At 59.4% G+C, this 69,327-nt stretch overlaps 1 protein-coding gene across 1 annotated transcript; it reads left to right on the top strand.

Moving 5' to 3' along the window:
• Window positions 1-14,020: 14,020 nt before the first annotated feature.
• KCNJ12 (potassium inwardly rectifying channel subfamily J member 12) lies at window positions 14,021-56,192 on the top strand. The gene is made up of 3 exons (XM_004432975.3): window positions 14,021-14,576; window positions 44,128-44,245; window positions 51,036-56,192. Exon 3 carries the CDS (start codon window positions 51,091-51,093, stop codon window positions 52,378-52,380), a length of 1,290 nt encoding a protein of 429 aa, XP_004433032.1. The 5' UTR covers window positions 14,021-14,576; window positions 44,128-44,245; window positions 51,036-51,090; the 3' UTR covers window positions 52,381-56,192.
• Window positions 56,193-69,327: the final 13,135 nt, after the last annotated feature.

The following is a 69,327-nucleotide window of genomic DNA, read 5'->3' as shown; positions in this document are numbered from 1 at the left end:
CAGCAGTGAAACAAGCGAACACTCCACAGGGGAGATGGAACATGAGCACGTGAAGGAACAAATGGGACAATGTGTAAAAGGAAAGTGCCACGCAGGAGATAAAACGTGGTGTCCCGTGAGACAAGGGTGGGGCGGTCGCCTGAGGATTCAGGGGAGCCTCTGAGGAGGAGACCTCTGAGCTGAGGCCTGGATGGTGAGAAGCAGCCTGGTAGGTGGAGAGCAAGGGGAAGAACGTCACAGGCAGCGGAAAGAGCAAGAGCCAAGGCTCCTGGTGAGGAAGAGAGCACGGGAGCCAGTGGGGCGGAGGGAGAGAGGTGCGAGACGCAGAGGGGAGGTTGTGAGGGCACGGAGGAGCCTGGATTCTTCTTGTTACGCAAACGACAGCTTTTGGAGCGTTCAGAGCAGGGAGGAACAGGATCTGCTCTCATTTCACACGGAGGGGCCCTCTGGCTTTGGATGGGGTAGGAAGGGGGCAGCAGGGAGGGCCGCGAAGTGCCTACCTGCGTCCTGGAGAGCGAGACGGGCCCTAACAGGGCGGGGGGGTGTAGAGAGGAGGGGGTGGACTTGGATCTGCTCTGAGTCTGAGTCACCAGGAGTTAGAATTCTCATGAATCTTAGAGCCAGGCTCGCCTAATTACAACTAGAACGCGAAGCCTCGTAGGATCTTGGCCTTAGAAGCTGGCAGGAAGCTCAGGGACCTGATCCCTCTCCTGTGCCTCAGCCCTGGGCCCCCCGCCCCTCCAGCCTCACCCCTCCCTCCGGCCTCACCCCGGGCCTCCCCACCCCCACCCCGAGCCTCACCCCTGGGCCCCCCCCATGCCCCCACGGGCCCCGTCCCCAGGTCCCCGCCCCAGGCGTCCCTGCCCCCCCCCCGGCCCCCACGCCTGGCTCCACCCCATCCTCTGCCTGAAACATACGTTCCTTTGGCTCCATCTTTGACGCTTTGAGCTGAGCTGCCCCTAAAGCTAACTGTCCTGCCCCCCACCACCCCACCCCTGCTCTAAATGTGTTGGTGGCCGTAAAGGGCCAGCTCCTGAAAGACTGCATCCTCCCGCGTGCCTGGCGGCGAGGGCAGCCACGGGACCCAGCCCGTGCCACGCTGAGCGCTTCACACTATGACTTGATCTGCTCCTGTGAGGATCTGACAAGAGCATGCCATTCTGCTCCCCATCTTGTAGATGAAGAAACTGAGGCCCAGTGAGGGACGGGGTCCTGCCCCTCTCAGGGCCTGACCTCGGGGGACAGGGCCAAGAGGGGTCGGGGAGGCAGGCAGGGAACGGGTGCCTGGCAGGCACAGTATTTTTAGCCGCTGCCTGTGAGGGGAGGGGAATCAAAGACGGTCTTCATGGAAGGAAGAGCGTAAAGAGATGTCTTAATTGGGATCCTTGAGGAGAAAAACTGTTACAAGTGCTCAATTATTTTATAATGAGCCCGCCAGTGCGAGGAGAGAGCCATAAACATTTGCAAGGCTGAAATCTGTGCGGTGCTGATGCGGGGGATGGAGGTTCTTCCTCCCGGTTGTGAGGAGAGGAGTGGGTGCGCCTGTGCCGGGAAGGCCCTCCTGCCCCACAATTCACCCTCCTGAAGAGCCACTGATAGAGGACTTTCAGGCATCGTGGGGGACATTTTGGTGAGGGTCCAGCAGCTGACAGACCCTCTCTCCTTGCCCCTGATGGGTGGAAAAGGGGCACGGATGCTGGGCGTTGGGCTGTTGCAGGCAGGGAAAGAGGGGTACCCTGGGAAGGACGACCTGTGTTGGTCCCTGTCTGGGTCCCCACCAGCTCAACACCATCTATAGCTCTCCATAGCCCTCCTGATAAAGTCCCAGCTCTGTGGCCCCAGTGGTCCTCTGTGACTGGCCCTGCTGACCCTCCCCATGCCCTCCTCATGTCCCCACTCTGAGCCACTCTCATTCTAACCAGGCCGGCAGTTTCCTGCCCCCAGCGCTTTGCCCGCTCTTGCTGCTGCTTGGATCGCCCTCTTCCTTCTGTCCATGTCTGAAAACCTCTCCTCATCCCTCAAGGCCGGCTTCAACTGTCTTCTCAGCAAACCCTTCGGCGGGCAGTGGCCAGCACGCCTGTGGGTGAATCAGGCCCTGTGGGGCCTCAGTTAGCTCCTCTAGTCAGTGGGGAGGTCGGACTGAGATTCCAGAACTCTGAAATGCGGGAGCTGGGAGGGCCCAGGACGCGGGGCATGCGGAGAGGAGCCACAGGCCAGAGGAGGTCTCCACGAGGTCGGCCGAGAGCAGACCACCTGAGGCTCTGCCCCCAGTAAAGCCTGGCCCTTGGCAGGTGGTCAGGACGTGTGACACGAGGCTGAACATTATGGTTTCCACTTTACATTTGAAAAATTTAACTTTGAAACTAATTTTTAAAAACATGATTTTGCCTTCACAGGTACGTCTGGGAACAGAACAGGGGCTGGGAAATGGGACCCTGATGGAGAATCATTGCTGGGGGCTCGCAGGAGCTGGCCCAGGGGCCTCCCCCTCCCCCTCTGTGAAATGGAGATGCTAATTGTCCCCCTGGTCTTGGGGCTGAGATGAGGCCTCCAGGGGGCTGAGCTCCCACAGTAGAGGCTCCGGGATCTGAGAGCAGCTATAACGGCCTGGCGTGGGGGTGGGGGGCGCTGAACAGCACCGTCTCACAGACGCGGGGGCGGGGCTTCCTTCTCAGCATCCCTCCCCTGCTGGCAGATCAGGAGTCTGGAAGAAGCGGCGGGAGCAGCAGGAAAGGAGCAGACGGGAATCTGGAGGAAGGAATGCTGTCCCCAGAGGCCTGTGAGAGCTAGGGGCAGCAGCGTGGGGCTGCCAGGGACCCTCGGTCTGGGGGGGGCACTGTCCCAGTCTACGGGTGGGTGGTGGGGCCCTCAGGTCTGCGAAGAGAAGGGAGAGGAGGAAAAGCAGAGACCCCTAGCCCAGTCCTCACTCACTCACTCACTCACTCATTCCTTTGCTCATTTATTCTCTTGTTCACACCGCCCCCCGCCTCTTTATTTCGGGAAATGTGTCCCCAGCTCCTCCTGTGCGTGCTGAGTGGTGGGGACAATGGGACAGACACAGGCTCTGCCCTTAGGACCCTCCTGTCACGTAAGGGAGGGAGGCAGTCACCTTCCAGGAACTGTGCATGAGTGTTCACATTTCCAGCCACTAGCACCCGTGAGGGTCTTGGGGGAGGAGCCAACGGGGCTGGCCTATCAGGCTCAATTATTTTGCTCCAGAGGCCTCTCCTGCCTCCCTTTTGAAACCTAAGTCAGCTCAGGCCACCCTTCTGCTCAAAACCTTCCCATGGCTCCCCCTCCCTCAGAGACAAAGGCAAAGGCTTCCCAAGGCCTCTAGGTTCCCCATGACCCCCTGACATGAGCCCCACCCTTCCTGCCCTTGTTCCCTCTGCTCAGCCACATGGGCTTCTCCTTGAACTCACCAGACAAGTCCTACCTCAGGGCCTTTGCACATGCCATTCTCTCTGCCTGGGTGGAAGAATGATGGATGGATGGATGGATGTGTTGTTAGATGAAAAAAAGGATGGATGGACAAATGGGTGGATGGATGGGTGAATGGAAGATGAATGGATGATAGACGGGTAGATGGACAAATGAGTTAATGAGTGGATGGGCAAATGAATGAATGGATGGATCAATTGATGGGTGGCTGGATGGGTGGACAGACGGTTAGGATGATGATGATGATGATAATAGTAATAATAAACAACTATTATCTAATGAGTGCTTCCTGTGTGCCGTGCATGCCCTTCACATAATCCATCTCATTTAATTCCCATGACAACCTTATGTAGGAAGCATTTATGTCCCCGTTTTATAGATGGGAAAACTGAGTCTCAGAGATGTGAAATGACATACTAAGGCCTCACAGCCGAGGAGAGGTTGAGGCCAAATTTCTGTGCAGGTCAGCTTAGCCTTCAGGGCTGCCTTGCTGTTCTGGATGGGACCCCACCGCATGAGTGGGCATGCTCTGGGGCAGGCAGCCCGTCTGGGCGTCTCCGAAGCCCCCGCCGCGGGCCTCTGGGGGAGGAGGGCTCCGTGCAGTTCTGTCGGCTCAACTCGGGTTAGCAGCTGCATTTGGCCCCGGAGGCGGAGATGGGAAAATGAGCAACCACAACCCTCCAGGCTGCGCTGGCGTCGGGCCCTGCCTATGGGGAGGGGACGGGGTGGGAGGGCGGCCAGCACGATTTGGGCAGGCAAAGGGAGCCCCCTCCTGGGGCCTGTGCTCCCTGCAGCCTGGCAGCCCTGGCCTCGCTGCCCCGGCCTGGGCCCAGTGGGGGCTCGGCCGGCCCAGTGCCCAGCTCGCTCCCGGGACATCGGGAGGTGAGGGAGACAGGGAAGCTGAGGAGCTGGGCACGAGGAGGTGGTTAGCGCACCGCCGAGTCCTTGCGGGGACCCTGGGCGGGTCGCTTCTCCCTGGGTCTCAGTCCCCTTGTTTGTAAAATGGGGATGATCCTGTTCTGTAAACAAAGCTTTATTTTCCCCCAAGCCTCTAGGTGCTGGGGCGAGGGCAGTGAATAAAACAGACGAACATTTCTGCCTTTGGGGAGAGAGAGTTAACATAAAAGTAAGTAAATTACACCCCATAGCATGTGGGGATAAGTGACAGAGAAAAATAAAGCTGGGGAAGGGACAATGGAGTGGGGAGGGGTGCAATTTTAAATAAGGTATCCAGAAAGGCAGTCCCTGAGAAGAGACGTTTGAACAGAGACCTGAGAATGGTGAAAAAGTGAGCTATACAAAGATCTGGGGGAAAAGCACTGGCAGACAGAGAGGTGAGTGCAAAGGCCCTGGGGTGGCCAGGACCTGGTATGCTGGAGGCACAGCAAGGAGGAGAGGGATAGGCAATAAGATCCCAGAGGAAATGGGGGGCCTAGAGGCTGCGGCTGGGTCATGGGAAGGTTTAGAGCAGAGGGTTTTCACAGGCTCCCCCAGGGTGTGATGTTCAGGGAAGGGGCTGTTTCTCCCAGGGGGGCAGCCCCTCTGTGCCTGTGTCTTTTGGACGGGCTTGCGGGTCTTCTGGAGCGGCCAGAGGCATCGGGAGACTTGGCCAGAGGCATCAGGAGGACTGAGACCGCAGCTGGGCCGGAGGGTCTCCGCAGACTAGGAAATTGAGGCTCCAGCGCTGAGTGTGTGAGGCCTCCAGGGCACGAGGTGGGCAGAGGCACCCCAAACACAGCACCCCGGCCCTGGCTCAGACATCCCCTCTTGGTCTGACCCCCTGAAGGGTCGTAGAGACACTGGAGCTTGTGCAGAGGAGGAGGGGCCAGCTCAGGGCCCCACCACATGGGGTGACAGGCATGGAGTCGTGGGGGCTCGGCTGGAGGGGACCTTAGGTCAGTGGGTCCAGCACCATTGTGGTGCCATCCCCCTGGGGGGCCTCTAGCCCTTTCCTGTGCCTCGGACCCCTCCTCCAAATCCCAGTCTTACGTGCATCAAATAACACACAGGATTCCAAGGGAGCCAGTTATCATAATACTTAGAAATCACATTTGTGATACAGAAAACGTGCAGTTTTTGATGAATGCATTGATGCTAAGATTGAATGGTGGGTTTAACCCCAACCATAATTTTGGGCAGAGAGGAACGTAAATGACATGTGGAGAGGTCGGCAAGCCCGAGAGTGGGGTACGAGCCCATCTGCGACCTTTCTTGGGGACCTGGTCCCAGGCACGGCTGCCGATACGGAGCTTGCTGCCTCGACTCACAGGGGAAGGAACAGCAGAACTCCAGCTGGAGGTTGGTACAAGTGGTTATACTTTCCGTTCACATACATGGACCCCGAGCTCCATCACGGACTCCCCCTGCTGCTGCGCTCCCTGCCGCGAAGAGCCACGGCAGCCACACCAACACCACCACATTCAGTGAGCAACAGCAACAAATGACGAACGTGGTCAGACCACATTCTGGTGTTTGTGGACCTTAAATTGTGCCAGATCCTGGGCTGAGGGCTCTGCCCCAAGCTAAGCCTCCTCACAGCCCTGCAGGAATAAACTGGGCAGGGGAATAAACTGAGGCACAGGGAGGTTAAGTAACCTGCCCAATGTCACACAGCTCATGAGTGTTGGTGCCGGGATTTGAGCCCAAGTCTGTCTGGCTCCAGGCCTGTGCTGTTACCTGCCTCCCACCCACCGTGGAATGCCTGTGCACACAAGTGGGGTCTAATTGCTGTGTGGTCCGTTTAAAGGGTCGTTGCTGAATCCTCCGTGTTCATGGAGGGATGTTCCCTGGGGCTGGCTGGGCTCCGTGGATTTACAATTGATTCTATATATATCATCTCTAGCCCTAGGCAGGTTAATGGATTTTAAATGGAGTTGATACTGACTGCCCCTGTGCTGTGGAGGGGCCAGCCTGGGGGGAGTGTTTCCTTCAGCTCTGGGACAAAATTCCTTAGCACAGGCCAGCACCCACCGACCAACCGCAGGGAGGACTTACATAGGCCAAGATGCGCGTAGGGAGAGCGCCGGGCGTGGGCGAAGACATGGTGGTGGGATCCTACAGACCTGCTGGGGGAACCGGGTATGTCCCTCATACCAGGAAGTCCTTCCGGTGCCTGGGCACAGGGCCACACTGTCCCCACGGGGGCAACGCTGTCCCCAGGGGGGATGATCCTGCTCCCTGGAGTTTCTGTGCGATTCAGGTCCTCACGGAGCGCTTGTTAATCACCACGGGCAGGACGGTTGGGCAGCTCCTCAGGGCATCGGGGGCAGGAGGGAGCCCAGCCAAGAAAGGAGGGCAGGAGGAGCTCAGGCCGGCGGGGGGACAAGGCCCTCTGGGCCAGGCTGCAAGCCAGGGGGAGCCCTGGGACAGGGAAGTGTCCCTCTTCCTTCAGTTTTGGGCTATTTTAAAAATGAATGAATGTTGGGGCGCATGGACCTTGAACATAGTATAAAGATACAACAGACTTACAGAGAACAGCTCACCTCCCTCCTGCTCCCCTAACCTCCCAGTAGCCAGTTTCTGCTGTCTCTTTTCAGAACATTCTACCAAACACCTATGCTTGTGTGCATATACCTATCCTGCTTTAAAAAAATCCCAGTGACGGTATCGAGTCCTCTCTCTTCTGCACTGTGCTTTTTCACTGTGTCTTCAAGAACTTTCCCCACTAGACTCGTCCAAGTCTTTGCTGAGCACCTGCTGAGTGCTCCCCGTCCTCAGGGAGTCTGGGTCCCAGCTCCCCCAAGCCGCGCGCTACCCCCCACACCGACGTGCCGGGCTGTGTTCCACTTCCCGGGGATGCCGTGCAGGCTGCTGCTGTTACAAAGGCAGTAACTTTGGACTGTACCTCTCCGTGCCTGTGTGCAAGCCTATCGGTGGGATAAATTCCTAGACGTGGAATACGGGAGAAACAGATGTGTCTTCTTAACTTGGCCAGCTATCACCAGATTGTGTTGGAAAGTCAGGGTTTAGGTTTGGGGCAGGGAGGTGACCCAGGCTGGAGGTGGTGCTGATGTGGGTGGAGAGGGAGGTATGGGGGACGGAGTGGGACCTACTCGGAGGGGCAGAGCAGAGAAGCCCTGTCAGCCTCCAGTCTGAGGGAGAAGCGGGATTGGAGAGGGGCAGTGATGCTGGAGAGCTGTGATGGAGAAGCCCAGGAGGCTGTGGGTGTCCAGAGGAGGCGTGGGGCCTGGCCTGGAAGGGCGGAGCATCCAGGGAGGCTGCCAGCAGGAGGCCTCTTCACCAAGCACACACTGTGCGTCTGTGGGTGTGCTGTGCCCTTCCCACTCGTTCTCCCCCAGAGACCTGCCTCATCTGTCCACTCGTCCAAGAATAACCCGAGGACCTACTAGGCCCTGGGCCCTGTACTCGGGGAGCATCACGCCCATTCTACAGCTGGGGATGCTAAGGCCTGGAGACAGAAGGCAAGAGCTGAGGCCTCAGAAGTCCCATCTCTCTGCTCCTGCCCAGTCCCTGAGAACTGCCCCAGCCGTGGGGGCTCCCACAGAGAGGAGCTTCCAGTCCCCCCAGCTCCTGGGATGGACCTAAGGACCAGGAAGCCTTGTCCCCCCGTGTGGGTCGTCAGGCTTTGTTCCACGGACAAGATCACTGGACTTACAAACATCTGAAGCAATAAATGCTTTCTGTATAAACTTCAAGCAAAAATGCCCTGAAGCGTCTGATGTGCCCAGGCGTGGCCCGCGTGCAGACAACTGTCGTTCCTGAGGAGGCTACGCCCTGTGAGGTTGCCCTCAGCGGGGAGCGGAGGGGCGGGCACTGGGGGGCCGAGACCAGAGCCGTCAGGAAGCAGGTGGGGACATCTGCCATCACACAAAAGTGAAGGAGGAAACAGGTCCCTTCCAGGAGGACACTCCACCAGCAGTTTTGTTTCCAAACTTCCAGAATTTTTGCTCTGCTAATGCAAATATATCTGTAGTTTTTCTTAACATAAATAGGATCATGAACTAGGCCCTATTCTGCCTCTGGATTCTTTTTGGGGGAGACGGGGAAGGGGATCTGCCTCTTTCCATTTCAGTCAGGCCCACTTCTGAGCAGAGGAGAGTGAGGAAGGAGGGGCACGGCCGGCCGTCACAGTCACAGCAGAGGCCCCATCAGTGGAGTGACAGCCCCACAGTGGGGGGTGCAGTGAGGACACAGGCTGCGCCCACCAGGGTGCAGGGGCCGGGTAATTGGCTGGATTATCCCAGCGGGGAGGCCTCCTTCGGGGAAGCTATTTTTAACTCTGAGAGGGGCTGAGGTGCCCCCCTCCCTGCCTGTACTGCCCTTTTGCGCAGCCTGCACCACGGCCCACCCCTCAGCTCGCCGGGCGTGCACCCTGCGTCAGAGGAGGAAAGAGGGGTTCAGAGCCTGAGGGACATTTTGGAGGCCTTGCTGTCTTGTTACATCCACCGCCTCCACCAGCAGCCCCTTGAGGGTGTGGAGAGAACTTTCAGAACCCATCTCAAAAATCTCAGAAGTTAGAAAAAGGGTTGTTTCCATCACAAAGTCAAAAGTCCAGGCGTGGATCTAAGGGCCCCAAAGGAGCGTGTCCGGAATCTTGCTTCTCTCGATATGTCAGCTCTGCTTTCCCCTGGATGGGGCTCCTTTCAAGGGGGCTCACCCCGTGTCAGGGCAAAGGGGTCCTCAGGGGCCCCTGGGAAATAAGGCTCCTTTTTCCCCAGTGGTTCCAGCCAGAGTCCTAGGGCTGGCCCTCACTGGTTGGCTCCGATCACTCGTCCATCCCTCACCAGTCACAGTAACGCTCACAGCCAGGCCTGGGTCACCTGCCCATCCTGGGCCCTGGGGATGGTCCAGCCCCTCAGGAAGCCTGGGGTAGAGAGTATGGGGCACAGGTGGGTGAGTCCCCGAAAGGCAAGGTTGCCAGAAAAGGGGCCTAAATCGTGGGAGGATGGGGACCACCGATGCCCCTAAGGTCCAGAGCCAGGATAGAAACAGCCCAACGCCCGGGAGACGCTGGATGGAGTGTGGTCGATAGTCTTGCCTCCAGCCCCAGCGCTGGTCCTCTGGCCTCCCTGGGCGCATCCTCCTGACAGCCCTGGGGAGCGGCGGAGGAGGGGAGAGGGCGGCCGGGCCAGCACCAGAGCCTATGCAGGAGGGCATCAGTCAGCCGCCAGCTCTGGGCGTGGCCGATCAATGCCTGCTTCCTGACTGACGGGTGGGAGGGACTCAGTGTCCTGTTCCCCAGGCTGTCATCCGTTCCTGAATTTCCGCTCTTCTCAGATCAATGCGGCAGGCTCAGCCTGGGGCCTGCGGGCGCCTGGGGACGGGGAGGGGCGGGTGGCCACGAGGGCACAGGGCAGTCGCTTCCCCGACCTCTCCAGCAGCATCAGCTCTCCACAGCACCCCTGGCAAAGGGCCTGGCCCTTGGTCTGCACACTTCTGGGACGGGCAGCTCATGTCCTGCCCGGGGAACTCCCTTCCAACCCTTCCTCTGACCTATGTGGTGTCATGTCTTCACCTGCCTACTGGAGCGGCGTCTATCCACCCACCTATGGGGGTGATAACCACATCCTCCAGAACAGGTCGTGCAGATGGGCGTCTGACCCAGACCCTGGCACAGGCCACAGGCAAGGTCAGCGGCAGCCGTGGTTACTGCCATCATTGTTGTTGTTATTATTACGTCTTGGGGAAAATGGCACTGAGAGAAGGGACTGGGCTGAGGGCAGGACTCCTGGGCCTGGGGTTTTCTCTGCTCTGCTGCTCCCGGCCGAGTGGTCCAGGCCTCTCCCTCCCCCTGGTCCCAGCGGAGAGCAACCCTATGCCTTGGCTTCCAGCCAGGGCTTTGTGCCTCCAACCAGAAATGCATATCCCAGACCAGCCAGGCACAGGTCTCTCCCTTCTAAGGGGTGGGATTGAGAGGCAGAGTAAGCCCCAGACCCTGGCCACCTGCCTGGTGGAGGGGGCAAGGCTTCGGCTGAGAGCCGCCTGCAACCACCTGGTCTCTCCATCCTGTGTCTGTTCGTTCTCATTCTGCAGACGCTCACCGCACACCCGCGGTGTGCAGGACCTGGGCTGTGCACACGCTGGACAGACATCGCCCCCGCCCTCAGAGCTGACCTGCCTCAGAGTGCAGGCTCGGTACACGCGATGCCTCCGAGAGAGAGCGGCCAGCTTGGGAGGAAAATAAAGCGGGGGACGGTAGTGGACGGGGAGGGAGACTCTAGGCGGGCTGCCCCTGAAATCTGAGGAGACAGCCCACCGGTAGAACCAAGCTGGGGGCGTCAAGGCCTGGATGGCGGGCCACTGTGTCTGGAACAGGGAGGCTGTGGGGAGTGGTGTGAGGAAGGCAGCCAGGTCCTGGGGACTTGGGTTCTCACACCTGCCCTGGGAGGGTTTTCAATGGGCATGCCGTGAGCCCATTTTATGTTCCAAGGGTCTCCTGATTCAGAGAGTGGGGCTGGGCCAAGGTCTAGGCAGAAGAAATCTGGGTGGGCTCCTGGGAGGAGGCAGCCCTTCAGGGGCTCTGACGCTAGGAGGAGTCCAGGGAGCACTGGGGCAGCTGCCTGTGGGGCCAGGGAAAGACAGTGGTGAGGCCCGTCTGGCTTTCACATCTCAACCAATGAGTGATTTATGGCTAAAACAAATGCATTGGTGTTGTCATATTAGGACATGAGTATTACAAGAGCCGGCAGCTCTGAGCCCACTGCCCACTAGGACCACTGAACCCCAGCCTGGGGCACCGCCCCCCTCCCCCAACGGCTGCGTGGCCTGGGAGGCGACCTTCACTTCCGGGGCTTTGCTTTCCTCAAACGAAGGAGCTGTTCCAACTGGCCGTGGGCTCTTTGGCCCCCAGGCCTGCGGCTCTGAGGATGCCCAGGTTAGCAAGGGTCTCGAACACCAATCATGCACCAGGCCCAGGGCTGGGAGCGCCTTGGGCCCCCCTTGGAGGGGAAGGAAGCTCAGGGCTGGGAAGGTGTGCACGTTACTGGAACTCCTGCCATGTGCAGGACGCTGGTCCCCCCGTCTTGCGACTTCTCCCTGGCCTGGGAGGGTTGGTGTTCTCCTGTTACTATCCCTCCCCTTTCACAGGGAAGGAAGGGGCCCTCATTAAGGGAGGGGTCCGGGTCCTCCTGCCTGGCCCTGCTCGGCCCTTGGCCCTCGACTCTGGAGGGCGGTGTGAGGGCCCCTGCTCTGGCGGTGGGCGTTGTCCTGGGGGGCGGGGCACTGCTCTGTCCACACGCAGGGAGCCCTGGGGCAGGAGTTGGTTGAGAGAGACTTCCACGTGTCCCCGGCCCTGGCCCTGCGTCTGGCATGTGGGCATGCTCTCTTTGGGGACTGGAGCCCCACAGGCAGAGGGCATGCATCCAGGCCCATACCAGCTGTGTGAGGGATGTGGTTATGACTGAGAATTGACTCCGACCCAGCAGGTGGTCAGGAGGGCAGGATGCAGAGCCCACAGGGCAGCGGCCTGGGAAGTCAGGTAGCACCTCTGCATGGACATTCTTTGCTGAGTGACCTTGGGCAAGACACTTGCTGTCCCTGTGAAATGGGTCTGATAATGGCTCAGGGAGAAGACCGGCCGGCCTTACTCCGGCCCTCTTGCAGCGGGTGGGGACTCTGCGTCTGGGGGGGGGGGTTCTGTGGTTGAGGATGCCCTGGGCGCACCCCCTTGTCCCAGGAACTGTCGGAATCCCAGAAATGGAGGTGCCCTAAGGTGTTCCTGTCCATTCACCAGCCAAGAGCCTTTGCCGGAACCGTCTCCCAGCTGAGGGCACGGCTGCTGGCTCCTTTGGGGACCCACGGTCGGGCCTCACAGGAGGCACGTGTTGGGGCCCGTTCCTCCTGGCTGGGACTGTGGCCTCCGCCTTCTGGAAATGGAGCAGGGGAGGGTGGGCAGCTGAGTCACGTCCCTCCCCGGTCACTTCAAGGGAGGAGGAGGAAAAGTTTCCTCAGAGCTTTCGGTCCCCTGGGAGGCTGGCCTCCAAGGAGAAGGAGGAAAGCAGGACACGGTGTCCCAGTAAGGGGTGGGGCGGGGGGGGCTGGAGTCTCCTGGGATGCCCCTTCTCTCCCCTGCAGCCCCCAGCAGCCATCGAGGCGGGGGCGGGTCTCTCTTCCTGGGGACAGACCTGGCTCTGAGTCCTGGTGCCACCTTCAACAGCTCTGGGACAGGCAGGTGACCACCCCTCTCTGCCTCGGCTCCGTTCCCTGCAAAATAGAGCCAGTGAGGGTATCGACCCCAGAGGGTCATAGTGACAATGAAATAACTCCAGCCAGGTCTTCAGCACAGAGCGTCCCGAGGACTGAGTGCTGGATCAGCGTGGGCTCTTTGTCTGGCTGGGGGCTGTGCTAGCGCTGTAGGCGCACTCTGTCCTCATCCAGCCCTCACTAGGGTTCCAGGACATGGGCATTCTCGCTATCCCCCGTGGACAGCAGGGAACGTGAGGCATGGATGGGTTAAGTGACCCACCTCCGCAGCTGGTCAGTAGAGCTGGTGGGATTCAAACCCTGGGCAGTCTGAGGTCGGTGAGTTCTCTGCGGGGCCTAGGCCCTGGCCGCACCTACCAGCTGCCTGGGACCAGGAGCCCAGGGCTGGGGGGGGCCTGTAGACCGCCCGGCTGAGCCACCAGCAATCTGGGCGGCGGCCGGAGAGCCATCCTCCTTGGTTAGAATCCTGCAGCCAATCTCCCTGCTGTGCAGACACATAATTATATTTCACATTAAAGGGGAAGCTGGAGGCCCAGGGGCCAGGAGCCCTTTGAGACTTGTGCTCTGGCCACAGACCTGCCTCCTCGGACGGATTCTGTGGCCCCAAGGCTGAGCAAGGGGTCAGACTGGTGGTAAAATGGGGTCTCACTGGGCCAAGGCCCAACCGGGCAGGTCTGTCTGCCAGGATGAAAGGCCTGGGCTCTGCCGGAGGCTGGAGATCTGAGGCCCAGACAATAGGCCCCAGGATGCTGGGAGGGCAGGGCACTTGGGGACAGGCTGGGAAGAGAGCCTGAGCCTTCAGAGGCAGGGGTGGTAAGAGAAGAGGGTCACATGGGGGTCAGGTCTGCAGAGAGAGAGAGCAGGGGGAGGAGCAGGGAGGAGAAAGCAGGAGATGGGAGAAGCCAAACAGCACAAAATGGGGAGGAAAGAGCTGCTCTTAAAGGGGGCAATGAGGAGTGTCTGAGTGTGCATGCTTGGTGTGCAAGGGGAAAAGATTCCATGAGACTGCACAAGCCAGGATCTGTGTGCACATGTGCACACGTGCAGACACCACCCTGCATGTGCACGCGTGTGTGTGCACTGTGCGCCTGCCGTCGTCATGCATGTGCATTTTGCGTGAGTAGATGTGGACGCCTGAGCTTGTGTACCTGGCCGTGTGCACGCGTGTACGTAAGATCCCCTTGCCTGTGTGTGCCCTCACCATGCACCTGTGTGTGTGCGCCTGTCCCCGGAGGACATGCCTCTGGGTGTGTGTGTGTGTGTGTGTGTGCGCGCGTGCGCGCGCCCCAGTGCGCAAGTGGCTGGCGGTGTGTGTGGGGTGGGGGGACCGGGGCTGGGGGGCTCTGGGCCAGGCCAGGGCCCGGGTAGGCGGGGGCAGCGGCGGCGCGGCGCGGGGCGGGCGTGCTCTCGGCGGAGAGTTAGAGGAGTTGCCTTGCGGAGCTGGGTTCTGGCGGCAGCGGGGCGCGGAGCTGGGTGCGCGCCGAGCCTCAGCCTCCAGCCGCCTCCTCGCCCTCCATTCCTCTCTCCCCGCCTTCCCCGGGCCTCGCCGCTGCCGCCGCCTCCCTGGGAACGGTAGTCGGGGGCGAGGGGTTGGCGCGGCCGGAGCAAGCGGGGAGGCGCGGAGCGCGGGGCATAAGGGAGCGCGCCTGGCCCTGCCCGGGATCAGATAACAGCCGGCGGGGGAGGGGGTTGGCCGGCCGCGCTCCCAGCCGCACGGAGGGACGGACGCCAGCTTCACTGGCCAGAGCTAGGGCTCTGAGGCCGGGGGCGCCGTCCAGGCGCGCGCCCCCGACCCGTGGCTGGACCCGGGCGATCGGCGCCCCGGACCGACGCGCCCTTTGGCATGGAGCGCCCCCGGGGGCTGCCCTGAGGCGGCGGCGGCGATGCAGCCAGCGCGGCGGCTGCCGGGGCCAGGAACGGCCGCCCGGAGCTCGGAGGACGAGGAGCGCGCCGCGCCCGGGGCACTGACCGAGGTAAGTGCGCGGCCGCCCGGCGCACGGCCCCCGGGGGCTCGACTCCAGCTCCCCGCAGGCCCCCTCCCCGACCTGGAGCGAGCGCGAGGTGGTGCTGCAACAGGGAAGGTGGGGCGGGAGGGTTTTTTTTCCTCTCGTTTTCGTTTTTTTTTTTTTTTTTTTTTTTCCCTCCCTTGGTGAGCCATCGGAGGAAATGCTGACTGCGAGCTTTTCTTCCCCTGCCATGTCTCTGGCTACCGCCACCAGGGAACTTTGCTCCTTGCTAACCTGCGTCCTGGGGGGAGCTCGGGAAAGTTTGAGGCGCCCTCGGTCCCCCTTTGGCCGACTTGCACGAGGGTGTTCGGGAGGGAGCCTGGGGAGGCACTTTGGCCCGCGCCATCGGTCCTGCGAGTGACCTTCCCAAAGACCACGGAATCAGGGTGGGGGTGCCGAGTGGGGCGCAGACTAAGCCGCCCCGAAAATGCCCCCAGGCCGGAGACCTGCAGGTCCTTGGAGTTGTTTCTTTTTTCCACCTCCTGTGCTTTAATGGAGTAAAAATATTCTGGAAATGATGTTCTCCGCGAGCGAGCGAGCGAGTCGACACGCTAGCCGCACCTTTTTGCTGTCAGAAGTCGGCCTTGATCGCGGCGGGGATGGCCCCTCCGCTGAGAAGCTCCCGTGGTTTCAGGGCCGGGGTCGCCCCTCCGTGCTCGCGTCTGCTCTGGACGTCCTGTGGGGAAGCGGGGGGTGGGAACCAGGGGCTCACTGGAAGTGGTACCTGGGGTGGGGAGCTCCTTGGGGTGCTTTAGATGGGAGTCGAGGCCCGAATGGGTGTCTGTGCTGCCTGGTCTGATGGCGTGTGCACATGTCATGTGAATATTTCAAAACCTGTGTTTGGATGGGAGGTCACAGGAAAGTGTTTCTTTGGAGGTGGTCTTCGGTTCTGAGAGGTTCTCCTGCCTCCCCAGAGACTGGACTCCCTGGGATCTGGGGCCACCCTGCTCCCCATTTCCTAGGGGGCGTACCCATACGGGAGCGCTGGGCTCCTCTGACCGGCTCCCCTTTCTTTGCTCCCTGTGGCCAGGCTGGAGCCCTGGAATAAAGGGTGGGGGACCTTCTGCCCCCTGTAGCCACGTCCCTGAACTGGGGTTCGCAGGCTCTGTTTCCCAGGAGCGCAGAGGCGCCCACACGCCGCTGAAATCAGCAGCCGCCTCCTGGAAGATGCGAACCCAGAAGGCGGTAGCCTCCGGCCTAGCCCTCACCCCCTCCCTGAGGTGCCAAAGGCAGACCTGCCCCTGGCTGCTACCCCGCCCCGGCCCAGCCTCACCTTGTGCTAGGTTGCTCCTTTGCGGCCCCTCATGGTGGGTCTCTGCCCTGGACTGCCGCCATGTGGCCGCAGAGGGTCAGGGAGGGGAGATCCCAGCCGTGGGTGCCCCTGGAGCCCTAGGGTCGTTGTGTGGATGCCTCTGTCTGTTCTGTGAAGAGCACCCCGTCTTGTGCCAGGACACCCAAAGAGACTCCTCAGCGGAGCCTGCCCTTCAGCTTTCTGGGGGCCCCTCCCACTGGCGGGGGAACCTGGTGTCGGCAGCTCCAAGAGGGGCCCTTGGAAGGGCTCCCGTCAGGTGGGGCCAGGACCAGTGGGAGAAAGCAGGGTGCAAAGGGTGGGCTTGTTTGAGCACCCTTGGGGACAAGAAGGGGTCCCCTATGTGCTGGACAGCAGGGCAGGCCCTTCTCCACTGGGGCACCACTGAGCGCGTACAGTGGGCACTCTCTGATGCTGGGTGTTGGCGCATACCTGGCAGACATGAACTCCTTGTGCCCCCTCCCCAGCCCTGGGGAGAAGGGGATGGCCCTTCTCTTGGGGAAAGGGGGAGAAAGGGGGCAGAGCCTGAGTTTGTCAGTCTGTCCCTGGACCTCCCGCCCAGCTGCCGCGTCAGACCCCCATGGGGCTTCCATGTTGCTCAGGTGTGTGCCTAGTGGAGGGGTGTTCAGTGAGCTGTGCTGTGCTGGGAGGAGGAGTGCCCAGAGACGGGCAGGGTCTCGCCCAAAGCCACACAGCAAGTCAGGAGTTTGAGCAGAAGCCTCCACTAGCTCTCCCCAGGCCAGAGGGCCACCCCTGCCAGGCTTCCTGTCTCAGGCCACAGTTTTCCTCCTTTCATGTGTGCGAAGCAAGACAAGATAACGTGGGTGGCCCTGCGGCTGAGAAATCATAATCACGGTGGTGATAATGGTAATACCAGTGGTAACGGTGGCAGCAGCACTGGGGGCTGTGCAGCACTGGAGTGGTCCCACCCGTGGGCAGCTTCAAGTGGCCCAGCCAGGGCTCTGGTGACCTGGGCCGCAGTTGGCAGCACCAAGCATGGTCCCCGGAGGCCTCGGCACACACCTGGGGCAGAGGCAGCTGCGTCGTCATCCTGGCAACCTCTGTGGCACTTGTAGCCCTGGGCTGGAGGCTGCTGGTGCCCCCTCGGAGCCAACCTGCCGCCTTGCCTCAGCCCCGCCGCTCCCAGGTCTGGCTCTGGGCTGGGCCCACCCTCTGGCGGGTGCAGCTGGTGCCTGTTGCTGGGCCCCTGCCAGGGCTTTGCTGTGGGTGACACATGGGCACACCTGCCCCTCCCCTGGGGCCTGCGCCTGGAGCCCTGCCACGGGCTGGCCTGGAGGAGAGGCTGGGAGAGAGGCAGCTGGTGGGGGGGCAGGAGGGTGGGGCCTGGGCCAGCCACTGGGAAGGTGTGGTAGGTGTGGGCTCCGTTGCACTGGCTGTGCTGGGGGAATTGGCAGCATGATAGGGAGATGGCCAGGGAAAGGCTGAAGATGAAAGGAAGCTGGCCTGAAACTGGGCCACGGGCAGGGCAGGGAGGCCGGGAGGCTTCAGAGGAGCCTTAGCGATGGGGGTGGGGTTGGGCCGAGGCAGGCGGGCTCTCCAGAGGAGCTGGGCCGAGGGCAGGACTGGTGCCCTCGCTGGGCACTGGCTGAGGGCCCAGCGCTCTGCCACCTGATTTAATTTCCTAATGGTCGGCCAGTGCAGAGGGTGCGTTAGCTGCACTGGACAGACAGGAGACTGGAGGCCCAGGGAGACGCTGGGGGGACGGAGCCTATGCCCCTCGGCCCAGAGCCCTGGTGCTCCCCAGGGACAAGACTGCACCTCCCCTCGTTCCACAGACAGTCAGCCCAGGTGGCTTTGTGAGCCCGGCTGGCTGTGGGGCTGGCCAGAATGGCATCCCCTCCTGCACTCCCCAGTCCTGTCCCGTACAGCCCTGGGGCCCGCCCACCCTCCGAGCTCCCAGGTCGCTGTAGCCCCGGGACCTGGTGAAGGCCTAGCATGCAGTAGGTGCTCAGTAAATGTTTGGGGGGGGGGGTCCGTGTTGGGGCTGCTTTCTCTGCCCACAGAGGCCGCAGCGGGAGCTCTCGCCTCGCTCTCCTGGCATGAGCTGTGGTGGGCTGTGACTCTGCGGGTGAAGACCCTGGCTCCCAGCTGCTCGGCTGTGGCCCCAGTACAGCATCTGGCATCCAGAAGGTGCTTAATAAACTGGTGTTGAATGCCTGGAGACCCTGCCCTGCCCTCAAGCTCTCACCGTTTGGGAGGAGACTTCAGGGCAGACAGTTAGGGTGAGCGAGGCCACTAGTGTGGCTGTGGCTGAGTCCCTTCTCCTCTTGGGTCTCAGTTTATTGTCTGTAAGTGGGATTGAAGGCCTGTGGGGGAGGCTCCTGAGGGCACCTGGGGTGGGAGAGTAGAGATGTGAGCCTCCGGGGGGCTCTCAACAGAAATAGGGGTGCGGAGAAGGGCTCTGTGGAGGAGGAGGGTGAACTGTTGTGATGCCAGAGCCTTGGGAACCTGTCATTCTAGCCCCGCTGTCCCTCGGACACATGGGAAAACAGGCCAGAGAGGGCAGGCAATTTGCTGCAGCATCAGAGGGCCTCCTGCTCCTGGTGTGCCCTCTGTACCCCTCCCGCCGCCCCCCCGCCCCCCGGCCCCTGACGTCTCACGCTCAGGCCTTCCTGCCCAGCTGCTGAAGTGGCAGCTGCAGAGGCAGCATGAGGCTGCGGGGACTTGAGGACCCTTGGTTCAGCCCCCTAATCAGCCTTCAGCCCTGCGGCCCTGGATGCAGTTCCATTTGCACAGCCAGAGAGAAGTGGGCGCCCCGTTCTCAGCGGCTCCGGGGAGGAGGTCTTCCCTGACTGTGCATTAATGCTGCCCCGGAGTCAGTGGGAGCGGCCTCCTGGATCCTGCTGGGGACCTGTCCCCCAGCCTGGACTGAGCTCTCCCGCCCCCTTGGGCAGCTGAGGCCTCCCCACCCTCTCCTCACCATGTCTGGGCCTCTTTGGAGGACTCAGGTTTGGAGAGGGGCCAGAGAACAAAAAATAAAGCCTTCTAGCTGAAGGCTTTGCCACGGCCACGCCTGACCATGCTTGCTTGAGCAACTACTATGTACTTGACGTGCTGTGCTCGGGACAACCTTGGGCTCAGGACCCTCCCATTGTTCCAACCTCACTCGGAATAAAAGCCACACTCCTCATCCTGGTCCTCAAGGCCCTGCACAGTCTGGTCCCCATCACCACCCTCACTTCCCACCACTCTCTTCCTCCCCTGTGCCTCCAACACACCAGGCTTGCTCCTGCCCCAGGGCCTTTGCACCTGCTGCTCTCTCTGTCTGGAACACTCTTCCCCAGATCATATGGCCCTCCCATCACCTTCAGGTCTTGCCCAAATGCCATCTCCTTGTGAGTCCTCTCCTGGCTCCCCTGGATAACACCCCAGCCTCCCTTTCCCCACATCCCTCTCTTGCTTTCTTCCTCTGTAGAGCCTAATGCCATCTGCCACTGATGCCTGATATGTTTATCTTGGTTACCGTCTGTCCCCCCTGGAATGTGAGCTCCTGAGGGCAGGGTTTCGGGTGCAGTTTGCTCACAGCTCTGTCCCTGCGCCTACGGCAGCACCCAGTCTATAGGAGGTGCTCAGCAAACATGTGGGGAGGGAGTGGTCCATTCATCCTTGCGTGGCGCCCGACACACAGGGTGTGCTGAGGAGCAGCGGGAGCCGGAACTGTTGTCCCATTCAGCACAGGAGGAAACTGAGCCTCAGAGAAGTGACGGCAGTCTCCCAGAGCCCTGGAGCTTGTTGGAGGCAGGGCGGCATTCAGACCTTTCCTCCGACCCTTGGCCTGCCCCCTGTCTGTGTGAGGGGGCGGGAGGGGGCATTTATCTCAGGCCCCTACTCTGCACTGAGCTCTTTCTATCTGTGACCTCACCTGCTTCAGGCTCTGACCTCCCTGTGTCCCTGGCACTTGGCCTGCTTCCAGCTCAGGGTGTAGCCCCCAGATCTGAGCAAACTGAGGTGCAGGGAGTGGGCCACTCGGCTCTCAGGCCGTCTCTCCCGTGCGCGGCTCTCTGTGCCTTCCTGCAGGAAAGTGTGCGGAGGCCGGCTGCAGGGCTGGGGGTGGCGAGGGGGCCAGTGTCTCCATTTCTTGCTCAGTTAAGCATTTTCAGAGGCCCATCGGCCGTGTGTGTTTTGTGTCAGTCTCTACCTCCCCTGCCCAGTCTCTTTTGAACGTGACACCCAGGTTTAAATTTTTTTAATTTGGGCTGGCCCCGTGGCTTGGCAGTTGGGTTCGCGCGCTGCGCTGCTGGCGGCCCGGGTTCAGATCCCGGGCGCGCACCGACGCACCGCTTCTCTGGCCATGCTGAGGCCGCGTCCCACATGCAGCAACTAGAGGGATGTGCAGCTGTGACATACAACTATCTACTGGGGCTTTGGGGGAAAAAAAATTAAAAAATTAAAAAAAATTTTTTTTTAATTTGCTGTTATCAACTTGAGCAGCTTCCTAGTTGTAAAAAGAACCTACATGCTTTCTAGTTGGCAAAGCCCAGACTCTTCCATTCCCTCGGGATCTTCCTTAACGCCCCTTCCGTGGACGAGCAGCCAGGTTCCTGGGGCTGGGCCTCGGTCAGGGCTCGCCTCTGCCAGGTGCCCACCAGGCCCTCAGCCGCCTGTGCCCCGGGCAGGACACCGTCTCCTGAGGCCCCCCTCTGGGCCAGACGAGGGACCAGGTTGTAACCATCACGCCTGTGCGGGGTGTCCCAGGAAAGAGGAAGACCTGGCAGCCCCACTGTGGGAGTGGGCAGCCTGAGGCCCAGAGAGGGACGACCCCAGCCAGAGGTGGCACCACTCTCCAGAAGGTTGGGTGCAGCGGTTGAGACCTTCTGCCCCCCGAAGCCTCCTTGCAGCTGTTTGGAGACTTAGGAGAGCTGAGGCCGGGAGGGGGGAGTGTGCGGTGGTCGAGAGGTGCCGAGCTGTGTGTGCATGTGCGCGTGCGTGTCTGTGTGTAATGGAGAGGCTGAACGGCCGAGGGCAGGAGAGGTCAGGGAGGGGGTGTGGCCCCCACCCCCTGCCCACCTCCCCCTCTTTCCAGCTGCAGCCCGAGCCCCCTGAGCCGGCGGCTCCAGCCCTGCAATTCTCCAGCACTTAAAGCAAAAATAAATCGCTGCCAGCAGCTGGCATTCGGGGTGGTAACAGCCGCGCCGCCCCCCTGCCCCTGCTCCTCTGGGCTCTTGGTTCCAGGCCAAGGCTGGGCCAGGCTTCCACTCAGGCCTGTGGGGACCCAAGGAGGCCTGGGGAGGGCCGAGGGGAGCTGGCCTCATCCAGCCTCTTCTCAGGACTGGAGCTTGGCAAGGCCCAGAGCACAGGCCTGGCTGGGTCACACAGAGGGCAGAGGCAGATGGATGCCCGGGGCTCCCGAGGCTGCTGGGACCCCAGGGCAGGTGGAGAGTTTCAAAAGTGGGGCTTCCTACAGGCCTGGGCCAGGACCTTGTGGAAGCAGGGCGTGGACAGGGCCCTGGGAACCCCCTTACACGCCACCCTTGGGACCAGCCCCTGGACATCTCTTCTCTTGCTGGCCCCTCCCTTCCCTTCTCAGAATCCTGGAGGTCTCGGCTTGTCGAATACTAGTGACGCAGGCTCTGAGGATGTCAGAGCTGGGGCATCACTCATGCTTTCAGCAGTCAGCTCTTGAGCACGTACCGTTACCATGCGCTTTGCCTCGCGTGGGGGTTGCTGTCTGGGTGAGTGGGGAGGATAGAAGAAGCAAGTGAACTAACAGGTAAAGCAGCTAGACTGTGCCCTACTGTTCTGTTCGTTATTACCACTTGTGAGGACAGGAGAATTACGTGCTCGCGGTAAAGTATCAAACAGTTGTAAGGGTAGAAAGTTAATTTCTCCTTCTCAAACCCTGTCTCCCCCTCACCTCCACCCCAAAGCTTTCCGTTCTTGAGGTGACCATCGTTAGAGAAGCTTCTGGATTGTCTGAGTCCTTATGCAAACATGTGAATGTAGTTATAGAAACGTGCCAACATCTATAGTTCCCTTTTTCTCTTTCTTTCTCTCTCTCTCTCTTTGTGTGTGTGTGTGGGGGGCGGGCTGATCTTTCTGTAACTGCTGTCCCTTCCTGTGCCCGTGGGGCCCGGGCTCAGGGGCTTCGTCCTCTCTGTCTCGATGGGCATTGGGTTGCAGGCTGAGTCACAGAGTCTGCACATGGTAGCATCTCCGCCGTGGAGGGTGTGGAGGCGCGGAGCCGCTGGAGTTCACGGCCATGGTCCTTTGAGTGGTGAAGTTGCGTCCTCTTTGAAACAGAGAACCTAGACTTGTAGAATTGGGCCAGGAGAGGTACTGCATCGTCCCCGGCGCCTCCCTCCGCAGAGCTCTGGGAGCACTGGGAGAAGGCAGAGCTCCTGACTCCATTCCCGGAAATTCCGGTTCGGAGGGTCCGGGGTAGAGCCTGGGAATCTGCGCTTTTCCGTCTCCCCAACAGTGTAGCCCCAGCCAGCCGCTGTGGGTAGGTCCCCTGCTGCAGTCGGGCTCCCCGACCCTGGGGCAGTCCCGTCCCCTCTGGGCCTCAGGGACCGCTGGGCGCTGCATAGACAAGGAAGAGGGCTCTGCTCGTGCAGACTGTGGGTGGGTCCTCGCCACGATTGCCTGCTCCTTCGCGGTCCTCGGATGGGGGCAGGCCTCTGTTGGGGAATTGGTCACCCCCGATTCATCTCTGAGCTTCTCCTTCTTGGTGCCCACCACCTACTCGGCCAGCCCTGTCGCTCCTGTACCCTGCTTTGAGAGGAATCAGGACAGTCCCCATCTTGCTCTACTGAGGGCCCCTGTTGGAAAGTATCTGATGGACTGAGTTTGAGAGAGATGTTAATCCCCCCGGTGCTCTTCCCCGAGCCTCAGTTTCCCCATTTGTGAAATGGACATGAACATCACACCCCGTCTGGGCATCCGTTTTCTCATCCCTTTGGGCTTCAGCTCTGCGGGCAGGGTAGGGCAGGGCGGGGCAGCTTCCTCTCTCCCCGCCCCCTGCCCCTCTGCCAAGCAGACCGGAGGCTCAATCTGCCCATCACCTTGGCCTGCTGTGCCTCAAGCTGTTGGCAGCACCTGCCCGGCCAGGGCGGCCAGACCCCTCCGGATCCGCAGGACCCCTGGAGGGGGGTGGCAGAAGTCCCTGGGGGCAGCCACAGAGTGGCCCAGCCCTTCCCTGGGGGCTTTTTAACAGAGGAGACCCTGTCTGCCCTCTTCCTTTCTCGCCTGGCCTTGCCAGCTACCGCCTCAGAGGCGCCCGTGGGGCCTGGCCCCGATCCTGCAGCAGATGTCCTGGCCCTGAAGCTCCAGGGCCAGGTGACCAGGCTCTGGGCCCTGTCCTGACCCAGCTGCCCTCCTGGGGGTCTCAGGACCGGCTGTGGTTGGGTGGGTCTCAGGGTTCCTCCACTCCCCCTGTGCAGATAAAGCACTGGTGGACAGGGAGTGGATGGCGAGCTGGGACCCAAGCCTTGTGAAATGGGAACACTAGGAAAATGGGTTGAACCAGTCCTGACTCTGTGTCTGGGGTGTGGAAGGAGCATGGGGGCAGCCGTCTGGTGGGACAATCAGTCAGCCAGGTCCAGAAAAGAAAATAGGGGCCGGACAGTGTGGAGCAAATCAGACCTGTATTTACTTCCTGTGACTGCCATGACAAATTGCTGCAAACTGGGGGGGCTTGGAACAGCACAGATTTATTTTCCCCCGGTTCTGAGGCCAGAAGTCTGAAGTCAAGATGTTGGCAGGGTTGCTTCCTACTGGGTGCTCCGGGGGAGAATCGTTCCGGGCCCCTCTCCCGGCTTCTGTGGCTGCTGCCAGTGCTCGGAGCCGGGTTCTAGATGCATCCTCCAATCGATGCCTCTGTCTTCTTCTCCCTGGTCTTCTGTCTTCCTCTCTTATAAGAACACTTGCCATTGGATTCAGGGCCCATCCTAATCCGGGATGATCTTATCTCCAGATCCTTAACTTAATTATTCTGCAAAGATCCTTTATCTAAATAAGGTCACGTTCACAGATTCTGGGTGGACATATTTCTTTAGGTCGGACCATCATTCAACCCACTACACATGGTCAACCTGGACCATGGTCATGACCAACCTGGGTATGCTGCCCTGTATCTTGACTTTTTCTTTTTTAAGAAAAATACTGTTTTTTAGCAGTGTATCTTGGAGACACATAGCGTTGAGGTTATGTGCTTGGTCTCTGCTACTTACCAGCTGTGTGTCCTTGGGCAAATTACCTGATTGTTCTGTGTTTCAATTTGCTCATCTGCAAAATGGAGGTATTAACAGTCCTTCGCCCAAAACTGAGCTGTTGGGAGCAACGAGAGGTAACACGCAGCCTGCGATGGGGAGGGTGTGGTAGACGACACCTTCTGTTAGTGCATCAGTCAGCAAGATGGTTTTAAAATCTAACTGGTGTTTCCCGCCTGAGGCTGACGTGCTGTTTGGTGAGCTCGCCTCGCTCTGAAGCTGTTCCAGGTCTCCGTCCAGCCCTTGGCGGTTGTCGCACATGACGCTGCTGTGAACACCCAGAGACTCACGTCCTCCGGCCTGGGCTGTCCAAGCAGCAAGTTCTGGAAATGGCCCTGCTGGGTCGGGGGGCCTGTGCTTTTGTGACTGTGAGAGCTGTCACCACTGTGCCCTCCACAGCCTCGTTCCTGCCCCCACCCCTCCGCAGAGTTGAGCCTGCCTGAGTCCCACCCGCGGCGTCCCGTGTGGCCTGTCACCCAGACCCCGCCGCCCTGGCTGTGGAGGGTGGCGCCTCCTCTTCAGTGGCCGCCCCGTGTTTCTCTCGTTGTGGTTTAGAGCCGGGTGGAGCCTCTCTTCGTGTTAAAACACCTCCCTGTGGTTCCTTTTCTGACAGCTGCCGGCTCCTGCAGAGAGATGGTTTCCCTGACCTTCGTCCTTCCCCCAGGGTGAGGTCTCGGGAAGCGGCTGGGTTGCCCCTGCTGCACGGGGGCCCTTTCTCATCCTAGAGGGTCTTCATGGTGAACCCCAGGGACAGGGAGCAGCGTCCCCATTTCCAGATGCCAGAACCGTGGCTCAGAGAGGCCACCCAGCTGCGCACGCATGCTGTCCCCAAGCCATCCAGTCTGCGCCTGGAGCCCGAGGGGTCTCCTTAGGGGCCTGGGCTTCCTGAGAGCTCCTGTGACTGGAGGGAGGGGCTGGGTTTCACCCCTTGGGCTGCCCGGCGGTGTCCCTCTGGAGACGGCCGGTGCAGTGATGACCCGCTGCGGGGCCCCCGCCCGATGCCACGCACCCAGGGAGCCTGCATGTCCTCAGCCGTCCCTCGGCTCCTGGCGGCCGTCAGGATACCTCAGGGGCTCCAGCACAATGCAGCCCTGGTGCCGAATCCTGCAGCCTGTGGTGTCGCCGGGTGCCTTTATTTCTCAGGAAGTGGCGTGACGTTTTGCTGAAACTTGGCACCCAAAAATAATAATGAAAATGACTGTTTACCCGGTGTCTTCTGGTGCCAGGCGCTGTGCTCAGTGCTTTCCCGAACATTATCTCATTTAATTTTCAAAACGTCCTGGCCAGGCGAGGGACGGGCTCGGGAGGCAGGCGGCCAAGCCGCATTGGAACCCAGACTGAGAAGCCCCACGAACGCGCCTCAGTTTCTTTCCAAAGGCACGAAGTCCTGTACGAGTGCCAAGGCCCTGCCGGGTTCTCCCTGGAGGGGCGGTAGAGGCACCTGGGCCGAGAACACGGGAGATGCAGAATTGGGCATGAGCCAGGCTGGCCTGGACTTAAATGGGGCTGCCCCCGACACTGGTATGTGACTCGAGGCAAGCAGCTTCACCTCTCTGGGCCTCACGTCCCTACTCTGAGAAATGGGGCCGTCTACCCCGTTTAAGCTGTGATTGTCTGTGCCAGGTGTTGGAACTATTTCAGGGTCCTGGATCATGGAGGGTTCCCAGGGTCCCACCGTTTTACAGGTGGAGAAACCGAGGCCCCAAGAGGGGGAGGGACCGGCAGAGCTGACACCCTCCATCCTGTGACCTCGGCCACAGAACACGAGGCTGGTCCCGTCTCCCTTGTTCTTACCCCCAGAGGACTAGGATGGAAAGACCGTTGTTTGAACACCTGCTGTGTGCTAGGAGGCTCACGCAGGGGAAAGACTGAGGCCACGGCCCTGCTAGTGCTCTCAGGGTGGGGAACACCCCCGTTTTCCATCTCTTAGGTAGCGATGGGGCTTGAGTCTCTCCATTGGCCCCGTGTCCTGGGAGCCCGCACGCTCTCATGGCTGAGTTTGCGTTTCTGTGGATGTGGAGGGTGGGCGTCGGGCTGTCCATGAACCTGCCTGTGAATGTTGTTTGATGCCCCAGGATGGGGTGGCGGCAGCTTTGCTGCTTGGGGAGACAGCAGAGCTGTTGATCACTTACTCATCATTCACTCATCCGCTGAACTTTGGACCAATGTTGAATGACTTCATGTGGCCTGAGTAGAAGTCTGCAGGGGGTGGGGGTGCTGGGGGTGGCAGAGCGGAGAAGGCACCCCCGGGGAGGAGCTCTGACCCCTGACCCCACGGGAGGCTGCTGTGGCACCAGCGCCTCCCAGGGTGAGTGTCCAGCCAGTGGAGACCGAAGAGAGTTCTTCAGAGCCATCCCTGTGGCCCTGGGCCGGGACCAGAGCAGAGAGGTCCCCTGCCACCTGCCTCCCAAGCCCACCCTAGCCCTCTTGGATGTGCAGGGAAGGAGACTTAAAGGACGCAAACCCCTGAGTCCAGTTGCAGCCCTCTGCTGCTCAGGGTGGCTGAGTGGCCTCATGGACCCCTCTCCCTCTAAGTCCTGCTTCCAAGCTTGGGACGCTGGTCCCAGACCCACCTCTTCCCGCTCTCTTCCAGAACCTGCACCCTTCCTCCTGGGGCCCTGCCTTCCCCTCCACGGTCCTGGACTTTCAGCTGACAGTGTGGCCTCCTCCTTCACCAAGAAAATCAGAAAAGAGAAATTCCACTCGCTCCCACCACAGCTACCCACCTCAGCACCTGTGCCCCTCACCATGCCTTCCTACCTTCTGTGGATGCATTGTTATCCCCCATCCACTGGGCCCCCTCTCCTGTCGCCTACCCAAAGCCATCACTGTGGCAAGTCTCCCTCTCTCTGCTGGACACTTCTCTATGCCTCACACCTGTTCCTTCTGAAGGTGGTCGCTGAGGGCCCACCATGGCCCAGCACTTCCCAAGCACCAGGACACTCCGGGGGCCAAAACAAAGCCCTGCCAACGTGTTAGTGATAAAAACTCTCAGTAAACTAGGAATAGAGGGAAACTTTCTCAACTTGAGAAAGAAATTCTACAAAAATCCTAGACCTGACTTCATAGTTAATGGTGAGAAACTGCTTTTCCACTAAGATCAGGAACTAGGCAAGGATGTCCCCTCGCACCAATCTTTTTCACCCTTGTACTGGAGGTTCTAGCTAATGCAATAAGGCAAGAAAAGGAAATAAAAGGTATGCAGATTGGGAAACAGGAAATAAAACTGTCTTTGTTCTCAGATGGCATGATTGTCTATGTAGAAAATCTGAAAGAATCAACAAGAAAACTCCTGGAACCAGTAAGCAGTTGTAGCAAGGCTGCAAGATACAAGTTAATATACAAAAGTCAATCGCGTTCCTATATACCAGCAATGAACAAGTGGAATTTGAAATTAAAAATGCAATACCATTTACATGAGCACCCCCCAAAATGAAATACTTAGGATTAAATCTGACAAAATACATACAAAATCTATATGAAGAAAACTGCAAAACTGATGAACGAAATCAAGGAAGAACTAAATAAACTGAGAGGTATTCCATGTTTATGTACAAGAAGACTCAATATAATCAAGATGTCAGTTCTTCCCAGCTTAATCTAGAGATTCAATACAATCCCAGTTAAAATCTGAGAAAGTTATTTTGTGGATATTGACAAACTGATTCTAAAGTTTATACGGAGAGGCAAGAGACCCAGAACAGCCAACTCAATACTCAAGGAGAAGAGCAGAGCTGGAGGACTGATGCTCCCTGACTTCAAGACATACTATGAAGCTACAGTAATCAAGACAGTGTGGTACTGGTGAAAGAATAGACAAGTAGATCAGTGGAACAGAAGAGAGAGCCCAGAAATAGAGCCACATAAACATAGTCAGCTGATCTTTGACAGAGGAGCAAAGGCAATACAACGAGCAGAGAGTCTCTTCAACAAATGGTGCTGGAACAACTGGACGTCGATGTGCAAAGCATAAATCTAGGTACAGACTTTACACCTTTCACAAAAATTAACTGAAAATGGGTCATAGACCTAAATGTAAAATGCAAAACTGTAAAACTCCTAGAAGATAACAAAGAAGAAAACCTAGATGCCCTTGGGTATGGCAGGGACTTTTTAGGTGCAACACCAAAGTCACGACCCATGAAAGAAAGAATTGAGCAACTGGATTTCATTCAAATTAAAACGTCTGCTCTGGGAAAGACAGTGTCGAGAGGATGAGAAGACAGGCCACACACTGGGAGAAAATATTTGCAAAAGACACATCTGCTCAAGGGCTGTTATCCAGGATATACAAAGAACTCTTACAACTCAACAATAGGAAACAAACAACCCAATTAAAAAGTGGGCCAAAGACCTGAACAGACACCTCAGCAAAGAAGATATACAGATGGCAAGTAAACACATTAAAAGATGCTCCACATCACACGTCATCAGGGAAACGCAAATTAAAACAATGAGATACCACTACACACCTGTTAGAATGGCCAAAGTCTGGAACACTGACAACATCAACTGCTGGTGAGGATGTGGAGCAACGGGAACTCTCAGTCACTGCTGCTGGGAATGCAGAATGGTGCAGCCACTTTGGAAAACAGTTTGGCAGTTTCTTACAAAACTAAACATACTCTTACCATATGATCCAGCAATCACACCCCTTGGTATTTACCCAAAGAAGTTGAAAACTTACGTCTACACGAAAACCTGCACACAGATGTTTACAGCAGCTTTATTCATAATTGCCAACATTTGGAAGCAATCAAGAAGTCCTTCAGTAGGTGAATGGATAAACTGTGCTACATCCAGGCAAAGGAATATTATTCAGCACTAAAAAGAAATGAGCTATCAAGCCATGAAAAGATGTTGAAGGAACCCTAAATGCATTTTACTATGTGAAAGGAGCCAGTCCTAAAAGGCCACATACTGTATGATGCCAACTATATGACATTCTGGAAAAGGCAAAACTGTGGAGACAATAAAAAGATCAGTGGAGAAGTAGGGGAGATGAATAGATGGAGCACAGGGGATTTTTAGGGCAGTGAAAATACTCTGTATGATACTGTAATGGTGTATATGTGTCATTACACATTTGTCCAAACCCACAGAATGTACACCAATAGTGAATCCTAATATAAACTATGGACTTTGGGTGATCATGATGTGTTGATGTAGGTTCCTTGGTTGTAACACATGTCCCACTGTGGTGGGAGATGGGGATAGTGGGGGAGGCTGTGCATGTGTGGGGTCAGGGATTATATGGGAAATCTCTGTGCCTTTCCCTCAATTTTATTGTAAGGCTAACGCTGCTCTAAAAAGTACTCTTGGAAAAAAAAAGCAACAGCCTCAAATCCCTGCCCTCACATGTCAGTGGGCGACTGAGCATAGACCCCTGGATAAGTGACCGTGGGACATGAGAGGGAAGGGGATATCTGAGCAGAGACTTGCGTGGAATCAGGGAGCAGCCAGGAGGGTGTCTGAGGAAAGAGGGCCTGGCAAAGGCCAGAGGTGGGTGGTGCTTGCTGCATTCAGGGAACAGCAAGGGGAACAGAACAGTGTGAGCCAAGAGGGGGCCTTGCTTAGGGCCTGGAGGCCCCAGGGCCTTCTGGTGTGGCTGTTTCTTTCACACAACAACAGGCATTTCTTCCCCACTCCCTCGTCGTGCCATGGCTCCACTGAGCTGCTACGAGGAGCGGGTCTTGGGTCTGTCAGGCCACAGTCGGGTTCAGATCTTTCGTGTGCCTCCTCGGAAATCAATCACCATGCACCCAGGTGGCGTGTGTGGATCGCCGGGGCATCGCCTGGTGCGGGGGCTTCCTGAAGTGGCTTCCTGTCCCCTCTCTTCTGAGCCTCAGTGTCCCCAGCGTAAAGTGGGCGTGATAAGCTGCCCACTGGATGTTCCAGGGGAGCCGTGTGTCCAGGGGTTCCCGCAGGCCTGGCACACAGTAGGTGCCCAACGTGTGTTCACTTGGGGGTTGTGGACATGGACTTGTGTGTGTCCAGCAGTACCCAGTCCCGCGGGCGGGGGCTCTCCAGAAAAGGGTGAGTCTGCGGCTGCAGTGGGGGTGGAAGGGCAGGCGGGGGACAGACGCCCCTCCCAACAGGGCCCCTCCCTCCGTACCCCCCACCCCCCACTGCAGCTGCTGGAGGGGGGCGGCGCGGGCCGGCCGACCCCCCCCAGTCAGCCTGTCAGCACTGAGAGCCGGCAGGAGCCCCCACAAGGGCTGCGCCTAGCAGCTGGCTTGGAGGGGGTCCAAGCCACCCGGTTCCCCTTGGCCTGCGGGTGCTGGTGCTGTGGGAGTGCGGGGTTTCATGGACCCCACCCTCCTATCTATTCGCCTCTCCTCGCAACCCAGCATCCTCAGTGGGTAGAACCCAGGCAAGTGGGTTCAGTGGGTGGGGCCTGGGATCAGCTGTGTAGATGGGACCAGGCCATCTGAATGGCAGACAGTATAGACGAGTGTGGCTCATGGTGACGGGTAAGCTTTGGGGCAGTGTGGACCGATGTGGACTGTGGAGACGGGGAAGGTCTGAGGCGGGTGTGGGCAGTGGAGACAGGGTCGCCGTGGCTGGATGTGTGCTGTGGCCACACAGAGGCCTGGCCCGTGCAGAGGGCTTGTGTCTGTGTTTTGTGAGCAGGGGTGAGGACTGTGTGACCAGTGAAATGGGTGTGACCCGATGGCATTGGTGGGGGAGGGCAGTGCCCAGGGAGGGTGGACAGGGTGCATGGTTGGAGCCCACTCCGCATGCTCTGTGTCTGACCTTCTGGCACCCCACTCCTCTTGCCCCCACACCACTCTCTGAGGAGCGGCCAAGGCAGCTTCCAGGCCAGGGCTGGATGTTGAGTCCATGCGTCTTTTGTTGTCTCCGGTGCCATCGTCACTGCCCCCGCTCCCCGAGTCTCCCCAGCTCGCAGGTCCTCTGGCTCCCTGTCGCCCACCCTCAGCTGGAGGGAGAGGGCGTTCCCTGGGAGCTTGTGCTGCTCTGGAGTTGCCTGGTGTTGACCGTGCTTTTGTGAGCTAGAGCTGGAAGGTGTTGTACTCTTGTCCTCCCCGTGTACAGACAAGGACGTGAGGCTGAGAGCTTTAGGGGATTTTCTGGGGCCCCAGGTTCTCCTCTGAGCCCTGGTCTAGGGGTCCGGCTCTGGCTGACGGGGCAGCCCTGAGGAGCCCAGCTTCAGGACCCCTGTCGGTCCCTGCACGGCTGGCTGCTCCCAGGGCCGGCGGCTCACCCCTGCCCGCCACCCCTCCTCGTGCGCACGGGGCCTGCCGACTCTTTGCCTTTGTGCCACATCTCCGGTGCCTTTTCTTTCTTGCTCACAGGGCCAACCCTGTCCGCTGGCTGGACCCTTTAATGCCCCTCTGTGGGCCTCAGACCCCTGTCTGGGCTGACCTCAGCAGAGGGTGGAGGCCTGAGCAGAGGGAGGCTCGTGGGCCCTGGGCCGTGAGGGCCCCTTCACCCTTTCCTTCCACAACCGGTTGCTGATGCCAACTCTGCACCAGGCACCGGGCTTGTCTCACTTAGTCCCCCACAACCCATTTTACAGGGGAGGCCACAGAGTCCTGGACTGCACAGTTCAGTCCCACAAATCTGGCCAGCCCCCATGCCCCATTCCTCCACCTTCCAGCCCCACACTGAGCACTGAGTGCCCCTCACTTGGGCCGTGGCCAGTAGAACATGGCTTCTCCAAGCTTGGGGTTAAGGGGCGTCCCTGAGGGTCGAGGGGACCATCCTTACTCTGGGGTGCCACTGGTCACTAGTGCTGGCCTCTCCTGCCGCCCCACAGGCTGGAGCAGGCAGGGGAGTCGGGGTCTGGGCTGCAGCCCACATGAAGTCTCCAGTGTTCAAAGGCCACCCCCCTGTGCCTCAGTTTCCTCATCTGTGAAATTATAACATCTGCCTCGTACGACTCTCGTGAGGCTTAAGTGAGAGAACCCAGGCCAAGGATGTGGGCCCCAGGTCTGGCGTGTAGTGTGTGTCCGTAAACAGGCTCTCGTGTGGACGGCGGTGGTTCTGCACCACGGACAGGGAGCCCTTGCCTGTGCCTGGCCCTGTGCCGGGTGATCCAGAGCGGAGTCAGGACTAGAAGCTCAGCACTCGAGGCTGGGGGAGGGGGAGCCGACTGCAGTCAGGGCTGTGACAGAGAGAAACCCAGGGGCCACAGAAGGTTGGGGGCCTGAAGGACAAGCCGGAGGTTAGCCAGGAGCGGGCGAACAGCCTGGGCAGAGGCGTGGAGGGGGACTGTCAGGAGTCCAGTGTTGTTGGAGGGAACACTCAGAAAATGGTTCATTGTCTTCACAGAAACTCTTTCCAGGCCCTGCGGGGGCCACAGACAGGAGGCTCCTGGAAGTGCCCGAGGATGCCTGGGGCTGGCAGGCTTGGACAGAGACCACAGACACACAGTGTGGCCAGGGCTGGAGCCCAGTGCCTGCACAGGGGCACTGCTGCTGCTGCTCATCGCGATGGCGAGCGGGTTTCTCTGCCAGGCGTGACTCTAAGCTCTTTATGAACTCATGAACCCTCACAAAAACCACATCTTATTACCCCCGTGTTACAGATGGGGAAACTGAGGCCAAGGTCTCGCCATGTCTGAATGGGGTCGGTGCTCTGGAAGGGGTCGTGGATTGGCTCGGGGAGAGGGGAAGGGCGTTCCTGCTTCAGCGGGCCGCTCCTGGGTGGGGCCACCCTGCTGTCTGACCCACACGCCGCTAGCCGTCTCTGGGTCCCTGTCGGGCAAGCAAGAGGCCTGGGGTTTGCTCAGGGGTGCCAGCTGCCCAGGCCTTGGAGTCACCAGGGGCCGAGGGCCTGGTCGGCTCTCAAGTGCTAACTGAGGCCAGAGCTCAGTGCTGCCCTCCTCTGGACTCATTTTGTCCACCACAGCCCTGGGCAAGGGGTGACGTCCTCAGCCGACAGGCAGGGAAACTGAGACTCAGAGAGGGGCAGCCGGGTGCCTGAGACACACAACCCAAGTCCTCAAACTCCCACCCCAGCCCTTGGAGGGGCTGTCACCCCCGTCTTACAGATGAGGACACTGAGGCCTTGAGGGGGCCGACCTGCCCGGCAGGGGCCAGCTTCTGCCCAGCTCAGTTCCAGGGTCTCAGGAGAAGCCAGCAGTTATAGGATGCCGGGGGGAAGGGGGGGCAGGGGGGTTCCCAGAATTCCCAAGTCCAGTGTCGACCTGGCCCCAGGCCAGGGGCCCCTTCTCTGTGAGAGGGACGACAAGAGGTCAGTGCCGTGATTTGGGGCCCCTTCCCGCTCGTCACTGTGCTGACGACGACTGGGTCCTTGGAGCTGCCAGACTCAGCCAAGCTGGACCTCCACTCCGCGTCCGGAAGTGGGGCTGGGCATTGAGGCAGGGCCGCCCTAGCAGGTGCAGGACCCAGTGTGGCTTTGGCTTCAGGGAGCAGTGTGGACTGACTACACAGAGCCATCTCATCCCCTGGGGTGCTCCCTGGACACATCGGGGTCACCCAGGGCACGGATTGGAGACATTATCAGTTAAGGGCACATGTCTGTTTCCATTCCTGGCTGTGTGACCCTGGGCAAGTCACTTTACCTCTGTGAGCCTCAGTTTCCTCGTCTGTAAAGCAGAGATCATCACGGTGCACACGTCCTGGGGCTGCCCTGGGACTCAGGGAGAGGCCAGATGCTGTGCAGTGAAGGCACAGGTCCTGGGGCCGCCTGCCTGCGCTTAGTCCCCAGCTCTGCCTCAGTTTCCTCATCTGTCAAATGGGGGTGATAGCAGACTCCTCCCTATAGGGTTTTCTCGGGACACGGTGAGGCGAGCAAGGTGGAGCCCCTGGGGACGTGAGCAGAGGTCCTGCCACAGGCTCCCAGGCAAGGAACCTCAGACTCCTTCCTGAGAGCCGGCATCCACTTCCCAGACGCCGCCCGGGGGGGTCAGCGTCCGTTGCCCGCGGGGAGCGGGTCTCTGGCGGTTTCACCCCTGAGCGCTCTGTCTGATGAAATATAAATAGCACACGGTGTTGTCGAGCGAGGCCGGGGAGGCGTCTGAGTTGGCCTCCCTCCCCGCCCAGCATAGGCCACGAGGCTGATGAGCCGGTGAGCCGGCCGTGGGGATGAGAAGGAGATAGGAGCTCATGAATAAGTCATTGGACGATCTGGGCTAATGCACTGGCCATGGGGCAGCGAGTGCAATTAGTGTGTTAATTGTCCAGCGAGGGCAACTTCTGTGCAGGTGCAGCCCAGCGTCCCCTGGTTTGCACGGGGCCTGGTGTCTGGGGCGCCCTCTTCTGGGGCTCAGTGGGTCTGAAAGCGAGCCCTCCCCATATCCTGCAGAGTCTGGGTGGGGCCCACCTCATCCCTGCTTGCCACCCTCTGAGGTGGGCTCTCCAGGACTCTGGAGGGATCCCACACCTGGACTGTCACCTAGCTGAGCAGGGAACAGTGAGCAGAGCCTCAGCTGAGCCTTGCCCCTCCCAGCCCTGCAGCTCCTTTTCTTTTCCCAGCCTCTTTGTATTCAGTGGTTTGGGGTTTTTCCTCTTTTTTTTTTTTCTTTTTGCTTTAAACCAAGGCTGTCCCAGCTTTGCCAGCTCCTGCCCCGTTGCCAAGGTGACCAGACCATCTCCGCCACCCCATGGCCACTGCCGGGGTTGAGCAGGGACCACAGTGCATGCACACGCACGTAGCCCGGACACCCGTGCATGTGTGTGCTGTGCCTTGTACTCACGTGTGTATGCACAAAGCTTGAACCTACGCATACACGCGTGCAAGAGCAGACACACAGAGACTCCCCCAGGGTGTCCATCCCTGGCACAAGTGTAGGCACAGATCTGTCCTCATGAGTCCACAGGCCCATGTCTGTGTGCACCCCACACACGCGCCCTGTGCTCCCACGAAGGACCAGGGGCATGCACAGGTGGGGCACACGAAGATGCGCACCCCACCGTGTGTGAGGCACGAGCTGTGGGCGCTGCACCTTCATACCTTGCGCCCTAGTCTCTGCGAGAGCGCCACCTCGGGCCGCCGGAGCCATCTGAGTGGGCAGCCATGGGTTAACCCGTCCCGCCTCCGCCCTGCTGTCCTTGGCGGATGGCAGCATCCGCACACCAGGCCGCTGCAGCCCCTGCCTCCCACAGCACCAGGAGCCACTGCGGGGGCTTCCTTGCCCCTCGAGAGGACAACCAAGGTGAGCATTCTAGGCACCAGCTGGCTGGAGCCCAGGCGCGCATGGTGGTGACCCATTAGTGGCTGCCATCCTTCCCCGGTCTCACTACCCCAGTCCCCAGGGTCACCTCCCAAATAAACGACCTGCTCCCAAATCCTTGACTCAAGGTCTCTTTCTGGGGAAATGGAAAGTGGGGCGAGGTGTGTACACACCCCGACACTCCTAGAATTACACGTGCCCATATCCCAGGCCATGTGTCCGTGCAAGGATGTGCACACACATGAGCCCCTGTTGTGTGCTGGACCCTGACCTGGGCGCTCTGTGTAACCCCCACCAGCTGTACCAGGGGGCAGTAGAGTCAGGTCCCTTTTACAGGTCTGGAAACCAGGGATCAGTCACGTAAAGGCCTGCCTTAGAGATGGAGGCAGGGGCCAGCGCAACCAGAGGCTGGGACCAGGCCGGGGGATCCACGAGCCCACCCCAACTCCTCCCCTGCCAGTGTCTTTCTCCTAGCTTCTGGCCATCTGCCCCAGCCGCTAGGTGCACACGACCCCTCCAGGATGCCGGCCCGAGGAGGGGACAGCCCCGGACACTGACTGGCCAGTGCTTTGGGTGCTGGATTCTCTCTCTGACCCTGTTTCTCCCTCTTGGGGCAGAGAGAGACCCGGGCAGTGTCTCGTAGGGGTGTTGAAGACGCACACCATAGGTGCTAAATAAAAGCTCCAGGCATGAGAAAGCTTTTCCTGAGGCTCTCAGTGGCCCTCCCACCTGCTCTTGGGGCAGGTCCAGGTCACACCCCCAGCTCCAGGACAAACACCGCCAAATCTACCTCGTCCTCCTGGGCACAGGCTCAGAGTGGGCCAGTGGCTCAAGGTCACACAGCACAGCAGGGTCCAAACAGAGTCTGGACACCAGGCCCCTGCCCCACCAGCCCTGGGCTCTCAGCAGCCCCTGCCTCCCCACAGCTCCGGTCAGCCATGAGGGAGAGGCAGATGGGAGCCACGCAGCCAGGGAAGGCTTCCTGTAGGAGGGGGTCCTGAGCGACCTGGAGAGACTGTGGTTTCTCCTGGAGGCAGTGCCAGGGTGCATGGTCAAGTTCTGGGTCTTTGTTCCACGGCTCTGGGATTCCCATCCCAGCTCTGCCATGGACCGACTGTGTGGCCCTGGGCAAGGCGCTCACCCTCTCTGTGCCCCAGTCTCTTGTCTCTATCAAAAGGAATGATAGCATGAACTGAAGTAGCACGTGTCACGGTGTGCACCCTGCTGTGTGTGAGGGGTGAGCTATGGGGGCTGCCAACTTCATACCTTGCACCCTAGTCTCTGTGCAAGCGCCTCCTCTGGCCACCAGAGCCATCTGGTCCCTACCGGGCTGGCTGGGGATGCCTTTGATGTCCACTTGCTCAGGATAACATTTTTGAATGCATGAGAGAACCCACAGATAAAGGGAACCCGAAATGTGAAATACTTGTCAAAACGTTATGTTACAGTGTGTGATACAGTAATTAGCATGTGGTTGCTTAATAACACCTCCTCTGTCCAGACCTGGGGAGGCTCCAGGACCAGCTGTACTGAGCGCCCAGCTGGTGGGCTGTGCTGCCTCCCTTTGTCGCAGGGGGGACGGTGCATTTTGCAGAGAGAAAAGAGAGGAAGTTCAGGTTTTAACCCGTCAAGTTCACAGAGCCCGGGATTCCAGCCTTGGGCCCGGCTAGGACTTCCTGGAACCTGCTGTGTCGTAGCAGGGACCACACCGCCTGCAAGGCCCCTCTGTGCCCCACCAGGTCCCCTCACTTTGCCCCCAGTCTCCTTGGGCAGCCCTCAGGGGGTCTGGGGACCAACACGGTCCTCCCCCGCTGTGGCCTGTGCTTCAGTTTCCCGGCCCTGGTGGGCTGAAGGGTCAGCCACACCGCCAAGCCCACTCTCCTGGCTGTCCTGGGGGAAGTGCCCAAGGCGGGCATTGTGCTCTCTCCAGCAGGATGTTAAGGGTGGAAGGACCCCCCAGTACCCCGAGGCTTGGCCTGGAGCCCCCCTACTGGCCTGGCAGAAAGCGGACCTTTCCTGCCCTGTGGGCCGGCCCAGAGCTCAGAGGAGACCGGGAGGACAGCCCTGGCCCCTCCCTGTGGGCCCTGCTGTGAGCAGTTAGAGGGGAAGCAGGCGGGGGCCTTCTCCCCCAGGCCACAGCCTTCTCCCTGGAGCCTCTCGTTTGACAGATGGAGAAACTGAGGCCCTGAGAGGGAAGTGACAGGGCCAGGTCTCACAGCGTGGGAGGCTGGAGTGGTCTTGGGACGGACTGCCGGCCTCTGGCCATCTTGCACTGCAGGCCTCAGAGGCCCTCTCGGGTCCCGGGGGCAGAATCATTAGGGGCCTTCTGAGGCCTGGTGCCCATCGCCCTCCTTACTCCTTCCAGGACCTGGCCCTGTGCTCAGGGAGGCAGACCCAGGCCCCGGCCTCAGGGGGCCCTGGCCTGGTGGGAGAGACGGAGAGACAGGTAATTGCCCCCGGTGTGGTCTGGGCCGGAACAGAGGGAAGCACAGGGGTGCTGAAGGCCGCCCAGTGACTACGGAAGACGGGCTCTGGGCAGAGGGCCTGGCAGGCGGTAAGACCGGGGGACGGAAGCGTTTTCTCTGAGCACCTTTTCAGGGACGTGGATTATTATTGCCAGTGGTAGATGAGGACGAGGGGGCCCAGGTGCTCCCATCTGCCCAACTGGCTGCGTGTCCTTAGCCAAGCCTCCTCTGTCTCTGCGCTGTCTGTGTCCCCCCCCCTCCTCTCCCCTCTCCCTGTCACACTCAGCTCCACTGCCCTCCCTCCAGTTCCTTGAACACATGGATTAGCATTCCAGCCCTAGGGCCTTTGTCCTTGCTGTTCCCACTTCCAGGAACACTGTTCCTACATTCTCTGCCTGTGCAGGTCTCAGGTCAAATGCTACCTCCTCAGAGAGGCCTTCCCTGACCTCCAGGGTTGCGCCCACCCTGCCTCCAGAACTGCTTGGCTTCTTTTCTCCCCGGCATGTTTCTGTCTGTCTTGCCCCGCTCGAGTGTTGGCCCCAAGCCCGTGTCTATGCGTAGTAGAGGCTGCTGGACGCTGCTGAGCGAGCGAGGAAGTGCTGAGCGCGATTCTGGCGAGCAGGCGGGGGCCCGTGGCCTGGGGGCTCCCAGACCTGGGCTGTGAGGGGTCCGTGGCTGGAGCGGTGGGCTCTCTGGAAAGCCTGCTGTGTTTCCTGGGCTCCTGAGCTCAGCGCCCAGCCTCCTCCATGCAGGTGGCCCCACGACCCTCCGAGCCTGCTAGGCCCTCCCAGGGAATTTTCTGTTCCCCAAATAAAGACAAACTTACCAAAGGAGGAGGAAAAGGAAAAGGGAAGCTGAAAAGACAGCTGTCCCTGGGTTCCCCAGCAGAGCGTCCGGTCACGGGGGCTGAGGTGGGGCTCGGGCCCAGCCCGTGTGAAGAAGTGCAGCCCAGGGTGGGGTCTTGTCTCTAATGGGGGCAAAGTGGGCGTGGAGGGCCCTCAGGGAGAGGGGGCTGGAGCACAGAGGGACAGGGAGCAGGACACCTGGGTGCTGGCTCTGCTTTGTGCTCGTACACTGGTGACCTCGGACATGGCCAGGCTCCTCTCTGGGCCTCATTTCCTCCTCTGTCAAAGATGCTTGAGCCGTGCCACCGGGAACGTTCTCTGAGTGCAATGCCAGGCACTCAGTGGAAGCTAGGCACCTGGTTCCAAGGGTCCAAGGAATGTGTTGTGGGGGCTCAGCAAGGAGCAGGAGGAGACCCAGGGAAATCTTGGAAGGCTTCATAGAGGAAACATCCTTTGAGCTTGAAGGATGCTTCGAGTTCGGGAGGGCAGAGCAAGGCGTTCCGCTGTGAGCGGCCAGCTCTCACAGAGGCTCTGAGGTGTGGACGTTCCTGAGACATGTTCGCTGAGGATCACATGACCCTCTGTGGGGAGCCCAGCCCCAGCCCTCCGCTCATTCCTGCCGTGTCCTTTTCTCTTCTCGATTTGTAAGAACTCTCCATAAGTGAAGTACATCAGTCCTTTTGATAACAAACATTTACCTCTCACCTGTTGTTTGGCTCGTGATGGGTTTTGATAAACAGCATCATAAATATTTTTATGTTGGCAAATTTTCCAGCCTTTTCTTTGACGGTCTTTCCTGTTCCAGTCTGTTTCTGTCACTTTATCTCAGGTCTTTTCCCCGCTGTGTGCATGCTGGGCACTTAAGAAAGGTCCGAGACCTGAGTTAAGTTGAAGCTTGAAAAATTACAGCTGTTAGGAAAACAGAAGCCGTGGTGCCTTTGCTCCCGGGTGCCGCCTCCTGTGCTCCTCCCCATTCTGTCCATCTGCTCATCCCTCCCTGCCTGGAGTGAGGGCCACCCGAGGCCCTCCCGGGGCCTTTGACCCCTCTGCAGAGTGAGTCAGGTGTCAGAGATGTGGCGATGGGAGTGGGTGAGGGGCCAGGAAATTTCTAGCTGGCTAATGTCCATGTATTAACTTGCTGAAAGCTAGTCATGACTCCATGACAGAGATACCATTATTAATGTCATCTTACAGGTGAGAAAATGGGGGCTCAGAGAGGTATATGACTTGGCCAAGGTCACACAGGAAGGGACAGAGACAAGATCTGAACCTAAGCCATTTTGCCCTAGAACTCATACTTTCAAACTTTCCTCTGGCGCCCCGTTGCCTTAGGATCAAGTCCCAGCTTGTTAACGTGACATCCAGGGCCTCACAGAGCCTCCAGTTCTTCACCTGTCAGTGTGGCGCCTTGGCCGCAGCACCTGTGCGTGCAGGCGCTCAGCACGCCTTCCCCTTCCCTGTCGTTAGGCTGATGACGAGGTGCCCGCCCCCCCCACCCGTCTCTCTACACCCCCCAGCCCCGAATCCCTTAGGATCCTGGGATGTGGGGCTGGAAATGCCAGCGCCCTTGTCTGCAGACAGGAGCAGGGGGCTCAGAGGGGGGACAGCCTTGCCCAGGGCCCCGTGCGTGCAGAGCAGAGCCGGTGTGCCCCAGACCTGGGACCCTTACTGTCCCCGCTGCACTGCAGGCCCTCCCAGGCTGGGTTCCCTCAGCTCGGCCCCTCCCCCGCCCTCCGCCGGGGTCAGACCCTCCCCTGGGCTCCCAGTGCTCTGACGGCTCTGTCCAGCCTCTGGTGATGGCTGGCTTCCCGTCTCTCCTGCCCGCAGGGCGCCCCACGCAGGCAGGCGCTTGCTGGTCCCTCTCCAGGTCCCTGGTGCCCACTGAGCCCAGCATTGAGCAGGCCCTCAGGAACAGCTGATTGCATGAAGGAGGACCAGAGAGGGACAGAGACCTGTCCCAAGTCACACAACAAGTTGGAGCAGAGCCGGGAGCCCCATGAAGACCCCAAGACCCTCTAGGTCCCATGTGCTTCTGGGACCCCACGGAGCCAGGGGTGAGGCAGGGTCTGTGACGGCCACTGTAGCAGAGGGCACTCAGGGGCCTCTGTCCTCTGCTGCTCCCAGGGGCGTGGGGCCAAGGACACCCTGTCTCCCTCCTGCCCTGGACCCTGTGGAAGGATGTTCTCCAGATAAAAATACCCTCAGACACATTCCCTGGTGCCTGGCACGACCTGTCATCCACCCCGGGGGCCAGAACCTCCTGTCCTGGGTTCACCTCGGGGCTCAGAGGGTGGACGTCCACCCCTCCCGGCCACTCAGTGCAGCCTATCCCTGGGGTCAGCGTGCCCAGCCCGTCTGCAGGCTGTGGAACGCGCGGGGCCTGAGGGGTTGTGGTCACTGTGGTTGCTGTGGGCAGCACTCAGTGACCCCCCTGCCGGCCAGCCCGTCCCCCACGGAGGAGCAAGGCAGCCAGGCCCCTGGGGGCGGAGCTGCCTGTTCTCTTGCCTCGTTGCTTGTTGGGGCGCATCTAGAGGGCACGACACGGGCCCCGAGGGAGGGTCAGGGAGGCGCCAGCTTCCAATCCTGTGGGAATCCCTGTTCCTGCTCTCAGCAGCCCTTGCTGGTGTCAGAGCCAGAAGACCCCTCTGAGAGCACTGGGAGGCCCAACACTTCCAGCCAGACACAGGGACAGGGCCTTTTGGTCCACCCCCTTCACAGTCTCCTAAGGTAGGTGGGGCCCACCCATCTTGCAGATGAGGAGGCGGAGGCCAGGGAAGGACCTGCAGTGACCTGGGGGTGGCAGGCCCTCCAGAGAGGGCTGTTGTCTGGATGGGGATGATGGTCGTGACAGCTGCTGCCTCCGGAGCCCCGCTGGCCAAGCCCCACTCCGGGAGCATACTCCCTCCCACAGCGAATTTCCTGGGGCATGTCCAGGGGATGCCAGGCGGGAGGAGGAAGCAGGGCCTCAGGAAGGGGAAGTGCCTTGCCCTGCCCCCTGCGGGGTCGCCCGCCTTGGCTGGCAGGTTGGCACTGGAGGACGAACAGGGAGACTCTAGTGTCTGTCTAGGCCCTGCCCTGGCTTGCTGGGAGACTGAGGCCCAGTCCGGCCTGTCTGGGCTCACGCCACCCCTCTGTCACATGCAAACCCTGCCTGCCGCAGCCTTCCCCTCCAGGACTGTGACCGCGACCAGGAAAGTGTCCGGTGAACTTCAGGGGGCTGAGCTCAGGTTGTGGGCTGTGCAGCCACTGTGGGGGGCAGGAGAGCACTGAACAGGGCATCCAGAGTCCTGGGTTTTTGTCTTCAAGCTGCCACTCTCTCAGTGACTTTGTGACCTTGAGCAAGTCACTGCTCTGAGCCTCAGTTTCCCCATATGTACAGTGGAGCTGATTTTGCCTCCCTCACCAGTGAGAACAAAGCTGACTGGATCCGTGGGTCTGCAGAAAGCCCTCTCCGGGAAACAGGGAGTCAGGGATGAGGTGAGAGGGCCTCGGGCAGGCCAAGTGAGCAGCAGGAAGTTGGGGGGCAGGCTGTCCGCCCCTCTTACCCTCGCCCCTTCTTCCTAATCTTCTCTGGCTCCCTATTGCCCTGTGGCACTTCCTCTGCTCAGAGTTCCAGCTCTAGGTGACTTGGGGCAAGTAACTTAGCCTCTCTCAGCCTCAGTTTCCCCGTCTGTCCAGTGGGGAGAATCATCTCTCCCTCCAGGGGGTGCCGTGAAGGTTGGAATAACTGAAGCTGGGAGCTGAGCACGCTGGGCAGGCAGTGTGGGCCCACTCAAGGGGAAGGATGTATGGTCAGAGACCTGGCACAAGTCCTTGCCATGAAGGTTACCAGCTGTGTGGTGAGGGTCTGCGATGGAGCCTCTCCGAGCCTCCACTTCCTCATCAGTTTTGAGAGTGAAAGGACTGAGAGAGGCAACTGCAGGGCCATGGCCGCTGCTCAGGGGGTGATGAGGGGCGGGGGAAGCAGGGGACTGAGGACTGGGAGTCTTGGAGTGAGAGCCTGGAGGGTGAAGATGGACCACCAGGCCATCCCCTTCCAGAGTGAGAAGAGGCCCAGAGAGGGGAAGTGACTCACCCAAGGTCATACAGCTTGTGAGGGGCAGAGCTGGGACTTGAACTCAGATCTGTGTGCCTCTAAACCCACTGATGTCACCTGCCCCAGGAGGCTTATGATGTGGGGGTGACTCACCAACAGTTTCCTTAATCCCAGCTGGAAGAGGCAGTGTGACAGTGGATTACAGCCAGCCTCGCCTGTGAAAGGGAGGGCTCCATGGGCTCAGTGGCTGGGAGGTGGGGGGAAGGTGAGAAGGGGATCTCAAGTTGGCTTGCCTCTGGAAATTCTCAGTCTGCTTTCCACCACGCTCTCTCACAGCACACTGGAGAGGAAAGCAGAGGTCCCCTTTGACAGATGGGAAAGCTGAGGCTTGGGGATTGCAGGGACCACATGCGATGTGTGTGTGCCCAAGGCAAGTCGCTGACAAGTTATTGATGTGCACCCATCCATATAGTCATCCATCCACCCACCCACTCATTTGTCCATCTATCCTGTTTACCCAACCACCTCATTCATCCATCCATTCATTCACCTATGCCTCCACCCACGCACCCACCCATCCATAATCCACCCACCCATCCATCCTTCATTCATCTGTCTACTCATCCATCATCCACCCACCCACCCATCCACACACCCACCCATCCATCCTTCATTCATCCATCTACTCATTCATCATCCATCATCCACCCACCCACCCATCCATAATCCACCCACCCATCCATCCTTCATTCATCTGTCTACTCATCCATCATCCACCCACCCACCCATCCACACACCCACCCATCCATCCTTCATTCATCCATCTACTCATTCATCATCCATCATCCACCCACCCATCCATAATCCACCCACCCATCCATCCGTCATTCATCCATCTACTCATCCATCATCCATCATCCACCCACCCACCCATCCATAATCCATCCATCCATCCGTCATCCATGCATCCACCCATCCATCCGTCTGTCCGTCCACAGCTGGGCCCTGTGGTTGGCATTGGGAAGGCTCTGCAGGTGGTGGCTAGGAGCACAGGCTAGGGGCCCGAGTTACTCTGTGATCTTAGGAGAATTATCACATTTTCTACCTCTCTGGAAGGGGAATAGCAATAGTTCCAACCTTGTGAGGTTGTTGTGAGGACTACATGCATTGACGTCTATAAAATAGCTACCGTGGTGTCTGGCGTGCAGTAGGCACTCGATCGTTATCAGCTGTTGTTTTCTCTGGGGACCCGTCTTGTTCTACCCTTCTCTGGTTCTGAAAGGTTGTTATGGACAGGCTCACGTACTGCGAAGGTAGAGGGCATCAGAGGTGTGGGCTGGAGGCCCCTCTACCTCCCCTGGGGCCCTGGGGGAAGCAAGCAGAAATGTGGGTTCCTGTGGAAATTTCTGACTTCTGAGCCCCCCCGAGGAGAGCGGCACCATTGACAGTAACGGCTTTTCTCTGTTAACTTTAGGGGCTTCCGGTGACTGATTCCTCTCTAGCTGGCGCCTGGGAAATGGCAGCCGCTGCTGCTGCAGCCTTGAAGACAGCCACTTGCCTGCTCAGCTTACTCAGAAGATAGGATTCAAGAGGTAAGATTGAAGTCACTGATGTGCGCCTATCCATCTAGTCGTCCACTCAACCAAACACTCATCTGTGCACCTACCCACACACTCGTCTATCTCTTTATCCGCCCACTCACCCATCCACCAGCCTATTCGACTTCTCATTCATCCATTGTCCATCCAATGTTTCCACACATCTCCCCATTCATCTGCCATCTATCTACCTATCCACCCACCTACCCATCTTTCCATCCACGTATTCACCCATCTCCCAACCATTCACTCGCCTCCCTTAGCCATTCATCCACTCACCCAACCACCCATCCATCCTTCCCTGCAGCCATTCATCCATCTGTCTATTCATCTACCTGCCCACCCATCCATCCATCTCTTCATCCATCCCTCTATTCAGCTGCTTATTCCCTCATCCTTTTGTCTGGTCAGTGAGCATTTCCTGGGTGCCTTCTCTGTGCCAGGCTGCACCGGCCTTTCTGGGCCTCTGAGGTGGGCCAGAGATGGGGCCTGGGCAAGACCAACTCTCACACAAGGGTGAAAGCGGCTTCTGGCCCTAACAGGAGAAGCCTAGGGCCAGAGAATCCTAAAGGGCTTCATGGAAGTGGTGGCCTTCAGCTGATCCCTGACGGATGGGAGGATTTTAAATATTCCCTTTAGCTGTGATTTGGGGGTTGGACCCCATAGGGTAGTAGGTTGCCACAGCAAAACCTATCAGGAGCCTGTTGCTGTGTTCAGACAGGCGTGGGCTGGACAGGAGGGTGGCTGTGAGCTAGGGGATGGTAGACAGCTTTGAGAATTCAGGAAGTAAAATACACAGGACCTGGTGAGGGGGTGGATATGGGACTGAAGGAGAGGAGACCAGGCTTCTGGCTGGGGCAACTGGGAAAGTGGTCAGGCTGCCGAGGGACCTCATGAATATGAGCAGCGGGAGGGGAGAAGGCGGATGATGGGGAAGAGAAGGAGGGGAGGGGGCGAGGAGGGAAGGGGAGGAGGGGTGGGGAGGAGGAGGATGGGGAGGAGGAAGGGAAAGGGAAGGGAGGGAGAAGTCAGGGAGGGGGGAGGGAACATCGAGGAGGAGGGAGGCTCAGGTTCCTTTGCCGTGGCCCCCCCCCCCCCGTCAGGCCTGTGAGGAGCCCGGAGACAAGGTCCCCTGCAGGCAGCTTAGTGGGAGGGGGTTCAGGAAGTACCTGAGGAAAGTGAGGAGATGCTTGCAGGACGGGGAGGAGCCGGTGTGGGGTGTGTTGTCCACGGAGTCAGTGTTGGGGTGACCGGAGCTCAGTGGAGCTGAGGCGGCTGGGGCGGCAGCATAGCGTAGAAAAACCGAGTGTGCCTGCCGGGGAGCGGGCCGCTGCCCGTCAGTCTCCGCCAAAGGCTGCTCCTGGGGCCGTAGTCCCCGAGCCCGCCTGGTACACAGGCTGAGCGCCAGGGGCCAGAGAGAGCTTTCAGGCAACAAGCCTGTGTTGGCGGTTGGCAGTTGGGCAGGCGGGCCCTGAGGTGGTGAGGGCGGGGGCAGGTGGAGTGCTGGCACCCCATCCCCAGCACATACCGGAGTATTGCTGCTCTTTCTCTCCTCCAGCCAGCAGGGCTTGGCACAGAAAGCCTGCACTGTGTTGACCCCGAATGTTTGCAGGCCATGGGTGTGCACTGTGGGCAGAGGCTGTCTGTGCTTGGACGGGGGTCTGGAAAGGTGGGCCAGCCGAGAGACCGATGTCTTCTCCCCAGACTGTGAGAAGGAAGTGGTCCCCCTCTCAACCCTCCGTCTTCCCTCCACGCTGACTTGTGGCTCTCCCTGAGCCCGCCTCAGCCTCCTCCCTGGCCCCCGACGTGCCATCCTTGCTCTGCCGTGCCCCCACCAGGAGTGCCCCTCCCCTGCTTCTGTGTTCCCAGCCCTCGTGCCTGTCACCACTGAGCTGCCCTGCCCGCTGTGGTGCCCCCTCCAGGCCTGGTTCTGCCTCTCACTTCCTGTGTGACTGAGCAAGGGAGGGTCTGCAAATTAAGGATTGGATTTTTCAAGCTTGTGCTAAGTCTGACAGATAGTGACTGGATTAGGAAAGATTCTGATGCCGTCCCAGGACGCAGTGAGAAGTTCTGTGATGGACTAGTAATGTCTGCCACGGGCATGGGCTGGAGAATGAGGTGCATGCAGGCCACACCTGGGCTTTCCCTGAACCAAGTGATCTCTAAGGATTCATCCAACTGTAGGACTCGATCATGAGGTGGTGAGCGCCCTCTCCCTGACTTTCCAAGCGAGGAGTGCATGGCTGTGGTCAGGGGTGCTGCTGCGGGTCTCACCTCTGCTTCTGAGCGCTGAGACGTGGGGCTGTTTTTAGGTCTCATCACCAAATGGGACTGCAAGGCCTTTGGGGCGGAGACTGGAGGACAGTGGCTGCCCGCAGTCTGGCCTTGGGGCCTGGGGGACATGCGGGGGTTGATTTTACTCCCATGCCCAGACTGGGAGCTCACTCCTTAAAGGCTGTGTGACCCTGCTCGAGTGACCGTCCTTCTGAGCTTCAGTTTCTTCATGTGGAAAATGGGGAGAATAGTCATATGCCCTTGTGGGGATTAAGTGAGTTAATTAGAGCCCTTAGAACAGGGCCCGGGGCAGGGAGGATCTGCTAGACAAATACTGATTACTATGCTCAGACCCCTGAAGGGGTCCCGGAGCCCCTCCTCCTCTGGGGCCCTGTGTCTGTGTCTCCTCCACTGGCCCTTCTAGTCTGTGTTTTTTTGGCATCTGAGAATGTGGGCCCAGGCCTCGCCCTGGTCTCCTCCCGGATGTCACCGAAACCTGAGGTGCCCAGAGCCTCGGGACTGGCCATGGGGCGTCCTCTGCATCCGGAGGCCCCTCCCGGTGATTCTGGGGCCCCACCCTCCGGTCATGCGGTAGCTCCTCTCTGAAAGCTCCCAGCCCAGGCCTGGCCAGCGTGGCTGTGTCTGCGGGCTGTGGCCCGCAGGGCTCAGGACAGCTTCGGCCTCTTGGGCCCTGGGCCTGCGCTCTCCACCTCCTGTTTGCTTCGCTCCCCGTTTCCTGTGTTGACGTCACCTTGTCCAGCTCAGGTAGTATACCCCAGTGCCTCTCCCCAGCGATGCCCGGGACCCCCATTGGACAGTGGAGGGTCCACCGCCGATGGTCCTAACTGTTGTCTTTACCATCGCATCCCGGCCCACGAGTCACTTTGTGAGCTGGGACATCTCGACCTCAGTCCTCCCATCTATAAAATGGGGAGCTGGCTTTCCTGCTTGCTAAATCCTCTTCCAGCAAAACAAGTTCTCTGATTCCATTTCCTACCTGATCGCACTGTATGCACCCACTGAGCAGAGCCAGACAGGCCTGCATGTCCTGGCTGAGGATACTGCCCCACGTTTCTCAAGTCGAGCCCTTAAAGACTGCAGAGCTGTGTGACATTCTTGCTATGTTTGTGTGCATGGAGTGTCCTTGGATGTTTGGCAAGTTTGTGGTACTGGGGTTTCTACGTATGGGTCCTCTTCGGGGTCTGTCTTGGTGGTACTGTATTCACCAAGAGCCTGTGCGGGCCTCCCCACACCCCGAGTGTCACACACACATGCATGCACACACCCAGCAGTATGGGGCGTGAGAGGTGGAGGACTGGACCGGCTCTCGGGGCTCCAGCTCCATCTCTGTTTCTTAGTTTCTGGGTGACTTTGGACGAGTGACTTTGCTCCGAGTCTCAGTTTTCAGCTCTGAGAAATGGGGAGCGGGGCGTGAATGTGACCTTGTTGATTTTCTCTGTGTGGTTTTAGAAGGAACGTCAGCGGAAGAAGGTGTCCCCAGGCTTGTGTGATGTGGTCTGGGTGGGTCCCGGGTGCCCGGCCCAGGCGGAGAAGCCAGGAATCCCACCTGCGGGGGGCCGTCCCTGTGGCGCCCCCACCTGCCTGGGGACTGAGCCCAGGTGGGCTCTCTGGCTTTTGGCTGTGGTGGTTCTGTCCCGTGCAGGCCTCGAGCTGCTCGCAGCCCCAGCTGGAGCAGCCATGACCCGCTGGACGTCCCCTCATACAAATCTGCGCCCCGCCATCCGACGGCCTCCCCCCAGCATCTGAGTACCCCGACCCTGGCCACCCCCTGGAGGGCCCAGGAGTCTGGGGCTGAGCCGTCTCCCCAGCACAGTCCTGGCTCCCCACCCCTGGCTCCCTGCCTCCCGGCCAGGCAGAAGCAGCATCCTCAGTGGCCTCAGCCTCAGCTCCTCAGACCCATGTGAGGCGGTCAGCTGGAGCTGTGGGGGAGGACAGCAGCATGAGGAGAGGCCCCCGCAGAGACCGGGGTCCCGTGGTGGGAGACCCCGCATGAGACAAAAGGGATTCAAGTCTGAGCTCTCCTGCGTATTGGCTGTGTGGCTTTGGGGAGGTCACTTGATCTCTGTGAACTTCCACTCAGAGAGCGGAAGTGACAATAGTAGCTCGCCCTTGCGCTGTCGAGAGGATGACCTGAGAGCGTTCGCGGATGTGTCTGGCCTGCTTGCCGTGTGGTCTGCGGAGCTGGTCACTCAGGCGGTAGGAGCCGTGAGCACCATGTACCTGCCGGCTCTGGGGAGCCAGCGGCACCTAGTGCCCGAGAAAGACCCAGGGAGGGGGTTGCAGCCTGGCTGGTCATGTGGGCTTCATCCTCACCTGTCTCCCAGGTGTTTGGAGCAGAGGTCGGAGGTCATGCCCCCTCTGAGGCTCTGGCTGCACCTGGTCACACAGAGCAGGGCTGAGTCCCAGCGTTGCCACCTCCTGGCTAGGTCACTTCCAGTTTCCAAGCCTCTAGTGGGCACCCAGCTGCCTGTGTCCCTGCTCCTGGCCCTGCCTCCCTGGGACCTTCTCCCCTGGGGCCTCATTGTCTTCTGGGCAGTCAAGGGCTCCCAGCCTTGTCTAGCTCTGACCTTGTAATGCCACCAGGTGGGGATTGGGGGTGTGTGGCGTTCCCTTTGGTGGGGAGGAGCATGCCCAACTCCTCAGTACCCTGGCCAGGCCAGCTGGCTGGGGGTCTTCCCTCCTTCCAGCCCAGCCCCACTGAGACAGGCTGAGGTCCTGAGCACCCGCAGCCCCGATGCTAATGGCCAGATGGCCTCAGTACCCACAGGGCCAGGCGGTGCCATGTTCCCCCTGCAGATGCCTCAGCTTGGCACCAACAGGCCGGCTCAGAGCCAGCGGAGCACTGGGAGGGCTGGCCACCAGCCTGCGTGTCTGGGGCTGGCCATGTGCCCATGGCCATCTATGAGAGCAGTGCTTGTCTGGCCATGGGTGTGTGCCGCGGGACGTGCCCCGGGACTGCCTCACGTGCGTAAGAGTGTGCGTGGCAGGCTGGCCAGGTGCTCCCCTCAGTGGGCTGATGACGGTGACACATCTGAGTGCTCCCCATGTGCTCTTGTTAGAGCTGGGGAGGGCAGGGGTTGGGGAGGCCCTGGGCTGAGGTCAGCCGGTCAGTGGCCCCTCGGGGCACCAACTCCCGGACCCCCTCCTGGCTGTTGGAGATGGGGAGGTAGAGGTCGTGGCACATGGGCGCTGAGTGGGCGCCTGGGGTGGAGTGTGTGAGCGTCAGGAGGGTGGGGGGGCCCAGGTGGGGTGTCCACGAGGCCAGGCCTTGTCCTAGGCCCTGGGGATGAATGAGACAGCGGTGGACAAGGCAGCGCATTCCCCCTTGGGGAGCCAGCGGTCTCACCGGGTGGGAGGACGGTCGGGTATGGATGCACAGTGGGGGATGACTACAGACCGTGGGCGTCATTGCTGTTATTATTACTGCCGTTATAGGTCAGAGGTCGGTGCTGGGGGTACAGTGGGGACCTGGGTGGGGTGTCCAGTCTTCTGAGGGCTCGTGTGGTGTTGTAGCCAAGGCCTGAAGGAGGTGAGGCGGGGGAGGACGCCTGGGAGGAGCAGCGGGGGCTGGGGGCTGCAGCAGGTGAGCGGGAGAGGCTGGAAGGTGAGATCCCTGGGGCCCTTGGCTCTGCTCTTGCAGGCCCCGGGGGTGCCAGCAGGGAGTCTACTTTGAGCGGAGGACAAGACCAGCTCCCCCTGGCTGCCGCGGCCTGGGTGGGGCCGGGGCAGGGAGGTGGCGAGGTGGCCGCCCTGCTGGTCCAGGTGGGTGATGACAGGCACTCAGGCGGTGAGGGTGGGGGAAGGGGGTGGGTCCTACATATATTTTGAAAGCAGAGCCCTGGGGTGGGAGTAAGAGGAGTTGAGGATGAATCCAGGGTTTTGGCCAGAGTTCCGGGACGATGGAGAGCTCGTGGGAGGACGGAGAGCTCAGGGAGGACGGAGAGCTCATGGGAGGACGGAGAGCTCAGGGAGGACGGAGAGCTCGTGGGAGGACAGAGAGCGCAGGGAGGACGGAGAACGCAGGGAGGGCGGAGAGCTCATGAGAGGACAGAGCGCAGGGAGGACAGAGCTTGTGGGAGGACGGAGAGTGCAGGGAGGACGAAGAGTGCAGGGAGGACGGAGAGCTCGTAGGAGGGTGGAGAGCTCTGGGGGGACGGAGAACTCTGGGAGGATGGAGAGCACAGGGAGGATGGAGAGCTCGTGGGAGGACGGAGAGCGCAGGGAGGACGGAGAGCTCGTGGGAGGACGGAGAGCTCGTGGGAGGACGGAGAGCTCCGGGAGGACGGAGAGCTCCAGGAGGCGGAGTGGCGGTTTTCCAAGCTGAGAAGGAGGGCGGGGAGCTGGCTTAGGGTGGGAGGGGAGATCAGGAGTCCGTTTTGGGTAAGTTAGGATTGAAAGGTCTGCCAGGCACGCCCGAGGACCCTGGGTGGGGGCAGAGGCGTGGGCTGGTGTGGCCCGCCCCCCAGCCCTGCTGTCCCCTCTGTTGCAGGTGCTGACTCCCCCGAGACAGGCTGGGGGCGAGCCGCGGTCCCCCCGCTCCCGGGATGACCGCGGCCGGCCGGGCCAACCCCTACAGCATCGTGTCGTCGGAGGAGGACGGGCTGCGCCTGGTCACCATGTCGGGCGCCAACGGCTTTGGCAACGGCAAGGTGCACACGCGGCGCCGGTGCCGGAACCGCTTCGTGAAGAAGAATGGCCAGTGCAATATCGAGTTTGCCAACATGGACGAGAAGTCACAGCGCTACCTGGCCGACATGTTCACCACCTGTGTGGACATCCGCTGGCGCTACATGCTGCTCCTCTTCTCGCTGGCCTTCCTTGCCTCCTGGCTGCTCTTCGGCATCATCTTCTGGGTCATCGCTGTGGCCCACGGCGACCTGGAGCCGGCGGAGGGCCGTGGCCGCACGCCCTGCGTGATGCAGGTGCACGGCTTCATGGCCGCCTTCCTCTTCTCCATCGAGACGCAGACCACCATCGGCTATGGGCTGCGCTGCGTGACGGAGGAGTGCCCGGTGGCCGTCTTCATGGTGGTGGCGCAGTCCATCGTGGGCTGCATCATCGACTCCTTCATGATCGGCGCCATCATGGCCAAGATGGCACGGCCCAAGAAGCGGGCGCAGACTCTGCTGTTCAGCCACAACGCCGTGGTGGCACTGCGCGACGGCAAGCTCTGCCTCATGTGGCGTGTGGGCAACCTGCGTAAGAGCCACATCGTGGAGGCCCACGTGCGCGCCCAGCTTATCAAGCCGAGGGTCACAGAGGAGGGCGAGTACATCCCGCTGGACCAGATTGACATCGACGTCGGCTTTGACAAGGGCCTCGACCGCATCTTCCTGGTGTCGCCCATCACCATCCTGCACGAGATCGACGAGGCCAGCCCGCTGTTTGGCATCAGCCGGCAGGACCTGGAGACGGACGACTTCGAGATCGTGGTCATCCTGGAGGGCATGGTGGAGGCCACGGCCATGACCACGCAGGCCCGAAGCTCCTACCTGGCCAACGAGATTCTGTGGGGCCACCGCTTCGAGCCCGTCCTCTTCGAGGAGAAGAACCAGTACAAGATCGACTACTCGCACTTCCACAAGACCTATGAGGTGCCCTCCACGCCCCGCTGCAGCGCCAAGGACCTGGTGGAGAACAAGTTCCTGCTGCCCAGCACCAACTCCTTCTGCTACGAGAACGAGCTGGCCTTCCTGAGCCGGGACGAGGAGGACGAGGCGGACGGGGACCAGGGCGGGCCCAGCCCCCAGGCTAGGCACGACTTTGACAGACCCCAGGCCGGCGTCAGTGGCGCCCTTGAGCAGCGGCCCTATAGACGGGAGTCGGAGATCTGAGCCGCCTTTGGCCACGGTGCAGCATCCGCCCCGCCAGGGAGAGGCCTGGTGCCGTGAGGGCTCTAGGCCGGCGCAGAACGGGCCAGGCGCCCTGGTTGCAGACTCAGTAGTGCTCTAGATGTTTTACGTTTCTTCACAATGGCCTCGAAAGGTTGGCGGGAGTGGGTGGCCTGGGCGGTCGGCCCACAGCCTCAGAGGCCTGAGCAGGTGCAGGGGCAAGGCGGTGGCCTCCTGGGGGCCGGGCCACAGGTGCCGGGCGCCTCTGCCTGGGGATCGAGCTGCCACCCCCCCGGGAACAGCACGACAGCCGCCAGCCTCTGTGGGCAAGGCTGGCGGGCTTCAGGGCACCTTGCTGGTTTTAAACTTGGGGAGAAACATTGGGTTTTGACTTTCTCAACCTTAGCTTGAGTGAGGCTGTTTACAAAGAAAAAAAACTAATGTGATTGAAAAAATTTTTTAATTCATGGGGGTAAAAAAAGGACAGTTAGAATTCCATTGGTCTGCCGGGAGGCAAGCACCTAGATGGAGGCTCCAGAAGGTTCTCGGAAGCGGGATGGGCCTGTTCTCCACAAAGGCAGGGGTGAGCTGGTGGCGCAGCCCGCAGGGCAAGCACGGCGCTCAGCAGTGGTTCTTGTGCTCACGGCGGATTAGACTCCGTCTGTGATCGTAAAACCAAGACCATGTTAATGATGGAAATGAAAGCTTTCCGGTGCCGTAGATGTGGCAGGGTCAGGAAGAAACTGGTTTGAGCTTTTGAGTTTGACTTTGTACCTTAGAGGTGCCTCTCAGGACCGGATGTGGGACCTGCCTGCCGGGGAGGGTCCGCCCTCCCCACCCACCAGGGTCTCCTGCTTTGCTCCTCTCTCCTTCTCTGCCCCGTGGCCTCTACCCCTTCCACAGTGAGGGCAGCTGGGAAGTGTAGGGGTGGATGGCTCCGTGGGAGGGGAAGCTGGGTTCCCAGACGAGAAGGAAGAAGGTCAGCCCCTCCCCACGGGCCCGGGCGCGAGTGGTGCCTTAGAGACCCCAGGGGTCAGGTTCCAGTTGTTTCTGTCTTTATTGGACTCGCCCATCCTCCCCACCGCCCCCAACTCCACCGTGAAGTTCCTGTGCCCCTCTGTCTGCAGACGCCAGGCCGGCCGGCACTTCTACTGCACCTGGGGCGGCACAGGGGAGCCGGGCAGGTGCAGAGAACCATCCTAGGAGAGGCGTGGGATTGTCAGTGAGGTGCTGGGAGGGACATGCGTGCAGGCACCCTAGTCAGGAAGAGTTCGGGGCTGCCCAGCGTGACCTTGTTCTTGGCAGAGGAGATAGCTGGCGAGGATGGACCCTGGGATGGAGCTGGGGCCCCTCCCAGGACAGCTAAGAGTGTTGTCTTCCCAGTGACCAGGGCTGTCAGGAAGCCAGTGATTAGAGAGCCCATGTCTGCCCTGCCTGCCTGCCCAGGCTGGGCCACCCCGTACGCCTGAGAGAGCTCCCAGCCAGAAGGTGCTAGGTACTCTGGCTCAAGTGGGGAAACTGAGGCAGAGGGCAAGGTCACTCAGCGAGTGGGTGGGGCTCAGGAGGCAGAGGGGGGCCCAAGGCCAGGGCTGGGGGCTCCTGCCTCTTCCCTCTTGCTCCAGCCCTCACGGCAACTGGAGACCTGGCCGTGAGGTCGGGGGCCAGGGAGGGTCTGAGCACAGCTATCAATCCCCACCCAGAGACACCCTGCCTCCCGCAGCACCCTGCCCTAGCCTCAGACCACACCCTCGTTTCTGGCCCAGCAGCTTCAGCCCAAGGCAGGTGGAGGAGGCAGCGGTTTGCTCTCAGGATCCGCTGGAGGCAGCTGCCTGGGGGCTGGGGGTGGGTCCGTGTGGAGCACGTGCCCACCATCCCTGCTCAGAGTGTCAAGCTGACCCAGGGAGGGAGGATGGGGCCAGCATGAGGACCCACGCTTCGCTCTGCCCAGCAGCCAGGGATCCTTCAGGGCTGGGTGGGCCAGCCTTCCACTCACCCATGCAGAGCAGAGCCCTGAGGCCCTGGACCCCCCAGGCCCTGGTGCACCCACACTCAGGTCTGTCCCCTTCCCAGGCCCACACCAGGTTCAGCCCCCAGACCCCGTGGGGAGCAGCCCTGAGCTGCCTTTTCTCTCTCACCAAAGGCAGATGCTGCCTTCTCAAACTCTTCTGCCCTCTTTTGTCCTGCCTGGTATTTATTTATTTATTTATTTATTGCTTGTGCTGAAGACCAAAATCCTCTTCCTCATTAGTGCACTTGGGAGGGCGGATGGGAGAGCGAAGTGTGTGCAGAGCGAGGATCGCATGGTCCTTGGGGAGTGCGTGTGGAGGCGTGTGCCCGAGTGTGTGCCCGTGTGTGGAGTGAGTGTGTGGTATGACGTGTGCAGTGTGTGTGCCGAGCACAGGTGAGTGTGGACCACTCGTGCACATGGGCGTGCATGTGGCGTGAGGCAGGTGAGTGTGTGTGCACCTGTGCACGTGGCGGTGGTCTGTGTGCCAGGCAGGTGGCGTGTGACCTGCTCCTGCCCTCGCCCCCAGGCAATGGAATTTCCAAGTAGTGTCTCGACAGCCTGAAGCAGGAGGCACGGAGGTTGGAGTTGGCCAAGGACGAGGTGACTGGTGCCCTCCAGCCGGAGACACCGAGCTGCTCCTGTGGGAAAGGGGCCATGTGGCAGAAGTGTGAGCATGAGTGTGTGAGCACTAAGTGTGTGGAATCGCCATCTCTGTGTGAGTGAAATGTGTGCAGTTACGGCTTTACCTGTATGTGCACGTGCCTGTGGATTCATCATCCATGGGGGTGTGTACAGATGTGTGCACACGATGGTCTCTATATATGTGTGAGTCTGGGCTGATCGTATGTATATGTAATATGTACATGTGTGTTCACACACGCACAGTTACAGGTGTGTTTGTGTGTGTGTGGTATATGCGGGCATTGGTTTAAATGTTTACCAGGCTGTGAGGCTGGACACACACACTCAGGATAGACACCGGCTGTGGGCCTTGGCACAGCCGAACCCAGTAGTCCCACCGGCCCTCTGCCCTGGTCCCGTCCCTGTGGGCACGCATGGAGCCCGTGTGCCGGGACGGGGCTTCCACACGCCGTGAGGACACAGCGTCCAAGGTGAGTGCTTGCACACAGACTGCGTGTAGGAGGCCGCGCGCTCATGTGTGTGTGTGTCCCGTGAACACGGATGTCTCTGTGGTGCATTCGGGTGGCAGCCATGCCAGGCCCCGTGAGCAGGGCTGGTGTCTGCCTCCTGGGGCAGTGTGTGTGCGTGTGAGCGTGTGCTGTCTCAGGGTGTGTACATGGGATGTCAGTGGGGGTGGTGTGTCGTGTGCACACCCACGCGTGCCTTCCGGCCGCCCCTGTGCCCACTGGTGCTGTGGCGCCGTCCCTGCCCCAAAGCGTCCTGGCCGGGCGAGGGCGGGGGGCCTGGTGGGAAGGAGGCCCCTGCATAGGGGTGTCTGCCCTGCGTGAGGCCGTAGAATGTCAAATATATTTTAAATGGGGAACCTGGAGAATTTCCACGTTATTTTCAATACGTAGCGGTATCTACAGACATAGGCCATGAGACTAGATGACATTAAATGCATTTTGATCTCTTTGAGTGCCACCGTGTGCAGATGTGTGTTTGCAAGTCCCCGCCTGGCTCAGCAATCTCATGTTCCCTCGGCCGTCTGTCTTGGAGCACTGGGCTCCCCAGGGGCCTTCGGCGGGGGGGATGTGGCAGCAGCTTGGGGTGGGAACACAGCCTCCTCGCAGACCCTGGCACGCTCTTCCAGCCGGCACACACACCCTCGGTCTCCTGTGACTGCACATCCTCTCCTACAGGTGCCCGAGTGTGCCAGACCGCCCACCGGGACTGGCTGTCACACCTCCCTAGCCCTGTGACCTCGGGGCCACTGCCTTGTCCTCCCTGGGCCTACGCCTCCCTGCCTGTCCTTCCTTCTGCAAAGGCTTGCGGGGCTCCTCCTGTGCGGGCGTGTGAGTGCAGGAGGCTGGCGGCCCCTCCCGGGACTCTGGGCTGGCGGAGGCCTCCAGCAAGACGCAGCACTGGTTCCCACCGCTGTGCCGGGACAGGAAGCCGGGATGCGGGGGCAAAGACCCCTACTCCAGCCTGGCGGGGGCTAGGAATTGGAGAGGTGTCCTCCCCACTGAGGCTGGGGATGAGGGGGGACAGAGGGCGGACAGGGCTGTGGTGGGGGGAGCAGCAGTGCGGAAGGAGGGTGCGGACAGCCCATTTGGGGAAAGGGGGTCATCTGTCCGAAGGCTCGGACTCGGGGGTCTCAAGGGCCTTCTGGCAGAGGCCCACAGGGAGAGAATTCTTTCCTTTGCTGCAACTGTTTCCCTACGTGGAGAGTTCCTCTGCATCAGGGAAGGAGCTGGGGACCCGCACTCTGTGGGGTTCCAACGAGGACCCCAGATGCCAGTGCAAGAAGCCTGGGCACTGATGACGAGGCGGCAGGTCGGGGGGGCTTCCTGGCAGGTGTTCCCTTGGGTGGTACTTGGAGGGAGGACCCTGGAGGTGGTTGGCTTGATCTGGGGCAGCTCCCTTCCCCTGGCCCTCGAGCCCCCCCGGGACCTCAATACCAGAATCTAAGCCAACTGGGGCCAGAGGGCTGTGGCCTCCCCCACGCCCAGAGCGAGTCCCACCGCACAGAGAGGTGTGGCGGGCGCGCTGGTCAGTCCTTGTCGCTCGAACTTTTCAGTGCCAGAGCTCAGCAGTCTCTCGGTCTCCTGTCCTGGCTGTGACCCTGGGTCAGACCCCAGGCCACTTACTTGCTTGGTGACCTGTGTGCATTCCTTTTCCCCTCTCGCCCTAGTCTCTCCATCTGTAGAAAGAGGGTGTTCATAGCACTGGCCGGACAGGGTGAGAAGGCGAGAGAACCTTCACGAAGCGAATGCTTTGTACCTGTACTCGCCGCAAGTCTCGGAGCGGGGCTGGTGCACGTGGAGGGGTCGATGTGGCCGCTCAGGGTCGCAGCGGGGGACAGCCCAGGCCTGCCTCCAGGTCTGTGCGTGTCCGAGCTGCCACTTCCCCTGTGCTTTCCTGCCTCCCGGAGGATGGGACGTGCCCGGTGCAGAGTCTGCTGTAGACAGCGGAGCAGCGTGAGGAGGGCTTCTCTAAGGTGCAGGGTTTACCAGTTTTAGAGGAAATGGGGTCAGGGGCGTTAAGGGACTTGCAAGGTCACTGGGAGGGTAGTTGTCTGAGCTGGGATCCGGGCCAGACCTTGGCCCCCAAGCCCTCCTGCGGCCTTCCTATCCTATCGTTTGACCCGATGCCCACGCCCTCCCAGCCTGGGGGCCCGCCCTGGACTCATCCCTAGTTTGTCTTTCCCCAGATCCATCTCCTGCGTTGGAGGCCCCCATGACCTGGGAGGGAGTCATAATTGGGCTTCTCCTCAGTGTGGAGGGGCCAAGATCAGAGTGGGGCAGTGGGGGCCTCAAGGGACACACCCCATCCCACTACAGCCCACCCTCCACCAAGTACCAGAGTGGAATCAGGCCTTGCTGCCCCGCCACCGCCCTTCATCCTCTCCCTTCCACTCCTCCTGCCCTTTGGCTGCAGGCACCCCCCCTTCCTTCAGTGCCTCGAGAACACCTCACTTTTCTCCCCACCCCAGGACCTTTGCATGTGCTGTTTCCTCTGCGTGGAACACTTTCCCTTCGGATCTGCCTCCTCATCCTCCCTGACCGAGTGTACAGGAGCTCCAGGAGGGCAGGGACTGTCCATTCGCTGCTGGGTCCAGTGCCAAGAGCGGGGTACGGCGTGCGCTCCATGTGTACTTGTCTAACGGACGGAGCTGGTCCTGTGGGCTTCCCACTCAGAGAGGGGTCTGCAGGCCTCAGCAACCTGCAGCCCCCACATCCCTTCGCAGTGACCCAGCTTGGCAGAGCCTGGCCACCAGCCGCGCCAAGGAGAGAGCAGCCCAGCCTGGGGGCAGGGGCAGCTGCAGTAGAGCTGGGAACAGAGAGGGGTGGAGGGCTTCATGGTGTAGGGGATTTGAGCCCACGGAAGGCTGTGGGTCACCCACCCACTTTCTTCTCGGTGCTGCCAAGAAAACACGGAAGAGGGCCCTCCTCACTCGAGGCTGCGCTGGGACCTGGAAGGCCTGGGTTCTGGCCTCTGCGCCTTAAGTGTTTATGACCGGCCGTCTCTGCACCTTAGTTTCCCTGTGTGAGAAACGAGAGCTCCAGGGCTTCCTTCACCGAGTGTTCATGACCCGCCACTGTGCGCCAGGCATCCCTGCGGGCTTTGGGGCCCCAGTGGGAAGCAGAACAGGCCCAGCTCCTGCCACTGGGGGCTTCCGTCCCACGGGGCCCAGGGGGCCAGATGCTCAACCAGTGTCTCTGTGTGAGTCCCCTGGAAGTAGAGGCTGCAAACGGGGGATGTGCACATAGTTCCTTAGGGGAGGGCTCTGCAGGGAGGGGAGGGGGAAGCGGCAGAAGCAGGAGAGAAGCTGAAGGGCAGACGTGGGTCCAGTGCCTGATCCCAGGGGAGCTTGGGGGCGTGAAGAGCACTGGAGGGCGTCCCACATTAGGGGCTGGGCTTCTGTACCCTCAGTGCTCAGTCCTTGGCTGCCACCACGGTAAGGAGTGGGGAGGTGCAGCTCCTTAGCCATTTCAGGGCAAGGTGGCTGCTGTTGACCCCAGATGGTGCTCCAGAAAAGGGGCAGCTGAGAGCCATCAGCAGCGGACACAGCAGCTGGGGGGCTGGGGCTCCTCCTGGTAAAAGGATCAGGTGGGGCACAAACCGTGCCTGTGCAGCAGGTGGTCACAATATGCTGTGATCCCTGAGTGACAGTGGGACACACAGAGTGCCATGGGGGGAAAGCAAGGGGAAGCCTGGTTGGAGGGACCAAGGCGTGTTCTCCATGGAAGTGACATTTCCTCTGAGATCTGACGGATGAGTAGGTATTTGCCAGGTATGTGGGGAGGAGCTTCCCAGAGAGAGGGGCCGGCACAAGCAAAGGCCCTGGGGTGGGAGAGAGCACAGGAGGAAGCCATTCAGGGCCTGGCCCCCTTCCAGCACTTGGCCTCTCCCAGGCCTCGGCAGGGCCCCACTGCGTGACCTCCTGGGACGTCAGCCTCTCGCGAGCGCGTGGGAACTTCTGTCCTGCCTCGTCCGCGGATGGGCCCCCCATTGGGAACAGCGAGTGCCTGGCCGCCAGCAGGTGCTCTGTCAATCTGGCTGCTCCCACAATCTGGCTGCTCCCACAGGATGTCAGAGAACAGGGGAAGTAAGTGGTCAATAGAGTGGGCGTTGGCCTGTCCTGGGAGGGGCCTGTGGCCGTTCCTGGAGGTGATCGGAGAGTGGGCTGCACAGGGAAACCCCCAGCCCCGGGTCCGGTGCTGCTGCCCAGAGGCTTCTATGGTTTCCTGTGCTGTGATCTCCTTCTCAGAATAACATTTTGAAATGCACAAAAGAAAACACATAGGTTGCAAAGGAAACCCATTTTATTGAACTCAGTCATCAAAACGTGAACAAATACATTTGCGGTGTACTAACCGATGGGTGGGACCCCGAGGGGGCTATACTGCTACCGGCTCCCCGGTGGGTGATGAGCATGGCCTAGCTGCCCAGGGGTCCCCACAAAGTCGTGGGGTGGAAATGCCCCCCATGCTGCGGGCGGCAGAATCGCAGGCCCTGCTGCCGTCGTCGCCTCCGGCCGTAAAGGGAGGAAATGCTGAATTTCTCTTCGAGGTTTTGCAGTGTGCAGATGTGAATGTTTCTCATCCAGTTTTACCCCTGGGCCCCCAGGGGTGTGGGCCCCGGTGCAGGCTGCTGCAGGTCCAGTGGTTCCGAGACGGGCTTGCTGCTGTAGGGCAGGGCGGCGAACTTGGTCTGCAAAGGCCCGGTAGTAGAAATATGTCAGACCTTTTGGGCTGTGAGGTCTCTGCTGAAGCCCCAGCTCTGCTGCTGCTGTAACATGGGGGAGCCAGAGACAGCACACACCCTGCTGGGCTCCAGGAAAACCCATTAGTCATGCAGGACTGTGTTCCCATAGAACCTCATTTATGGAGACTGAAATTTGAATTTCATATAATTTTCACATGACATGAAATATTACTTTTCTTTTGATTTTTCCCCCCAGTCATTAAAAACTGCAAACCCGGGCCAACCCTGGTGGCCTAGTGGTTAAGTTCATGCTCTCCGCTTCTGCAGCCCAGGTTCGGTTCCCGGGTGTGGACCTACACCCCTCATCTGTCAGTGGCCGTGCTGTGGCAGCAGCTCACATACAAAAGGGGAAGATTGGCACAGACGTTAGCTCAGGGTGAATCTTCCTCAGCAGAAGAAAACCCTAACAAAACAGCAAACCCATTCTTAGCTAGAGGGCCATACGAAAGCAGGCTATGGGCTGTGGCTGCGTCAGAATCACCCCAAGGGCTTCGTCAAGCTTGCCTTGCTGGGCCTCCCTTCCTGACTCAGCAAGCCTGTGGCAGGCCCGAAATGTGCTATTCTAACAAGTTCCCCGGCAATGCTCTGCTGCTGTGGGGGGCCCACTTTGAGAACCACTGTTCTAGGGCTGAGGAGAGGGCCTGTAATTCCAGCGGACGGAGGGCAGAGATTTGTGAGTAAAGCCCCCGGCCCTGGCTGTCATCCCCATTCTGGGTGGGAGAGCAGGTGGCCGGCCTTCCCTACAGAGGTGCCAAGCTGCCGCAGCCCCTCTCTGAAGTAGAAGAGGAAGACAAGTCTCTTTCCCTCTACGCTCTTAGATTCTCAGTCTGGGACCCTGCAAATCAGACTGCCAAAGTACAGATTAACAAAGAAAAACAAACAGAAGTGTGTTAACATGTGCACGGCGCTTGTGCACGGGAGAACCCAGTGCTGAGTGACTCGAAAGGAGGTTGAGAACTGAGGAAGTGTCTCCACAGCATCTTAGAGGAGGACGCTGAGCTTCAAGGAGCAGAAGTAATGGGCTGGCACCTCGTCTGGTTGCTCAAGACAGATCCCTGCTCCTCGCTTTCCATGCCCCTTTCTCTCCTTCATGCCCCACTCGAGTGCAGCACCCTGGCCTTTTCAGCCTCTAAAATTGGTTTTGAGCCTGGCTATGTTTCTCCATCCCACTGCCAACACTTGGTCCAGGCCACTGTCATCCCTGACTTGGATGACCGCAGTTACGTCCCCTCTTGCCACTTGGGCAAACCTTCAAAGTCCCCTGGACTTTGGGTCTGGGGCCCTGGGGTCCCTGACCCTGATGGGTCTGTTGGGGTCTGCGTGGAGGCTGCTCCAGCAGGCTGAGAGTGTGGCTAGATGAAAGGAGCACATCACTCCTCCCGGAGGGACTCTGCCATACGCAACCCCTCCCTGAGCCTCAATTTCCCCCTATGCAATCTGGCACACGAGGAACGATGCTCTCTGGGGGCCCTGAGTGCTGGGCCAGGCTGTGTGGGCCCAGGTGTTAGGGGTCTCTTCCTTTTCCTTCCTGGATCAATGCTGAGGTCAATGCCGAGGCCCAGGACCTGGTGAGGCTCCACACAGAGGCTGAGCTGAGCTGGAGCTCCGAGACTACAGCTTTGGGCCAGGGCAGGGCCGCCGAACCAGGCTCTGGAGCAGCACAGTTGCACAAGTTGAACACTGCACAACCCTAGGGGTGCCATTCATAACCCACACAACCATGCACAGTAGTGGCAACCTCTGAGGCCTCTTGCCTCTCCTCACTGCCTCAGGGCTCCAGAGAGGAGCTGCCCATGGACTCAGTGGGAGGGGATCTACAGCAAGAGTGGAACATGAGTGTGGGATGGCAGGGGCACAGAAAGGGCTGCTTCTACAGACACCAACAACTTTTTTTGTGAACCCATTGACTGGGTAGAAAATGTTTGAAAGGGTGTTGCAACCTCATACCAACAAACACACACAAACTCACACCAACATACACACAACCACACACACAAGCCCATACACACACTAAACACACACATATAACAGTGTATGGAGTACACAGCAGTGAAAAAGAATAGCCCCTGAAGCATGCACCAATGTGGATGAGTCTCACAGGCAAAATGTTGAATGAAAGGATCCAGACACAAAATGGTGCATATTGCTTAAGTCCATCCACATGCAGTTCTAGAACAGACACTAATCTGTGGTGATAGAAATCAGGTTGTGGTCGTCTGTGGGGAGCAGGTGGCTGGATTGGGGCTCAGAGAACAGGCCACACCTAGAGCGGGAGGGAGGGCCTGACAAGGGGGGTCCTATGTCCACGTGTCCTGCCCAGCAGAGAGCGGGTTTCACAGTGAAAGTTTGGAGATGACTGACTTGCCTGAGGCCACACTGTCCTGCCCTTCTGGCTGGCCATGGACAGGAGCTGTCACCCTGGGGGCTGAGCCTTTGCGGGGCAGGCAGAGCAGGGTGAGGAGGCTGGTGGATCAGGTGGGCTGGGCTGGAGGGGGAAGAGGAAGGTGAGCTAATGACCAGACGGGTGAAGAGGGGCACCTGGTGTGTGGTGGGGCCCTGACTGAGGTGGGAGGGACTGCGGTTTGGTGGCAGGCAAGGGGCATGTGACATTTAAGGCCCTCGCTGTGCAGACACTGATGAGGCTGCCGGCCATGGGCTCTGGCCCTCCCAAGAATCCCTCAGCACAAACAGGTGTCCCCCCCCCGATCTACTCAGAACCAGCCCCCACTTGCCAGGCCCCCTTGGAAGAACCGCTAGGGCCAGGTGGGCAGGGGGTTCAAAATGCATCTGTGAGCTCTGCCAGACAGCCGTGTTGGGGGCCTCAGTGCACCCGGCCCTTCCAGGGACGGGCCCCTGTGGCCCCGCTGACCGTGAGGTCCCGGCCCGTGGAGTTCCAACCGCAGGGGGCTGGGCTGGACTCACTTCTTGAACCTTCTGCTGAACCTCAGGCAGTGTCCCTCTGTCTGCCAGCCAGGTGGCCCCGCTCAGAGGCAGGGGCAGTGATCGTGGCTTTCATCCCTCCGGGGGTGACGCTCTCTCCGCGCCTGGCCAGAAGTGACAAATGAATGCTACAGACGCTGCAAACCAAGTGGCGACAGAGAACAAGAGCAGTCGGGGGGGCCCTGGGGGAGGTGACCCTCACGCCGGCCCTAGGACCACCCAGAGAGCACAAGTGGGCTCTGAAGACCACTCGCTGGTGTGAACCTGGCCACACCTGCCCTGCCCTGCCCTGCGCCCTGCGTGAGCTCACCCCTTTGTGCCTCAGGCCCTCCTCTGTACGCCAGGCCGCTGGTCAGAAAGCAGGGCGCGAGGGCCGCTGTGGAGAAGCAGGGCACTGTGCAGAGGGGCCACGTGGGCACCAGCCCTCCTCTCTCGTCACCACTGTCTGGGACGAGAACCCCAGGTGTGGCAGCCTTGGGCTGGAGGAGCAGGAGGAAGGCCAGGGTGGCTGGCCCAGTCAGAGCCAGGACAGGGTCCAGGTGGGAGGAGGGACGGCCCGGGCTGAGGATGGGATCCGCTGACTCCAGGTGTGGTGGGAGCAAGAAAGACCTGTGAAGTGGTGGACTTCTTAAGAAGACCACTCTGTGCAGGAAGTGGCACGGCCAGGCCAGGGTGGTGGTGGGAGAGCGGAGGGGCCTTGGGGGGTGGGCCGGGCTCAGGAGGCCGCGTGTGCAGCCGGCCGAGGGGGCCCACAGGAGCACTGAGGTATCCGGCTGACCCTGTGGATTTTGGTGTGAGCCGCCAGGTGGATGGAGAGGACGAGGGGAGGAGCCAGAGGGAGGGCATCTCTGGACAATTTAAGATGCCGACAAACAGCATGGCCACTTTGGAAGTCAGTCTGGCAGTTTGTTACAAAGTCAAACACGTTAACGATAAGACCCGCCTTTGCGCTCCCAAGTGCTGCCCAAGAGACGTGAAAACTCATTTTCACACAAAAACCTGTGAGTGGTTGTTTATAGCAGCTTTATTTGTAATGGCCCAAACCAGAAAGCTACCCAATGTCCCTCACCTGTGAGCGGGTGACACGATGGAACCATCCTGAGCAGCGAGGAGGAACGGATGTCGACACCTGATGTGACACCAGGCAGCCCAAAGGCGTGACGCCAAGTGAAGGGGCCAGACTCCGAAGGATCCCACTGTATGGCATTCTGGAAAAACCGAGACCTCAGGGAGGGGACACATGAGTGGTTGCCAGGGGCCGGGGTGGAGGAGGAGGTGACTGACGACAAAGGGACAGGAGATTTCAGGGCGATGGAAGCATTCTACATCATCGTGATGACGGTCACAGAGATGTGCATTCTGTCGAGACTTGCCGGCTGCTGCACGATAAAGGGTCAATGTAGGTCAATTATATCTTATTTTAAAAATATAAAGGGAAAGAAAAAGCAGTTGCCAACAAAACTTGTACACAGAGTCTTCAACGTGTCTGGATTTCCGAGGAGAGATCAGGTCTGAAGATTGAGACCGGGGAGTCTGCAGGGTGTGGACGGAGCTGAATGATCACGAGACGTTAGATTCACAGGTGTCTCTGCAGGACGTGGTGGGAGAGAGGGAGGCATGGAGAATGACAGGGCTTCTGCTGAGTAGACAGGGCACTGGGGGTCACCATCTTGTGACACTCCAAAGTCAGGAGAGGTGGTGCTACAGGGCTTCATTCCCCAGCTGCGAGGCCATGCTTCAGGGGCGAGACGCGTCCACCTCTGTACGGAGGGGCGTGCCCAGATGGGGAGTGGGTTGGGGCATGACAGAAAAAATCAACTTTAAGCCTGGTAAGAGGAAGTATACATGCATGGTTTACGAATTAAGGGCTCATATTGACTGCAGTTTCATTAAAATGCATGATGAATTCTTGAAAATACATTCAACTTATAATAACTTCTGACTTAAGGATCGTTTTGCTTTCTGAGTGTTAAACTTCACCCCGAGCCAGAGAAAGTGGACTTGTCAGTTGTAACTCTCCCCCTTGCAGCCGCCTGGCCCCCGTCTCCTGGAAGCTGTTGACGGGCCCTTGGCTGAACTGACTCAAGCGCTCAGGCCCTACTTCTCTGCTACAGGCTCTGGAGAGACAACCATGAGGAGCTGGCAGGCTCACAGACAAGAAGTAGGAATATGCAGTTAAAAAAAGTCGGAGCTTGAGTCCCAGGCCTGGCAGCTCTCGTCAGCTTTACACCCACCTTGTCCTGAGATGCCTGCCTTGGTTGTGCCTGAAAGGTGAGGACGGACACGCATACAGTTGGGCTGTGGTGGGAGGCAGCTTACAGCACCCCACCCCCACCCCCAAGAGGGAGTGCTCAGTGTAGGAGAACATCCTGCAGAGAAAGGGGAGCTCAGAGTCAATGACACTTTAATTGTTCATGTGGTAACAGACGACTCTGGGCCGTGAGTAAGTCCTGGGAGAGTCTGGGCTACCTAGTGGGGAAGCCCTCCGTGTCGTCCATGAATGTGCGTGTGTGTGTGTGTGTGTGTGTGTGTGTTCCTGTGTACGTGTTCTTGAGGCTGTTCCCCTGTGAACCAGGTGGAAGCTCTTTGGCTCCAGCAGTGAAAATCCTGGCATCTTCATGGACAGAATCACAGAAAGCATTTGAAATGTTAAGACTGTGTCAGCTTGACTTCTGTGTGGCTGTGTCACCTGTTGCATTTTTTCTGCCTTTGGAAAGAGTCACCCTATTCGGCTTGCCTGTTCAGCAAAGGGCCTGGGGAAGCTGCTCCCACAGAAGGAGTCACCACCAAACTCACTATTAATTGTGAATCTCAGATTCTGGTGAGACGCGGCAGAGTTTTGATGACGTTCAAATGACAGAAAGGGCACAACAATGTAGATCTGGAATCTCATACGGGATCAGAAAACCTTCTGCTTTTTTAATTTGACTCTGTATATACATCAAATGTTTCATATTTTTATTTTATTTTTGTTTGTTTTCTGTATAAGGGGAAACTTCCGTAAAAATTCTACCTCGAAGCCTCTTCCCTGGAATACATCTGAACGAGGGATCCCAGCTGGATCCAGCAGAGGGCACAAAAACGTGTCACCAGACCGTGCTGCTCGGTCTGTGGACGGGACAGCAAGGAATGCAAGGCTTCCTGCCTCTTTGGTTCTTGTGCATCTGGGTGATTAACCCAACTCCACGACCTGGAGCAGGTCCACAGTGTGCAGACAAATCGGGCTGTAAGGTAGGAGGAAGGCCCCCTCTGTTCTCTCTGCACCTTAGTGAACAAATCGGGTCTGTGGTTCTTACCAGCACTCAGACTTCCTGATCTTTCTCAGCAATGAGATGTCAGAGGGCATGGCTAAGTTATTCAATCCGGGATGGAAAAACAGCAAAAATCCACCTAAAACTGATTTTATGGAAGGTACAGTGGGGTCAGATTGGATAGTATACATAACAATACACAATGAGTATCTTACTGAGATTACCAATTTTAAGCTTATTCTTTTCCCTTTGTATTGCATGATTTACTAAATTCTGCATTCACAGAATTTATTGTCCAAAGAGAATGTGGTTTGGAAGATAGGCGATCAACGTGTGTCTAAACTAGTTACAATTGATAATGCTGCCAGGACTGCGACCTCTTCATCCAACCTCGGGCGACAAGTAGACATCTAGTCATCAGTATTTAACACGCAAAAATAAAACTATCATCTCAAATGTAACTTGAGATCATTATAAATGCAGCTTAAATTTTTAAAACTCCAGATTAAGTAGGAATAGACTGATCCATATGAATAAGATCAAGCAAGTTTCTCTGTAAACAGGGAAATTATGAAACAGAAGTATTCCCTTTAAAATTAGGTAAGAGGCAATAACGTCCGTTCCCACCAACGTTATTTGCTCTTATGCTGGAGTATTAACAAATGCAAAGAGTTAAGAAGCAACAGGACGTAGCAAAGCGGGTACAGTGTGCAGATAATACAGGCTGTAATATAGGAGGAAGGCCCCCTCTGTTCTCTCTTGATGAACACTGCGTCCCAGAGCGGGCCACACTTGTGCTCTCTGTTGCCACAGCTGGTTTTTGCCAGTTTCTGAACCTCCAATTGATGAAAACATACTTTAGGTACTTTTTTATATCTAGCTTTTTCACTCAAGGTTGTGGCTGTGAAAAGATCCGTATTGTTTCGTGTAGCAGTCGTTCATTTTGTCATTGCTATGTGCTACTCTGGTTTGCATATATCAGAATATACACACCCGTTCTATTATTGACGTAAGATTGGTCTGTGCCTCACTTTCTTGGCTTTGCCTGCTTGTACACGGAGTGGCCTCAGTGGACAGCTGGTGACAGGCAGAAGCTCCCATGACATCTGCCCCCTGGTGCCACTCCTGTGATTATGTCATCTTAAATGGCAAAAGGATTTTGCAGATGCAGTTAAGGTTACTAATCAGTTGATCTTTGGAGGGCTGTGGTCCAGGTCGGCCTAATCTAATCACATGAGCCTTTAAAAACAGACAGCTTTCTCTGGCTGAAAGCAGAAGGGCAAGTCAGAGATGCCAGGAGCTCAGCTGGGCTGGGAGGGAGAGCTGAGCTGTCAGGTGTCAGAGCAGCTGATTAGAACAACAAGCCAAAAATGAAAGAATTAAGTCTCGTGAGGACATAAGCAAGAGTCTAAACCGGAGAAGGCACCGACTCGCCCGTTCCATCTTCCCCCGGCAACGGCGCACCTGTGGAGGGGCGGGTGGAGCGGGGCTCGTGTGCAGGGGCCGGGGAAGCGGCGCGCGCGGGCAGGGGGGGGGGGGCGGCGCGCGCGTGCAGGGGCGGTGGGGGCGGCGCGCGCGTGCCGGGGCGGGGGGGAGCGGCGCGCGCGTGCAGGGGCGGGGGAGCGGCGCGCGCGTGCAGGGGCGGGGGCGCGCGCGTGCCGGGGCCGGGAAGCGGCGCGCGCGTGCCGGGGCGGGGGGGCGGCGCGCGCGTGCCGGGGCGGGGGCGGCGCGCGCGTGCCGGGGCGGGGGCGGCGCGCGCGTGCCGGGGCGGGGGGGGCGGCGCGCGTGTTGAGGGGCCCCAACAAAAGGCTCTGGCAGTTGCACGGAGGGAGGATGTGGCGCGGGTGTGAAGGAGGAGGGCTCGGAGGGCGAAAGCACTGGGCACTGGGTCAGAGGGGGAAGTGCCTTCGAGGCTCCCCCTCATCCCCCTTCCAGAGGCCTCACAGAGGCCCCGAGAAGACCCCTGCCCGAGGCCTCAGGTAAGGAGACCTGGGAATGCAGGCGCCCGGGCTGGGAATGTAAAAGGCGAGGAGCATGGCCGGCCAGGGCCCTGAGTCTTTGACGGCGACTCCCCCCAGAGCCCGCAGTGGCCCCGCCACCTGGAGCTCCCCACCCCTCCCCGTGAGGCCCCCAGGGAAAGCCTTTGTAATGGCCTGTGGTCAGTCCGGAAAAGTCACACAAAAGTTTTTAACCAGGAGCCCGACTCCTCAAGAGAGATTCCGCGTGTGACAGGACTGCATGGTTGCTGCTTTGGAGAAGGAGGGAGCCCTGGGGTGGACCTCAGACCTGCAGGTGCAAGGAACTGGATCCCACCAACTTCCCGAATGAACTTGGAAGTGAGTTCTTCTCTGAACCTTCAGGCAAGAGCCCAGGTGGCTGAAACCCTGATGTTGGCCCTGTTATCCCTGAGCAGAGAACCCAGTAGAGCCTTCCAGGACTTCAGACCTGCAGACCTGTAAGGCAGAGAGTGGGTGCTCATTGAGGGTGAGCCCATCCTAAAGCTGTGGCCATGTATGGGATGCTAGGGGTCCGAGGCCTGTCCCAGGCAGAGTGGCCCCCAGAGTCTCCCAAAGCCCGTCACTGCCTGGTGAGGCAGCAATGGGGGAACCATCAAATGTGATACAAGGAGCTCTGAAGACCACTCCGCCAGGGCCTCCTCTGCGAGGTCAAATCTTCCAGAAGTCATGGAAACAGCGCTCAGGTTCCCGAGGTGAAGCCTGCAGTGGCCTCCCCTAGAGAGCCCAATCCACTGTGGTGGCTAAGCCCAGGATGTGCTGGGCAACCCATCTTCCAGGATATACCTCTCCTTGGTCATTCATTCCACGAAATGGCTTTATTTCCATTTTCTTTAACTTGTGG

The sequence above is a fragment of the Ceratotherium simum genome, chromosome 16 (assembly GCF_057802395.1).
Source record: "Ceratotherium simum simum isolate JZ-2026a chromosome 16, ASM5780239v1, whole genome shotgun sequence".
Lineage (NCBI taxonomy): Eukaryota > Metazoa > Chordata > Mammalia > Perissodactyla > Rhinocerotidae > Ceratotherium > Ceratotherium simum.
This window is presented reverse-complemented; position numbering and strand designations above follow the sequence as displayed.

Coding starts and splice junctions, on each gene's coding strand:
- KCNJ12 (XM_004432975.3), top strand. CDS start 51,091: ATGACCGCGGCCGGCCGGGCCAACCCCTACAGCATCGTGTCGTCGGAG.